The 72,089-nt window shown below is 37.5% G+C and overlaps 1 protein-coding gene across 1 annotated transcript; it reads right to left on the bottom strand.

Annotated features, from left to right (window-relative positions):
• Positions 1 to 45,914: 45,914 nt before the first annotated feature.
• Positions 45,915 to 46,715, bottom strand: cato (cousin of atonal). Its single transcript, XM_067777191.1, has one exon. It carries the CDS (start codon positions 46,713 to 46,715, stop codon positions 45,915 to 45,917), a length of 801 nt encoding a protein of 266 aa, XP_067633292.1.
• Positions 46,716 to 72,089: the final 25,374 nt, after the last annotated feature.

Raw genomic sequence — 72,089 nt, 5'->3', positions numbered from 1 at the left:
GGCTGACAATTATGTGGCTGGAGATGGCTAGTAAGTGGTCAGATGCGGTGTTGGCCAGCTTCAAACGGTAGGTGTCGTTCTTGAAAGATCCCTGTGGGTCATCTACATGTCAAATTTCTCCCCTGTTTAACATCGATATAGACGAACCAACTGAATATTGCAACTAAAGAGCAAGGTCACGAGCAATAGTTAATTGTGTTACTTCGAAGGGGGTAATTGAAGAATGGGCATACGACCTATACGACAGTTAGGGTTATAATGCAATCATATTGACTTGACATGGCTATATGTACAAGTATTTTAAGAAGCGTTACGCATAACACATCATGCCTTCCTTTTTACAGCGAAATATTCACTTCGCACTGAGTTTTTGTACAATGGCATTGGATGTTGGATTTCTGTGAGTAAATGGCATTCAGAATGATCTCACGATTTATAGATGATGGAACCAAGAGCAGGGTAAAGCTACTCTTTCTCAATGCCTGATGGCGGCACCCGCTTCTTTTTTTTTTTGCATTTGAGAGCAGTGCAGTGACACATCGCTCAAGAAAAAATTAAGGAGACAGACGTAGAGGTAAAGACATAGAAGATAATAATGATTATTTAAGTAGTGGGCTCGTATTGGGGCTACTTGATTGTGTTGTTACTACAATCATTATCTTACATTTTACAGAAAATCAAACGATACTTTTCAAATCACCCCGAAATTTTGGTAGGCATCAACAGTTTCTGCTTACCTTGGATGGCTACCAGTGATATTTAGAATGCGTTCAGTTTCATTTAAAGGGCAGCGCTGAGCAATGACCTCAAGCTACAAGTTTCTCAGCCTAGTATATTGTTTACAGGTAGGCTAGTTTTAAATCAGTTACGTAAATTTCGAAACTATATCATACAACATTATTTGAAAGAAGGAGAAGAACTTCAAAAAGAAAACTAGCTAAAAAAAGCATTTGTATTATTTGTGTCTAAGAATTGTCGCCTGCTGTGTTTTTGAGCCGTGAATATTTATTCAACTTAAATGCGAGTAACTTTACAGGTTAAACGCGTTTGTAGCATTAAATAGATTATTAACATTTTTTTAAAACAAGGCAACCAAGTCGAAGTTGCTTGCTGATTCTGAATGACAGAGCGACGTTTTGATAGTCAGATTGACCGCTCGTCATAGATTTAAAGATTTCTTCATTAGCCATCAAAATTGTTTTAGATAATAAACTTTTTAATTGGTGGATTTTAAAGCGTTGCAGAGGTGACACATAAATGTCATAGATGGGCACTTTTTACTAGTGAGGATGTGGAACGAATGACGTTTTACTAGTATTTACAAAATTTTTTTATTATTAACTAAGTGGTGCACTTTTGCTCGGGATTGCGCAGATTAAAAGTGCTCTTCAATTTATATTATTGACTTTATATTTTTTCATGGCATAGGTGTTTTACGGGCTGCTCTTTTTATTCAGGAAGAATTACAGCCTTACTGTGCAATGTACACTGGTAATGCAAATCCATTTGCATTACTTTTTACTTCCATTTTTATTAGTAACAAGCAGACATTCATGTTGCAAATGATCATATTTTATTAGTAAAAATGTAGTTTTGTAGCAAAGCTTCTGCAAGTCATTAGTTTTATTGGTAATGTAAATGAAATAGCATCACCTGTAAACAATTACTTTTAATGAATTTTTGAAATTGACTGTCTGCCGCTAGTGAACATATTTAGTATCAGTAAAATTTTTGGCGGCCACCAAGGTGTGATGGTAGCGTGCTCCGCCTACCACAACGTATGCCCTGGGTTCACACCCCGGGCAAAGCATCATCAAAATTTTAGAAATAAGGTTTTTCAATTAGAAGAAAATTTTTCTGAGCGGGGTCGCCCCTCGGCAGTGTTTGGCAAGCGCTCCGGGTGTATTTCTGCCATGAAAAGCTCTCAGTGAAAACTTATCTGCCTTGCAGATGCCATTCGGAGTCGGCATAAAACATGTAGGTCCCGTCCGGCCGATTTGTAGGGAAAATCAATAGGAGCACGACGCAAATTGGAAGAGAAGCTCGGCCTTAGGTCTCTTCGGAGGTTATCGCGCCTTACATTTATTTTATTTTTTTTTTTTAATTTTTAGGAATATTTTTGTTGCGGCACTAAAGTTTTCTTGCAGTGTGCCCATATGCTGCTAAAGTTCAAGTATGCCCATAAATTTATAACTTTTTAATATTATGCAGGGACAGAATTTAGCAGTTTTTTTCTAAATGTAATTTTTATTTTGTGCTTAAAGAATAAGAGTTTAGAGTCGATTATATATTAAATAAAAGATTAACTTTAATTTTGTATCAAAAGCAAAATTTAAAAGTTGGCTCTTGTTTTGTGCTCATCAATAATATTTAAAAGCAGGCTTTTATTTTGTGGCCAAAAATAATAGTTTTTTGAAAGTTAATATTTGATTTTAATTTTGTGGTCAAAAAGAATTGAAAATTTGAATTTAATTTTGTATCCAAAAACAAATGTGAATAGCTGAAGTTTTTTTTTTTGTTGTACAAAATAATGCATTCAATTTTAATCTTAACTGTGAAACTAAAAATAGAAGTAATAATTTGCCGTGGATTTTGCTGTCAAAAATAAATTTTAAAATTAGGCTTAATTTTGTCTTTAAGAATAACAGTTACGAGTCGACTTTAAATTAAATTAAAATTTGTCTTAACTTTGCAGTCAAAATTAGGTTTCAGTTTTGTGGTTAAGAAGGGGTCGACTTTTATTGTGTAGTCAAAACTAAATGCTAAAATTTTTAATAAAAAAGTAAACCTAAATTTTACTTCAATTTTGTAGCTGAAAATAAATGTAAAGCTCCCTGACGTTTATTTTGTAGCCAACCATAAATTTTCGTATTTGACTTTAGTTTTGTCGTCAAAACAATAACTTAAAATTTCATTTCATTTTAAGATCAAGAAGTAGCGAGTTGGGTTTTATTTTATAGTCAAAATGAAATGAAAAAATTTTTTAAATTTTATAGTAAGAAATAAGATTTGATTGTAACTAAATTTGTGGTCAAGAATAATAATTTAGAGTCGACTTTTATTTTGCTTGACTTTATTTTTGTAGTCTAAAGTAAGAGTAAAAATTTAACTTTTATAAATAAGGTCAAAGTTTGTGTTACAATTGGTATTAATCAAAAACAAGTAAGGAAGGTTAAGTTCGGGTGTAACCGAACATTACATACTCAGTTGAGAGCTATGGTGACAACATAAGGGAAAATAACCATGTAGGAAAATGAACCGAGGGAAACCCTGGAATGTGTTTGTATGACATGTGTATCAAATGAAAGGCATTAAAGAGTATTTTATGAGGGAGTGGGCCATAGTTCTATAGGTGGACGCCATTTAGGGATATAGCCATAAAGGTGGATCAGGGTTGACTCTAGAATGCGTTTGTACGATATGGGTATCAAATGAAAGGTATTAATGAGTATTTTAAAAGGGCGTGGACCTAAGTTCTATAGATGGACGCCTTTTCGAGATATCGCCGTAAAGATGGACCAGGGGTGACTCTAGAATGTGTTTGTACGATATGGGTATCAAATGAAAGGTGTTAATGAGCATTTTAAAAGGGAGTAATCCTTAGTTCCATAGGTGGACGCCGTTTCGAGATATCGCTATAAAGGTGGACCAGGGGGAATTTGTTTGCACAATATGGGCATCAAACGAAAGGTGTTAATGAGTATTTTAAAAGGGAGTGGGCCTTAGTTCTATAGGTGGACGCCGTTTCGAGATATCGCCATAAAGGTGGCCAGGGGTAACTAGAATTCGTTTGTGCAATATGGGTATGAAACGAAAGGAGTTAATGAGTATTTTAAGAGGGAGTGGGCCTTAGTTCTATAGGTGGACGCATTTTCGAGGTATCGCAATAAAGGTGGACCAGGGGTGACTCTAGACTTTGTTTGTACGATATGGGTATCAAATGAAAGGTGTTAATGAGTATTTTTAGAAGGGAGTGGGCCTCAGTTTTATAGGTGTTCGCTTTTCGAGATATCGCCATAAAGGTGGGCCAGGGGTGACTAGAATTCGTTTGTGCAATATGGGTATCAAATGAAAGGTGTTAATGAGTATTTTAAAAGGGAGTAATCCTTAGTTCCATAGGTGGACGCCGTTTCGAGATATCGCCATAAAGGTGGGCCAGGGGTGACTCTAGAATTCGTTTGTGCAATATGGGTATCAAACGAAAAGAGTTAATGAGTATTTTAAGAGGGAGTGGGCCTTTCTGGACCAGGGGTGACTCTAGACTTTGTTTGTACGATATGGGTATCAAATGAAAGGTGTTAATGAGTATTTTAAAAGGGAGTAATCCTTAGTTCCATAGGTGGACGCCGTTTCGAGATATCGCCATAAAGGTGGGCCAGGGGTGACTTTAGAATTCGTGTGTGCAATATGGGTATCAAACGAAAGGAGTTAATGAGTATTTTTAAAAGGGAGTGGGCCTTCGTTCTATAGGTGTTCGCCTTTTCGAAATATCGCCATAAAGGTGGACCAGGGGTGACTCCAGAATGAGTTTGTACGATATGGGTATCAAATTAAAGGTATTAATGAGAGTTTTAAAAGGGAGTGGTGGTAGTTGTATATGTGAAGGCGTTTTCCAGATATCGACCAAAATGGGGATCAGGTTGACCCAGAACTCCATCTGTTGGATACCGCTAATTTATTTATATATGTAATACCTGCCAAGATTTTAAGGGTTTTTTATTTCGCCCTGCAGAACTTTTTCATTTTATTCTACTTAATATGGTAGGTGTCACAACCATTTTATAAAGTTTTTTCTAAAGGTATATTTCGCGTCAATAAAACAATCCAATTACCTTACCATATTTCATCCCTTTTTTCGTATTTGGTATAGAATTATGGCATTTTTTTCATTTTTCGTAATTTTCGATATCGAAAAAGTGGGCGTAGTCATAGTCGGATTTCGTTCATTTTTCATACCAAGATAAAGTGAGTTCAGATAAGTACGTGAACTGAGTTTAGTAAAGATATATCGATTTTTGCTCAAGTTATCGTGTTAACGGCCATGCGGAAGGACTGACGGACGACTGTGTATAAAAACTAGGCGTGACATCAACCGATTTCGCCCATTTGCACAGAAAACAGTTAACGCCATAAAATCTATGCCCCTACCAAATTTCAAAAGGATTGGTTAATTTTTGTTCGACTTATGGCGTTAAAAGTATCCTAGACAAATTAAATGAAAAAGGGCGGAGCCACGCCCATTTTTAAATTTTCTTTTATTTTTGTATTTTGTTGCACCATATCGTTACTGGAGTTGAATGCTGACATAATTTACTTATATACTGTGAAGATATTAAATTTTTTGTTAAAATTTTACTTTAAAAAAATTTTTTTTTAAAAGTGGGCGTGGTCCTTCTCCGATTTTGCTAATTTTTATTGAGCGTACATATAGTAATAAGAGTAACGTTCCTGCCAAATTTCATCATGATATCTTCAACGACTGCCAAATTACAGCTTGCAAAAGTTTTAAATTACCTTCTTTTAAAAGTGGGCGGTGCCACGCCCATTGTCCAAAATTTTACTAATTTTCTATTTTGCGTCATAAGTTCAACTCATCTACCAAGTTTCGTCGCTTTATGGGTCCTTTGTAATGAATTATCGCACTTTTTCAGTTTTTCGAAATTTTCGATATCGAAAAAGTTGGCGTGGTTATAGTCCGATATCGTTCATTTTAAATAGCGATCTGAGATGAGTGCTCAGGAACCTACATACCAAATTTCATCAAGATACCTCAAAATTTACTCAAGTTATCGTGTTAACGGGCGGACGGACGGACGGACGGACGGACGGACGGACATGGCTCAATCAAATTTTTTTTCGATCCTGATTATTTTGATATATGGAAGTCTATATCTATCTCGATTCCTTTATATATGTACAACCAACCGTTATCCAATCAAACTTAATATACTCTGTGAGCTCTGCTCAACTGAGTGTAACAAAAGCTAAAGCTTTACTTTAAATTTTCTCGGTCAGAATAAAAGGTACAAAACTTGACTTAAGTTATTCGGTCAAAAAATTTAATTCTAGTTTCTGGGAAAAAATGAATGTCTAAATTTCACTTTAATTTTGCAGTAAAAAAAATAAAATTTGAAATTTGACTTTATTTTTACTCAGTACGAGTTAAAAGATGAAACTCGACTCGAGTCAAATTCAACTTAAATTTTTTCAAAAAAAGCTCATTTCTGATTTTGAAGTATAAAAATACCTAAAATTTTACTTTGATTTTACTCAGAAAGAGTTTAAAGTTAAAACTCGACTTTAAGTTTCCTATCATTTTAAGCTTTTATTTTTTCATAAACATTAAAGTCTGATTTTAGTTTCTAAGTAAAAAATTAAAGTCTGATTTTTAGTTTCTAAGTAAAAAATAAGAGCTAAAATTTTACTTTAATTTTACTCAATAAGAGTCAACAGTTAAACCGACTTTAATTTTCCATTCAATTTCAACTTTTATTTTTTTATACAAATATAAAAACTGAAATTTGATTTTTATGTTCAAAGTAAAAAATAAAACATAGAATTTGAGTTTAATTATTTCAATACGGATTAACAATCAAAATTTTTATCTTTTCATTCAAGAGTAAAAGCTTAAATTAAATTTTTTAAGCCAAAATTTGACAATAATTTTTCAAACCATAAAGTAAATTTAAAATTTGACTCAGCTCTTCTCAGCTAAGATTTGATTTTAAATTTTGACTCGGAAATTTAAAAGTCAAATCCAACTTATATATTTGTTAAGGAAAATAAAGGTTCGCTCATGACTAATACATATCTATTTTTTTAATAAAAAAAAGTCACAGCTTTTACGGTCCCTGGTGTTATGTCCGTTTTAAGCAAAAGATTTTTAATTTAATTATGAATATTAAGAACAGCAATGAGAGAAACAATAACAACTACAACACTCAAATTGGTGGCCGCTTGTACCAGTTTCAATATTCATATCAAAATTGGCTTTGGTTGTCACGATGTCCGTAAGAGTTTTTTTTAATTCAAACACAGTCGAGTTTTGAACTCCAAAACTCGTCTACGCGCTGCTTTTTTTACCCCTTTACACTGTGCCCACCTTTCTGCCATCTAACGCACATACGAATGTCGATAAACTTTTTTTGTATTTTATGACTTATATTTGTGAAAATTTGCATTTTGTTTGGAGCAATAGCAGCCGCAAAAATAATAAAAACAACATTAGCAAAGGTGAAACAATTTAGGAGCAACTAAATAGAGGACTGACAGTAAAAAGTAAGAGTAAAATGATTTTCAAGGTCAGCGAGTTTGTGCTAAACCAACTCAATCCAATATAGAATATAAATACTTAATATGGCTTTGGTCATTCGATTCGAATTTAGTACCGATAAAGGTCATGATTGTTTCTAAAATTGCTGCATAAAATAACATTCAACAGACTCAAACTCATGTAATATATGTATTTATTTTTTAAGTTTAATTATTCTTATTTCTTTGCATGTTTTTATAGTTCTTTTGGAAATAGTTTTTGCATTTGCAGTATTTTATTTATTGGAGTTCAGGTTTTAAAAAATTGCGGACGTAAATTCCAAGTTAGCGCGTGTGTGCTAAGAGCTTCGCCTTAACTTGATAATGAAAGTAATAAAATGGTAATATTTTTTAAACGGAACCCGCCTGTGGAAGCATAGTAAGAGGGCGGCACCAACAGAACCAACAGAAATGATTGACAAAACGGATTTAATTTTATTTATTTCGTTATACAATTTCAATATATCCCTGAAGAAGAAGCGGTGGGATTCCGATCCCGTATTAGAAGTTCCTTGTCATTTTTGACATATCAAGTTTCAGATGGGCAAAGAAAAATACTTATTGCCGCAAAAGGGCATTGTAACTCCCAAGATAGCTTTCCAGTAAAGCAGGGGGTGTAAGATTATGACGGCCCGTAAAACTTGAACATCTCCATTAACAGACTAATACATTTTGAGTAAACGAGTGCAGTAACTTCATATTAGATATTCAAAGAGTTACTTTATTTTATTAATTTGTAAATGAAAAAGTTTTGATGTGGTGACGTTTGCCCCTTAAGAACGGATGGATGGACGGATTTGGGTAAAATTTTCCTCCCACATAGATGGCCAACATCCTTGGGAGATCTGCTAACTATGCTCTTTAAGACAGGGGGTTGACATAATAAGCCCAACGGCACTTTTTGAAGATAATTTTTGGGCCATTTTGGGATAAATTCAAGACAATTTTGAGATCATTTCGGAATTTTGTTTGGTATAGTTTCGGAAAAGTTTGAAAATCCCTTCGGGTTTATTTTCTGGATCAGTTCCGAACCATCACCGGATTGGTTAAATTTTTTTCTTGGGAATATTTCGAAAGTGTATGTGGGACCTTTTTGAGATTATGTGGAGGCCATTTTTAAAGAATTTCAGCATGGTTTTCTGGATAAAAACGTGAATTTCTGGGGTGATATCGGGATGATTTTAGGATATTTAGGAATATTTTAAAGTCATATGGGAATCATTTAAAGATTTTTTTCTGGATAGTTGCGTGTTGATTTGGAGATAGCCATCGGGTTTTGTTTTCGGGATAATGTTTGCAACATATATATATTTTTGGATAATTTTGGGGATGTGTTCGAGATCATTTGGAAATAGCTAAAAACAATTTCTAGATTGTTCAAAGGATCAAATCGTTGTATTTCGGGATATTCTGTGGTGTTATTTACATAATAATTTTAGGGATGTTTTTAATGTCGTTCAGAGACTTGTGACTCTTTCGGAACTAGCTTCAGTTTATTTTAAGATTGTTAGCTTTATCACTTAGCGATTATACCGGGATAGTTTCGGAATTACTTTTTGGAATTCTTTGATGATCATACCTCTACTATTTCGGTGTTACCACACCTGCTGAATACAAAATTTTTTAAAAAGTTAAACTGTGAGTCTTTGCGACATAGACAAATGTGTACAGTATGTGGATCGAAAAAATAGACCATTCTGCTACTGTACCAATCCCTCAGCGAGTGGCACTGGTCCGAACTAGCACCGAACTATCACATTAATGGCTAGTTCCAAATCTGGTCCGCTTGGAATGCTTTCTACTGACAGTTTTAGCATAGTGACGTCCTTGCGCCCATGTGAAGTCCTTGTGAACGCGTTCTTAATTTATTAAATCGCTGGTACATTATTTGCACAAGTGTGGATGAATACTGTGCCGCCCTGATTTTCAGTTCGGAGATTTAATTACACTTGAGGTGTAAAACTGTCACTTTGCGTAACTACCTCCCATTTTTTCTGTACCTGAATGAGCGTTGGTGAAGCCAATAATTTCTCTAGACTCAGCGTACCACGTGACATATTTCCAGGATACCATTATGGCTCGAGACCAAGATTATCTCAGTCCTAAAATAATTGAATGCAATCGCAAGCGAGGTCAGGCATTCTTATTCGCGATAACTTTTTTCTGATTCTACAGTCATCGGACAGCTTAAAAGCGCGGCTATTAAACATTGACCCTCGCTCTGCAAATGCTATTTTTATCTCCGCACAGTATACCTTTTTATAAGAGAAGAACTTAATCCACAGAACTGAATGTACGAGTTTAAAAAAAAAAAAAAAGTTGTTCCCCAGGCTGTCGGGCAAGTATCAGAGCGTACAGGATACGCTCCTTACTGTCTCCTTCGCTTTTCCACTCTCTTGGTGCAGAAAACAGCAGCCGCCTTGGCATCGCAGGTCATTTGTGTGTTTTTGCAACAACAATGGATTTTTTTCTCTGATAACTGTTACTTTGAATGAGCCTTTTCAACGCTTAATTAAATTCGAGATCAATCTTTCACGGACACCACCTTTTATTAGTAGGGCCAAGGATAAACTTGCCTTAAACTAATGATGTTAAATTTTTTAGCGCTCACATATGTATGTATGTATATATTAATATTGTTTGAAGAGCGAAAAAAATTTTTCTCATTTCCATAATTTAAATTTTAAATTCACATAGTGTGCACATAAATCCTTTTAATCCGTAAATTGCTTTTGAGAGCACAATCGAAAGAAATGTTCAATTGAATGACAAATGCATAATAAATCGTTGGAAGTAGGCTCAGCATGTGTAGGCTCAATGTTAGCCCACAGCCACCTCAATCACACAGGACCACAACATTATTGAAATAATTTATTATTGTAAGCGAAACAGTGTCCTGTGTCTATTTTTGGAATATATTTTGATTAATCGAATTGAATGCAAAAGCCTACAATACTCGCATATACTTGCGAGTAAAAAAATAGCAGTAAAAATAACGACGCTAAGGTCAATGTGCTTGGGTCTAAATTGTTTGTAAAGAGTACGACTAACCTTGCCATATTAACTTAATTAAAAAGTGGGAGTTTTTAAATTATTTTTTTTGCAATTAAAGAGATGATTGGTGTCATGTGGGGACACATTGCAAACAGGGCATGCATTTTGTATGTCGGGGTTGATTCTGGATAGGTAAGAGTTTAACCTGTTACAGTATCCAGATCGAATTTGAGCTAGAGTGACTCGCGTTTCCCTGGGGAGTGTGCGTTTCTCTTCCGCAAGTTTTGGGTACTGTTCTTTGAGTACTGGAATCACCGGGGAATTCTTGGCATAAAGGACCGACGCCTTTTTTTGGAGTTCACTGAGGACCTGCTTGTGTTTTTTTGCTTCATACGGCTGAGTTCTCAGGTGCCGTATTTCCTCATAATGCTTACGAAGATAACTCCTTAAGCCCCTAGGCGGTGTTGGCTCATCAATCAGATGTCTGTTGGCATGCCCAGGTTTCAGGGTATTCAACAGGAATTTTATGGTTAGCATCTCATTTCTCTCCCTGATGGGGAGTATTCTCGCCTCATTATGTAGATGGTGTTCTGTGGACATAAGAAGACAGCCCGTGGCGGTTCTGAGAGCAGTATTTGGCAGACCTGTAGCTTCTTCCAGTGTGTAGTTTTTAGGCTTGGCGACCATATAGGGGCCGCCACAGCCCCTGTCTTGTCCTCCTCTTTTCGACACCAGTACACGATAAGGGAAATATAATCCTAGTCGCTGTCACCATGTGCACAGCTTGCCCACGCAAAATATATACGTTTACGTCATCTTCCTAGTGCAGTATCTGTCTCGGACGATGACACATTCCTAGATATTCTGGACTCAGAAACTCCACCAAAAGGGGTCTTTTGTTACACCGTGCTGCCAAGAAGCTGTCCCTTCAGGCGATGGAAATCTAGAACACATAAACTTCTACATCCCCCCTGTTACTTGCTACCCAAGTGGCTATAGCCTTGTTTTGTTAGTCAGACATTTCAAAAGTCAGCGAAGGACTAATCAACTGCGTTAGTTAATAGTCGATGCTAACCTTAGCAACCGACCACCTTCTCATAATCCTCTTGCTGATACGATAAGCCGATTTTATCATATCTGAATGCCGCAATCTTGGCGAGAGAATGTAGCCATGGTAACCGTCAAATCAGGATATAAACATGCGCACCGGGCAAAGTGGGTGCAACATCTAAAATCTTAACATCTTTGCCGGTGTTCGTAAGCTATAGTCAACCGCAGAGTCCATCTCAAATCTGACGTAGCACAATGAAAAAATATCCATCGTTTTTGGTTATAACGTGCTGTCGGATGCGTTGAAATGTGCGTGCGCGTTCCTCCCGTGAAGAAGCCATGAAACACGCTGAGAGATGCTTGGAATAATTTTTCTGATCAAATTAGTGAACGACTTGGTTTCTAGTCCTCTTTTACTATGCAAAGTTAACTTTAGTGCTCCTTCTCGGCCAAATAGGCATTTTAATCATCTTTTCCTGAAACAATTTAGAACCAATTTTGAATTAATTGAGCCCTTCCGCAGTCCTGTGTCAAGATTGTAACTCTATAACTTTAATAGATAGTTCGGAATCACTTTTTAGCTTTAAACAATCTTTTCTTTCTTCTCATAATAATTAGAGATTCACTTATCCTACTAACCTGATTATTATTCTTTTCTAACTACTTATGTCAGTAGTACTTGACATACTTTATTAGTGTTTTACTTAGCTAATGAGTTAACGATTGTCTGTAGCTGAGGAAACAAATCCCTGTGTTTCAAGGACTCGGCAAACAAAAATTACAAATCCGTACATTATGCGGATGCACCCCTTGTGCCGATTGGGTGGGCTTTGGAGGGTAAAACCGTTGGGAATTATTATTATTATTATTATTATTAACAACTTCCCTGTCCAATGAGTCATATGTGACTCACAAGACGTATTGAAATAAGTTCACGAGTCACATGTGACTCATTTCTTTATACAAATTAAAGACGCTTTCTTGGTATGAACGTGTCGTTATATATTTGTGAATTCTATGTGAGCGTATATCAAAAGACCTAAACTTTAGGAAAATGAAAGAAAATTTCGAAATTTTTTTCTGATACCTTTTTCTCATTTTCTTCAATTTTTGTATATACTTCTAACTTCAATTAAACAAAAAAGCACATTAATACACGCTTTTGACATTTATATATCAATTTACCGTTATTGTGATTCGAAAATTTAAATTATTTCTTATGGTCCTATATGTTCACATGTGACTCATTGCACGTGGTGAACAAAACTGGTTTTGCTACGTTCAGGAGTCATATTTGACTCACAAAATAAAATAGCCAAACTAAGGTAAATATATGTCAAATTATTTATATCAAGAAAAGGTGTCTAAGATCGGTGTAACCGAACATTATATACTCAGCGTGAGCTTCAATTGTACATTTCATTTCAGAAAAATTACTTTTCTACATAACACGTGGCACCGCCCGTTTAAAAGAAAAATGTCTCCCCATTTTCTCTTACAGTAAAAATTGATAAGTGAAATATCATTGATTCAAAACTATTTTTTGCTAAGTTATAGCTTTATATTCTAGTCTACGACCCTTATAAACTTGTTTTCTATCTATGTTGCTGTGGTCTTTAACCGATCCCGTCAATTTTTACTAGAAATATTTTCTGCTATAAGGAAAATATGTGTACACAATTTCATTACGATCCGTTAATTTTTCTTCGAGTTATGGCTCCCGAAACATAGAAAATTGCACAGTCATAAAAGGGGCGGGCCACACCCATTTTCAAAAATTTTAGTGTTTTCGAATTTAATGTTATAACACAATTTGGAAAGTAAAATTTTTTTCGTCTACAACCCTTTTAAAAATCTTTTATATAAAAGTGGGCGTGGTCTTTAACCGATGTCGTCCATTTTTCCTAGAAATATTTCCTGCTATAGGGAAAATCTGTTTACTCAATTTTATTAAGATCCGTTAATTTTTGTTCGAGTTAAGACTCCCGAAACATAGAAAATTGCTTAATCATAAATGGGGCGTTGCCGCCCCCATTTTTTTTAAATTTGAAGTTTTTCCTATTTGCTGTTATAAATCCACTTGGGACATAAAATACCATTGATATAAAGCTATTTTTTGCAAAGATATAGCTTATTTTATTCGTCCGTGACCTTTTTAAAAATCTTCTATATAAAAGTGGGCGTGGTACCGATTTCGTTAATTTTTATTCAATGCATTCCTTATAGTCTGCCGAATTTTGTTCCGATAGGTTTAACGATTTATGATTAATAATATTTGTAAAATTGAATTTATAACAAGCGGGGGTTCCACGATCGTTTTAAAAAAATTTTCCAAATTTTTATCAAGAGTCTCAATATCATTACGTGTCAAAATTCAACAATCTAAGTGTATTATTTACTAAATTATCAGGTTTTTTGTGTTTTCCAAAATTTTATATATATAAAAAGTGGGCGTGGTTATTATCCGATTTCGCTCATTTTCAATACCAATCTATTCTGGGTCCAGATAAGATAGTGTACCAAATTTGGTGAAGATATCTCAATATTTATCGTGCTAACGGACGGACATGGCTCGATCAAATTTTTTTTCGATACTAATGAATTTGATATATGGAAGTCTATATCTATCTCGATTCCTTTATACCTGTACAACCAACCCTTATCCAATCAAAGTTAATATACTCTGTGTGCAAAGCACGGTGAGTATAAAAATATATAGTGAACAGATGTACATACCTAAGCGATTTTTAAGATAAATATATAATAAAACAAATAAGGAAGGCTAAGTTCGGGTGTAACCGAACATTATATACTCAGCTGAGAGCTATGGAGACAAAATAAGGGAAAATCACCATGTAGGAAATTGAACGTAGGGTAACCCTGGAATGTGATTGCATGACATGTGTATCAAATGGAAGAGTATTTTAAGAGGGAGTAGGCCATAGTTCTATGGGTGGACGCAATTTAGGGATATCGCCATAAAGGTGGACCAGGGCTGACTCTATAATTTGTTTGTACGATATGGGTATCAAATGAAGGGTGCTAATGAGTATTTTAAAAGGGCGTGGGCTTAGTTTTATAGGTGGACGCCTTTTCGAGATATCGCCATAAAGGTGGACCAGCGGTGACTCTAGAATGCGTTTGCACAATATGGGTATCAAACGAAAGGTGTTAATGAGTATTTTAAAAGGGAGTGGGCCTTAGTTCTATAGGTGGACGCCTTTTCGAGATATTTATTTATTTATTTAATTATTTAATTATTTAAAGTCAACTAACAAGAGTGGTCGACTAACAAAATACAAAGGAAAGTAACATAAAAAATGGTAGCGTAAAAATATATACAAGTATAGAATTAAAAATGGAATTAATTAAAAATTTAGAATTTTGTTTAACGTTGAACAAGAACTAAAATTAAACTATCATTACAAATTAAACAAGTAAACTTTAAGATATCGGTTGAGACTGAAAAATATAGCATTGCGTAAGGCAACAAACGAACATTCGATACTAATGCAATTATAAAAATCGTTATAGTTCTAGCACCAAACACGTATAGGATCACTTTTGCCAAAATTTAAACGACACAGGGGTAAATGGAAGGGCACGTAGTGTTTGGACATCCTAGCAGGAACTGCAAAGTTCAATCTGCTTATCAGCTCAGAGGAGTCAACTTCACCTAGAATTAGCTTATGCAGGAACGACGATTTTTCAGAGTTGGCAAATCAATGAGAAGAAGTCTACTTCTATAAGACAGAAGATGAAGATTTGAGTCCCAGTTAAAGGCCCGTAGAGCAAAAATTAAAAATTGTTTCTGCACAGACTCAATACGCTTTATATGAGTAATATATAATGGGCACCAAACACACGAGCAATACTCAATCGGCATAAAGGTAGACCAGGAGTGACTCTAGAATTTGTTTGTACGATTCGGGTATCAAATGAAAGGTGTAAATGAGTACTTTAAAAGGGAGTGGGCCTTAGTTCTATAGGTGGACGCCTTTTCGGGATATCGCCATAAAGGTGGACCAGGGGTGACTCTAGAACGCGTTTGTACGATATGGGTATCAAATTAAAGGTATTAATGAGGATGGAGTGGCCCTTAGATGTATATGTGAAGGCGTTTTCGAGATATCGACCAAAATGTGGACCAGGGTGACCCAGAACATTATCTTTCGGGTACCGCTAATTTATTTATATATGCCATACCACGAAGAGTATTCCCGCCAAGATTCCAAGGGCTTTTGATTTCACCCTGCGGAACTTTTTCATTTTATTCTACTTAATATAGAAGGTGTCACGCCCAATTTGCAAAGTTTTTTTCTAAAGTTATATTTTGCGTCAATAAACCAATCCAATTACCATGTTTCATCCCTTTTTTCGTATTTGGTATAGAATTATGGCATTTTTTCATTTTTCGTAACTTTCGATATCGAAAAATTGGGCGTGTTCATAATCGGATTTCGACCATTTTTACACCAATACAAAGTGAGTTCAGATAAGTACGTGAACTGAGTTTAGTAAAGATATATCGATTTTTGCTCAAGTTATTGTGTTAACGGCCGAGCGGAAGGACAGATAGCCGACTGTGTATAAAAACTGGGCGTGGCTTCAACCAATTTCGCCCTTTTTCACAGAAAACAGTTATCGTCCTAGAATCTAAGCCCCTACCAAATTTCACAAGGATTGGTAAATTTTTGTTCGACTTATGGCATAAAAAGTATCCTAAACAAATTAAATGAAAAGGGGCGAAGCTACGCCCATTTTGAAATTTTCATTTATTTTTGTATTTTATTGCACCATATCATTACTGGAGTGGAATGTTGACATAATTTACGGATATACTGTAAAGATATTAAACTTTTTGTTAAATTTGACTTTAAAAAAATTTTTTTTTTTAAAGCGGGCGTGGTCGTTCTCAGATTTTGCTGATTTTTATTAAGTATACATATAGTAATAGGAGTAACGTTCCTGAAAAATTTCATTATGATATCTTCAACGACTGCCAAATTACAGCTTGCAAAACTTTTAAATTACCTTGTTTTAAAAGTGAGCGGTGCCACGCCCATTGTCCAAAATTTTACTAATTTTCTATTCTGCGTCATAAGGTCAACTCATCTACCAAGTTTCATCGCTTTACCCGTCTTTGGTAATGAATTATCGTACTTTTTCGGTTTTTCGAAATTTTCGATATCGAAAAAGTGGACGTGGTTGAAGTCCGATTTCGTTCATTTTAAATAGCGATCTGAGATGAGCGCCCAAGGACCTACGTACCAAATTTCATCAATATACCTCAAAATTTACTCAAGTTATCGTGTTAATGGACAGACGGACGGACGGACATGGCTCAATCAAATTTTTTTTCGATACTAATGATTTTGATATATGGAAGTCTATATCTATCTCGATTCCTTTATACCTGTACAACCAACCGTTATCCAATCAAAGTAAACATAATATTTTATAATATATATTCATATTATTCAATTAAGCAATACAAAAAAATAATGGGCGTGGGGAATTCTAAAAGCGCTTTTTATGGGGACAGGGAAGTTGTTAAAACCAGTAGGTACTGACGGGATTTCCTTGTCGACGCTAAAAAACTTTGGGATTCAGTTACCTGGCGTTTGACGTCATCTTGTCGCTGCCCATCTTTGTGATCCCTGAAAATGGATAATGACGAGGGTGAGACCACCTATATAGCCTGGAAAACCAGAACCAAGGAGGCTCATATTGTCCGATGTCCTTCGGCTCGCATGTCATTTCTCGCAACCAATTATCCATTAACTTCTCCTTAAATGGATTGTGGGGAATTGTAAATCAATTTTTAAAATTAAAAAAAAAAAAAAAAAAAAAATAGAAAATGGGAGTTTTCTAAATCTCTTCGAAATTTCCAAAATTTCGTAATAATGCAAAATACGATCCGTGATCCATTTTTAAATCTCAAAGCTCTGAAGTGATGTATCATTTTAAAGACCATACGTACTCATTATATCCATGTTTTACTAAAATTTTTATAAATCGTTTCACATATTCATATATAGCATTTGAGTAAAATTGGTTTTTCATCCGTCTTCGTATAACACGATACGGGCCCAGATTTTCATGAACATTTCTGGGTATGTAATCCTATTCGTTTCAATTTAAAACTTAGAAAAGTACAAGTTTGAAATCTCATCGCATTAATTTTTTCAAGATTTTCGAAAACATTTTTGAAGTTGATTTATATAGTCAATAATGCCAGAAACGATTATACCTAGTGATAGAACTTTTGGAAAAAGTCTCGATATCGGTACTTATATAAAATAATCGGATGAAAGTATCGATGCTGGTATTCATAATCAGTCAAAGGTATTGGAGTATATTCGACCCAAGTGAATAATTTGGAATTTTTACCAAAAGTGAAGAAACTGCTTTTCAAAATAAGATCTTATGTTTTGAATAAGGTAGAAAACAAATAAAGAAGTTTAAGTGTGGACGAAACCGAACATCATATGCACATTTGCGTGCTCTTACATATATTTTAAGGATACCTTTAAAGATCATTAAAAAAAATTAATTTAAATTTAAATTAGTTAAATCAAAATATTTTAGATCGACTTATGAAAAAATAAAATAAAATAAAATAAATGTAAGGCGCAAATAATCTCAACAGAGTTTTAAGGCTGAGCTTCTCTTCCAATTTGCGTTGTGCTACTTTTTAATTTTTCCTACAAAATGGCGGGACGGGACCTACATGTTTTTTGGAAGCTTTTGATGGCAGAAAAACACTCGCAGTGCTTGCCAAATCACTACCAACGGGAGACCCCGCTTGGAAAAACTTTTTTCTAATGGAAAGAACTGGTTTCTAAAAATTTGAAGTTGCTTTTCCCGCGGCGTGAACCCAGGATCATCGGTGTCACGGCGGATCGACTTAAGGCATTTAAAAGAAATATCGTTGCAGTCAAGCACTCCGAGGGTATTTCTCCCATGAAAAAGTTTCCCAGTGAAAATTCATCTGCCTTGCAGATACCCCTCGGAATGGGCATAAACTGTGTGGGGCTCGTCCCCTCAATTCGTAAGGAAAATTAAAAATAGCACGATGTAAATTGGAAGAGGAGCTCGGTCTAAATCTCCTCAGAGTAAAATCGTGTCAAGTATTTTTTATGGCATCAAACGAGATTAGCTAAATAGAAGGGGATCAGAATGATTTTTCTATTTTTAAGCTTTTGGATTTTGCACTACCATATCTCTACTGGTAATATTGTTACGTACGTTAATGTTACAAATTTTTTTTTACAAAATTGTAATATATTTATATTGTACATAGACATTTTTTTTATCCACTCGCCAAGTGTCACTTCATCAATATTTGTTAAACCATTTTTGAAAGTGGGCGTGGATATAATCTGATTTTGACCATTTTAAATTCCAATAGAACGAAAAAGCTCTATTGCTTGGCAAGTTAAAATATATTGAAATTTTATGGAGCTACCAACTCTTCATAATTTTTTTGAAGTTTGTGATTCTGGACAATAAACACATACTTTTCTTTTACAACCATATCTGGAGATCCTCTCTCATTCCACCATTATCAAAAAGTCGGTTTATGTCAAATGCGGATCTTTTACCGCATCGTTGAAGATCACAGTTTATGCTCAAGTTATGGTGTTAATGGACTGAACTTTGTTGATCTTAAAAATGTAGACCATCGACACTTGGTAAAGTATCGAGGTAAAGTATCGATACTTTACTCAGTACTTGGAAAATAGCATCGTGTACAAAATACTTGAGTATTTTTTGGAAAAGTATCGATACTACTCACTCAGTACTCGTATCGTTCTATCACTAGTAATACTTTGTAGGTTTTTTATCATGTTTTTAGTTATACAATTCCTAAAATCTTTTGCCCTTAATCAATGGAAAAACAACTGATTAAGATTGCAATTAATTTTACTGCCATTTTTTTCCTCTCAGGTGTACATATGTACGTTATGAAGAGTTAACATGTACAATATGTGAACGCATATTTCAGAAGCAGACAATTCAGATATGGCTGTTAAAATGTCAACCTGGCGCGTGGTTGGTTGCATGTAAGGGTTTAAAGCTTACAACAACAACAAATGAGAATGCTGCGTGTGGCAAAAACAAGCTGAAAAAAAGAAAAAAATAAGACTATTTACATGCATTGCTTTATGACCAGCGCATTATTTATCACGTGCATCGCTTAATTGTGCAAATTGTTCAAAATATTTTGCCATCATGAAAAATTATGAGCAAAAAAGTGTAAACAATTGGGTTGAGAGTGCAATGGTTTAGTCGTGATAGTAAGCGAGGATAATGGGTATTTGTGATTGTTTAAGAAAAACCAAAAATGTTCTAGGCTTATAAACACATATAAGTATAATGGAGATGTGAATAGGAGTACGGTCGGTCATGCAGAACAATTTATTGAGCATACATAGGTAAGTATGAGTACACCTACAATTTTATTATGAGCTTGCAGTTGTTGATCATTAATCACAAATTTTCTGACACATTTCTAAGTTAAGCATTGAAAGTGAATGGGAACAAAATCTACGTATACCTGTGATGCTCTTACACATATAATGATCTCTGCAAAGAAAACGGGAGATAGTCGGGTAAAGCTGCAGACAGTACCACACTAGAGCTTAAATGACTAACTCCGGACGAAGGCATTTGTTTTGGGCAGCCAAAAGCGGATTTAACTTGAACCCTAGGAAAACGGAGCTGATACTGTTTACTAACAAAAACAAAAAACCACGCTTTCGACTGCCCTCTCTAAAAATTGTGCTGCCCTCACTCTGTCTACGAGAGTCAAGTATCTGGGCATCGAAAAAGGCAGCAAGCATGGCTGTTAATCGAATATATTGAATATATTGAACGTAGAATCGAGAGGGCTTACATAGCTTTCTATTCGCGTATGAGAATCGTCAGCAGAAACTGTGGTATAAAACCTAAACTCGTGATGGGGCTTTATACGGCCTTCGTCAGACCCATACCAACATATGGAGCCATAAGATGATTGCAGACACTGGCAAAACAGTAAAACATTAAAAAAATGAATAGAGTAAAGCGGGCAGCCCTCGCAGGGCTAACAGGTGCACTAAGGTCGTGTCGAACTGATACACTAAAGGTCTTCACTTATGTACATATGTGAATCTGCAACTTGTTCGATAGTAAGACTTCGTAAGTCTAGCTGCTGGAACACGAGGTGTTATGGCCACAGTAGTATACTTAGGAAGCTGCCCGATACATATAACATAGAAGTAACAGTGGTATGTTAATGAAATTTTCGTATACCCTACTTCTCATGTTAAATAAAATTTCAGCGAAATCGAGAGACGTTAACATAGCTTATATGGGGAGGGCACACTGTGTGTGGGTAACTAAAATTGTTTATACCCCATTGTACCTGTGCACAGGGTATTATAACTTTGATTGGATAACGGTTGGTTGTACAGATATAAAGGGATCAAGACATATACAGACTTTTATATATCAAAATCATCACTATCTAAAAAAATTTAATTAGCCATGTCCCTCCGTCCGTCTGTCTGTCTGTCCGTCCGTTAGCACGATAACTTGAGCAAATATTGAGATATCTTCACCAAATTCGGTATGAGGGTTTATCTCAACCCAGAATAGATTGGTAATGAAAATGAACGAAATCGGATGATAACCACGCCCACTTTCTCGATATCGAAAATTTAGAAAAATGGAAAATATGGAAATGAAAACAACGCTAAGCTTACTAAATTTGGAAGATGAATTGGTTTTATGACGCAAAATATAAATTCCAATAAATTTTGAAATATTGGCGTGGCACCACCCACATTTAGAAGAAAAAAATTTGGAAGTTTAACAAGCCGTAAATCAAAAGCCGTTATAGATATTAAATTGAAATTTGGTAGAAGCATTATCCTTGCCAAATTATATAGACTGACTGAAGACAGTTAAAATCGGTTAAAGACCACGCACTAAAGGTCTAACCTATATAATAACTACTATAGAATAACTACATTTGATATTCTACCTCAGTAGTGGCATGGTTGAGCTAAGTATAAAACTTAAGCAAATTTTTAAAATGGACGTGACCCGCCTCTTCTTTTGTTTCTTTTTCCAAAATACTTTTAATGTCATAAGTCGAACAAAAATCTCCCATCCGAACGATATTTGGCATAAACATTTTTTTCATAATATGAAAACTCCCAAGTTCAAATGAATTCATAAATTCATTCACAGCTGGCTATATAATGTTCGGTTTCACCCGAACTTAGACTTTCTTTCTTGTTTTTTTTTAAACAAAGCAAAAAACTGGCACAGAACTTTAACTTTCGCACTATTAGTTTTAGGGATATAAAAAAATATTTGACGTGGGAATATAACTGGACCTCTTCTTCCTACTGAGCTGCTTTACGCTAAAAGGATTCTTCGACCTTTGATCCCTTTTGCACGCAACTCCTCAATTCATACACAAATAACTTGCGAGAAAGCCTAATGAGCCGTTTAAAGGATAACGATTTATATGAGAATAAAGGGCACTCCTCCTCTCCTCAGCTGACAAGTTAAGTTGAAGATACAAAAATTTACTTTTAGGAAATGAAATATAATAAAATATTCATGACCAATTTACAACAGCAATTTATGAAAATTTCATTTAAAATCAATAGCAAGAACAAGAGCAGAACAAAAATTTTTCTATATACCAAAGCATACACACTGACACATGTATTCAAAAATCAAAGCCTGCAAAGAGGATATTATGTGATTTAATGAGGCGTTAAAGTAGAAAAGATGCATAAATCACACAATAAATAGAAAAAAATATATTTGTAAAATAGCACCAGTATTTTCGTGAGTATGGTGTCCATATCATTTTACATATATGTGACCCGGCCTATGAAAAGGTGGCTTATGACTCAAAAAAGAAATTTCGAGAAACAGCTGTTAAAGATAAACAATGCATTTATTCAGTTTCTTAGTAGTTTTCTTTTTTTTTAGTCATAAGCCACCTTTTCATAGGCCGGGTCAAATATTATTGAACTACAATATACAAATTTAATAAACTTTTCAGTGGACTTTTTTCAAAATGCGAGTTGTTTGCGGGTTTGCGCGACATTACCTTCAAACGAGTTTTTTGTTTTTTTGAAAAAAAAAAGAGCGTTTAAGAGGTTGTGAAAAGTGCCGAATTAAGCTTTCGCAGTATTGATTGACAATTAGGTCTTTGGTGGATCGGGCGCTTTCGGATATTTATACCTGGCCACCTAATATCGGGCTGACCGCCAACGCGGAGCAGAGGGGTATAGTCTTGTTAATTAAAAGGAACAAGTTCCCAAACTGGACCAGACCTAGGCTAGGAGCGGTGACCCCGCAAGAGAAACCTTCCACAAAATATCTATGAATCACTCTGGACAATAAGTTGTCGTGGAAGCTCAACGTCGAGGAGAGAGCGAAGAAGACCTCGACGGCGCTTTTTGCATATAAAAGATTGCTGGGGTGTACGTGGGGGTCTATCGCCCTCTCTCCCTCATTGCGTATTTAAACCGATTGTCCTATCCTATACTATGGAGTCCTTGCAGGTGTATCAGTACTTGGCATTACGGGAGCCCTGTAAACAATCCAAAGGGATGCACTAATGCCATTCTGCACATTCCACCTGCAGATCTGGAGGCAAAGAATATAGCACAACTTGAACGAGGCTCAGTGTCTCGGGGTAGCTTGAGCGCAGACAACACGGCCATAGTAGTATAGCGCCATCAATTGCAGGACGAACAAACTACCTTATTCCATATTTGCGCTTCGAAGGTCCCTTTAAGTTGGATGGTTGGGGCAGGGATGCCCAAATAGTGGACGGCGCGATACACGTATAAACCAATATTTCCAAAGTAGTCGAAGGAGTAGGTTCTCGGTATACTGTAATAAACATATCCTACAGGCTGCCAGATCACTGCACCGCTTTCAGGCGGAGTTGTAGCCGTGACCAAAGCAGTAGAACTACTGGAAGAGAATAACTTAAACTGCAGCCGTATCAACGTTAATATTGGCAGCCAAGCATTAGTTAAGATAATCATCTCGCATAGCACAGCTTATAAAAGTGTGGAAGCAATTCTCATTCTCAATGTTCTGAGTAAAAGCTGGAAATTTTGTTTCTGTGACAAAAACAAAGAAGCTACCTTTTAACTGGAAAATCGACTCTGAAAAAATACTTTGGTTTTATGTGTGAGCCACATAAATTAGAGCTGCTAGGAAACTTAGACACCCTTACTTGTTTAACACTATTTATGCCCGGGTTTTCAGTACGAGTGCAATAACATAAAATTTTGCTGTTCTCCTTAGCTTAAGCGGCCAAAACTCTAGACAACTTTAATCGTAGTTTAAACTCGCACTGAAAAACAGGGCCTCAGTGCGCCCGCCAAGAATGAGCTTTTGCGCTGCAAAATCGTATAACTATTTTATAGATTCCAAAAGAAAGAGTATTTTTTTCTCTCCTATTCGTATGCCGGGTTGTTCATGTGTATAAGTTCACATGTGTAGTTGTAGAAGATTAAGCTTCCCCTTTTAAAGATGACAAAGCTGCGAAACTTTTCCAGCAAATCACAAAAAACTGTAGATAAATAGTAAAAGTTAAGCACTAGAAATATGAAAAATTATAATAAAATGTAAAGCTAAAGCATAAGTTAAAAATTGTAAGGACACGCAGCAGTTAGCTTAAGCAAAGAAGGATGCTAACAAATGAGCGAAACGACTAAAGATAATCTCTTTTCAAGATGAAAGCAAAGTGAGTGCAGATAATGCAAATAATAATCCTTGAAACTTTCTGCTTATTTGTAAGAATTTTCCCCGCTTGTTGCATACGCATGTTTGTATGGAAGTGTAAGTACCTAGTAACTATGTGTATTATACATACATATGTACATACCTGTTTGAGACAAAATTAAATAGTTGAGAAAGCTCTTGATTTTTATTTTCATTTCACACTTCTAACGAGCAGAAAGGCAAGCTTGAATAAAATAAAACAAGTAAGGAATAAAAATAAAGGAAGTAAGGAAGGCTAAGTTCGGATGTAACCGAACATTACAAACTCAGTTGAGAACTTAGCTGCGTTGGTTTCGTAGATGGTTTATAAGTGGTATTTAATTCCATATCACATACGTTTGGGAAATATCGACCAAATTTTAGACCAAGGTTGACGTTTTTTGGAACGATTTTCCTTCATACTTTGTGAAGTAAGGGAAAATCACAATGAAGGGAAATGAACCTAAGGTAACCCTGGAATATGTTTGTATGACATGGGTATCAAAAGAAAAGGTGTTAATGAGTATTTGTTTTCGAGATATCGCCATAAAGGTGGACCAGGGGTGACTCTATAATGTGTTTGTACGATACGGGTGTCAAATTAAAGGTATTAATGAGGGTTTTAAAAGGGAGTGACCGTTATTTGTATAAGTAAATTAATTTAATAATATATGTAATATCACGAATAGTATTCCTGTCATGATTCCAAGAGATTTTGATTTCGCCCTGCAGAACTTTATAATTTTCTTCTACTTAATATGGTAGGTGTCACACCCATTTTACAACGTTTTTTCCAAAGTTATATTTTGCGTCAAAAAACCAATCCAATTACCATGTTTCATCCCTTTTTTCGTATTTGGTATAGAATAATGGCATTTTTTTCATTTTTCGTAATTTTCGATATAGAAAAAGTGGGCGTGGTCATAGTCGGATTTCGCCCATTTTTAATACCAATATAAAGTGAGTTCAGATAAGTACGTGAACTAAACTTACTAAAGATATATCGATTTTTGCTCAAATTATCGTGTTAGCGGCCGAGCGGAAGAACAGACGGTCGACTGTGTATAAAAACTGGGCGTGCCTTTAATCGATTTCGCCCATTTTCACAGAAAACAGTTATCGGCATAGATGCTATGCCCTTACCAAATTCCACAAGGATTGGTAAATTTTTGTTCTACTTATGGTATTAAAGGTATTCTAGACAAATTAAATGAAAAAAGAAGGAGCCACACCTATTTTAAAATTTTCTTTTATTTTGTATTTTGTGGCACCATATCATTACTGGAGTTGAATGTTGACATAATTTACTTATATACTGTAAAGATATTAAATTTTTTGTTAAAATTTGACTTTTAAATTTTTTTTTTAAGTGTAAAATAGTAATAGGGATAACGTTCCTGCCAAATTGCAAAACTTTGAAATTACCTTTTTTTAAAAATGGGCGTTGCCCATTATCCAAAATTTTACCAATTTTCTATTCTGCGTCATAATTTCAACTCATCTACCAAGTTTCGTCGCTTTAGCTGTCTTTTGTAATGAATTATCGCACTTTTTCGGTTTTTCGAAATTTTCGATATCGAAAATGTGGGCGTGGTTATAGTCCGATTTCGTTTACCAAGTTTCATTACGATACGGACATGGCTATATGAATTTCTTTTTTCACCCAGATCATTTTGATATATAGAAGTCTATATCTATCTCGATTAGTTTATGCCGTTACGGATTACCGTTATGCGAACAAAATTAATATACTCTGTGAGCTCTGCTCAGCTGAGTATAAAAAAGTAACAAAAAATAAAAATATAAAAACTTGTAGAAATATTTTATCCAACTTAAGTTTGCAAGCGCAACTTAAGTTATATTCATTAAGTGTTGTTGTTGCTGTTATTGTGAGTAAGTCGGTTAAAAACTAGAAGTTGGCACTTTGTGGACATTAATTCAAAAGCTGAGCAACCACAATGTAAAAGTGCAAGTATCCACAGAAATAAAGTATAAAAGGGAAAACTAACTAACAGAAGACAGCAAATATCCACTTTGTCGGTGCTTGCAAAAAAAGGACAAATAAATGGTGTAACTAACGGCCACTGGTTCGAAGTGTCGCTGCAGTGAAAAGCCAAAGTAGTCAGCAAACAATCTACTTCATTGATTAGAATTTAGGGGAGTTATTCACACTAGTTAACTATTGAATAACTCATTAATAAGAATTTGGTCTGTCGGACTCGATAAAATGAGCAAAAGCTTTCTGCCGGCAATGTGCAACGCATACTTCAGTTAACAAGGCTAGATATCGTGCAAATCAACGTGCACATAAACACAAACATGAGCACATAACACCTCACTATTACTTCTACAGATTAAAGAAGCCATTAAAAAGGCAACTCCTTCTATGTAAATCAATAGGCCAAGACCGAATAACTATGCCGGTGCTAAAACACCTTGGGCATAAGGGCACCAGCTACCTTACGCATGTTTTCTACTTGTCGTTTTTGACTTTGTGCTTCCAGAATGATAGAGGATCATGAACCAATAAACAGATCCCGCAATAAAAAATGAGAGAGCAAAAAAATCATAGTTAGCTGTGAAATAAAATTTCTCGGCGTGACGTCTCCCTTTTGACGCAGTGTTCCTACTTTATTCCAAATGGAGTATTTTGCTTCGCTGTTGTTGTTGTTGTAGCGATCAGGTTTATCCCCAAAGGATATGGGGAGTGTTATCGATGTGATGGTCCTTTGGCGGATACAGATCCGGTACGCCCCGGTAACACAGCACCATTAAGGTGCTAGCCCGACCATCTCGGGAACGATTTATATGGCCAAATTAAACCTTCAGACCATCTCTCCATCCCCACCCTCAAGTTCCATGAGGAGCTACTCAGCCCCTTGAATCTGATATTTTAGTCACCTCTTACGACAGGCATACCTACCGCGGGTATATTTTGACCACCTAATCCGCTGGGGGACTTCGCTTCGCTGTTACCTCCTACTACATTTTTTATCTCAAAAGTTTATTTGGGTCGAGTTTAAAACTAAATAGTATTAGTACCTAATATCTTTTGGTTGAAGTTTTCATTGCATACGTATGAAAAGGTGATTGTTTCGGCCGGAGCGTATTCGTCCATCCGCATAAAATGACCTAGCTACACCATCGTCATATCTGCGAAAAGCTCATATAGCTCATCATTATACCTCCTTCGATACTCGCCGTCGATATCACGCACAGGACTAAAAATTTTCCGGAGAACTTTTATTTCGAATACTCAAAGAGCCATATCATCTTCTCTTGATACCTTCCATGATTCCGAGCAATACATCAGGACAAGTATGATGAGTTACTTGTACAGCGAGATTTTTGTTCGTTGAGAAAGAAGCACTTGTTGGAAAGAGTAATTCTCCGTTTGATTTCTAGGCCGACATTGTGTTTGCTTTTAATACTGCTTCCCAAATAGACGAAATCCTTCACAGTATCGAATTTATATCAGTCAACAGTAACGTCGCTACAAAGGCCACGATGACAGCAAGTACTTCGTCTCGTCCTCATCAGCACCATTTTTTTTTTGTTGCTTCTTTATCTTATACCAATTCTTCGCCTCCATGTTGGAACAGCCCGGCGGGTATCCCTTCACTACTTGGAACCTTGTGATTTTTTAACCGGGATATTGCCATTCTCACTTCGCCATAGTTGGATGCCGGAGCGTGTTTTTCATAATTGGCGAACGGGGTGTCGGGTTCGTCTTTCACCAAACTCTGTACGTCAGTTACCAGGTCGCCATTATCGTTCTTGCAGGAATCAATTTTATGTTAGTTGTTCGCCCGCTTTCAAAATAGGAAGAAAAAATAGACTCCGAAAATTTAATGTTTACTCCGTCGTAGTCGTTTACTCAGGTAACAGCTTTAAATACCACGAACACTGGTAGCGAAATATGAGAGAAATATAATAAATCGAAAAATTTCAAAAGCGCTACGTCATCAATTTTTTTTTTTCAAATTCGATTACAAATACAACAATGCGGAATGCGTGACCTTGGCTCATTTGTTTATGATAAAGGATGGCAAGAATAGTCGCACTCCCAAAACCTGAATTGCTAGCTAAAGATGATTAGTCGTTTCGATGGATATCATTCCTACAGCCAGTGGCGAAGACGTTGGTAACCGTTTTACTTCCCTCATTTAAACGCAAATTTGCCAAAATATTGCACTCACAACTATCACGGCATGCCTTCTTATGACCCCTGGGAACCACCTGCACAGTGAGACAAAAGAGCTGAAAGATGCCTAACAGACAGTTAGGCGTCCCAGCAAAGAACTGCTTGATTCAACACCACCTCCCAGTAGGATAAGGAAAAATCTCCGTTAGCACAGCGATGAAATACGGCACCTACTAACTCAAACTCCGTTTGATCCAGATAAACTTAAGGAGAGCCTAAGTCTAATCCACACTGAGTCTGTAAATACCTTCACTAGGCTGCGCCTCGTAAACGCTGTTATCAATATGCATTACCCAATCCTTGCAGACGAGTAAAGCAGACTACCCAGGCAAACACGGCTGACTCTGACCTAACTTGTTGTCTTAACAATAAAGACACTCCCTGAAAGGTTTGGGGAGTGTTATCGATGTTGATGGTCCTTTGAAGAAATAGATCCGGTACGTTCCGCTAACAAGCACCGTTGAGGTACTAGCTCGACCATCTCGGGAACGATTAGTATGACCACATTAAACCTTCTAGGCCATCAAACCTGACAAGATCTGGTATAATTACTAGTAAGCTGTTAATGCATGTACCGACTATTTTGTGAAAAGTCATTCAGCTGATGCCTATATCGACTAATAAGTCAACTGGTACTGCCCTGATGCATAGACGGAGTAGTATGCCAACTGATATGTAAATTGATATAATAATGGTGTATATGCCATTTGGTGTGTGTTAATTAGCATGACCCTAATGGATATACTAACTAGTACGGCATCTGGTACGATTTTGGAGTATACATATAAGGACTAGTTTGTCAACTGGTATGATGCTGATGCAGAGACTGGCAATTAATATCTCGCGGGACATCGCCGTGTTAAAAATACCAGTTATTTTAATGGAGAAAAAACAGAAATCGAACTTGTTGAGGTTTTGCGCAAACTAGTATTCTTCTAGTTTACAACTGGTTGGTTTGACTGCAGGGTAAGTGAGTGTGCTGGAATTTTTACAACAAACATTATTTTGTTCCCGCTTTCTTCATTCTTTTCGCTTTCATTTGCTCGCACTAACATTTTTTTTTTTGCTTATAAATAACCTTATCCTGACTTAATATTGAAACACTTGGTGGTGGTCATAAGTCAGGAGTGTGACACGAGTGCAGCACGAGAGCGGCGCATCCTACACAGCCATACCTGATGCCGTTACTTCATACAGTTCGGGTGCGTTGGTGTTTGTAGCACTTTTGTTGTTACAAGGTGCGGATAAAAATTTTAAATTATTTTTAATGTTTGCATAAATATTAGGGAAGGAAAAATATCCGTTGTTGATATTAAATAAGGGAAGCAAGAACATTTACATGGTAAAGTGTTGCCATTGCATTCGTAGTTTTATGCTAAGGGTTTTCGTTGAAATTTGTATTCTGAAATTAAATTTTCTTAGCATAAATTGAATGCAGTATGGACACTCTGCCCACAGTTTTCTTTGGTATGAAATCCTCATCATTACCATTTTTTTTAATTGCTTCAAATAAATATTTTCATACATTTAAAGCAATAAGGGTGATCCCCGCTTAAAAACTCATACAAATAGACAATATTGGTTAATTCGTTGTAGTTCTATAAATAGAACAAAAGCAACAACACCAAGTTTCTTTGAAACCGCCTTACCAACGCATAACTTTACCACATGATGACATTCGAAATACATATGTCTAGTGCATAAAAGAAAAATAAGCAAAGAAGGCAATTGGTATAAGGTTTAAAACAACTAAGGCATGACGTGGCTGAATTCGTTTGTAACACTTCACCCATCGTAGTAGTGCGGGTTCAAATCCCACTCCCGGGAGAAAAGGTTTGGAGAGATTTACAATGTATAATCGAAACAGCTTGTCCGTCCTGATGTCACGTTGTTTCAATTTTTCCCAAATTATAAATTAACAATTAGAGGTGTCTAAATTCGTGTGTAACCGAACATTATATACTAAGCGTGAGTTTCAATTGTACATTTCATTTCAGATAAATTACTTTTCTACATAACACGTGGCACCGCTAGTTTAAAAAAAATGTCTCCCCATTTCCTCTTAAAATAAAACTTGATAAGTGAAACATCATTGACTCAAAACTATATTTTGCTAAGTTGTAGCTTATTATTCTAAGTTGACGTGGTCTTTAACAAATCCCGTTCATTTGTATTAGAAATATTTTCTGCTATAAGGAAAATATGTGCACACAATTTCATTACGATATGTTAATTTTCCTTCGAGTTATGGCTCCCGAAACATAGAAATTTGCTTAGTCATAAAAGGGGCGGTGTCACGCCCATTTTTTAAAATTTGAAGTATTTCCTATTTATTGTTATAAATCCACTTAGGAAATGAAATACCATTGATATAAAGCTCTTTTGCATAGATATGACTTATTTTATTCTTCCACGACCCTTTTAAAAATCTTTTATGTAAAAGTGGGCGTGGTACTTAACCGATTTCGCTAATTTTTCTTCAAAGCATTCCATATAGTAAAGGCAGCCTCTCTGCCAAATTTTGTTACGATAGGTTTAACGATTTTTGATTTATGATTAATAATATTTGTAAAATTGATTTTATCAAAAGTGGGCGGTGCCACGCCCAATTAAAATTTTTTTTTCAAATTTTTATCAAGAGTCTCAATATCAGTCCACATGTCAAAGTTTAACAATCTAGGTTGATTATTTCCTAAATAATCAGGTTTTTTGTGTTTTCCAAAATGTTATATATATTTCAATGAATTCAGTGAAATTCCGCTTATTTCAAATCTTCTGCTAACGTTCGTATCGCTAAAATGTTGAATAAAACACTCCAATATTCTGTATTACAAAATGGTCTTTGTTAGACTGCTTTGAAACTACTGCACAATTAAACTTCACTTCGCAACTGATAGCGTGTTTAAAACAAACTGAATGCATGAATGCTCAGTTTGCACTCTTTTATACTCTTCGATTTCCTCGTTCGCATATTTCAAGGCGTTTCTAGAATTTAGTGCTTGTTTACCAGCTATAAACTACAGATGCACGTTTATAGCTTCTCATATGCGCGTGTATATGTGAGTGATACTTGCACAAATGATTGCCTACTTTTGTGAGCATCTCAGATATATGCATGTGTATGTGTGAGAAATACCTTGCGTATGATTACATACTTTTGTGAACATCTCTCCGCTGCTGGCATGTACATGTGTGTAGATATAATGATTGTTTGTTTATGTACATACGTGTGACTGCTTAGTATCGGCTTAGAGATGATAGTATGCCATAGTGTTGCTAATATTCGTCACAATATAAATTGCTAATTTTCAATACCAATCTATTCTGGGTCCAAATAAGCTCGTGTACCAAATTTGGTGAATATATTTCAATATTTACTCAAGTTATCGTGTTAACGGGACGGACGGACGGACATGGCTCAATCAATTTTTTTTTCGATACTGATGAATTTGATATATGGCAGTCTATATCTATCTCGATTCCTTTATACCTGTACAACCAACCGTTATCCAATCAAAGTTAATATACTATGTGTGCAAAGCACCCTGAGTACAAAAATTGCTTCAAATAAATGTTTTCATACATTTAAAGCAATAAGGGTAACCTCGTTTAAAAGGAATACTTGCAGTTAATGATTTGTTATCAAAAAGTTAACTATATGTTATCCAAAATATGTCGATTTTTTTATAGAACGCTATCGAATTTTTATCGAAAAGTTATCGATAGTATCAAAAAGTTATAGATATAGGAAATCGATTTATTGCCGGAATGCACCAATTTGTAATCGGCATGTTATCGATTTCTTAGATTCGTTATCGGAGTGCTAACAACTTGTTCTCGGGGTGTTATCGATTTTTTATCGAAATATATTGGTTTGTTCTGAGCTCAAGTAAATTTAAAAGCATTCATTTTCTAGACTTACAGTAGTGGATGTAGACATCTAATACCACGAGTACTTGATGCCCATATTTTTTTAAATTTTTAGTCTCTTTAACCTTTTGTTAGCGCAGATCAGCCGATTCGAACCTGGGAATAATCCAGCCATTCTGAAATGTGCGACCCTGGATGAATATGATTTCAAGGAACTCCATCGCTCATGCCAAATCAAGAGCCGTTCAACTTTATGCTAACTCAACAGCAAACTCGGTACGGTACGATGCCCCGGCACTCTAATGAAATTATCTTAATTGACCTGTCTAAGCTTTGGTGATTCGGCGGGCGAATAGTTTTTTTTTTGCTATTATATTATTTAAGTGGGCTGTGTGTTATTTTAGAGAGGGAGGTTGCTATGCACATGTTACACCTTGTATTTATTCATTGGGGGCGAGCACTGGGGGGCTCCAAGGTATTGGCTGCGGGTTGAACCACCTTGCTTTGCTTTGAAAAACCCCCCTTTGGGATAAAAAACTTAAACTATGTCTTTAGAATATTTCACTAACTAGTTGAGAATTACAAGCACACTCAATGGCTAATGAAATAAACGAACGAAAAATGTTCATAGTTTAAGTCACTTAAACAGACCAAATAGACATGATATTTTTAATGCCGACTAGAGAGGCCGGAGGGTCGTCTTGCTGACGGGAAAAATTTCTATTGTGCAACCAGTACTATTTGTATTGAGTAATGCTTTACAAGTCTATTGAAAAGCGAAAATCTTGGACTGTAAAACACAAGCTAAATCCGAAAGACGAATTGCAGTACGCATTCACATCCCTTCGACCAGTCGTCTTATGGGCACTTCCTCTTCCAACTGCCTGTCGATAGTATCCTCTGACGGAGTACCTCTTAGCTATTACCGCTCGAATCTTAATGCTGAATTTAAACAACATAAATTATCATAGTTTTTTCTTGCCGTTATTTAATTTCTCTACCCGCCTTCCGATTTTGGGTGTTGTACTCCGACTTTGATGCCCTGAGTCTGGAAACATTCTCCAAGTTGAGAGCCATGGCATCTTGAATAGTACTTCGTACACTTTACTCTGCTGGAGGTCTACTTCATTTAAATATGGAACTAACCTCAGAATTTCGAGGTCTGCTTCTACATCCCCTGCTTCCCTACTAGATTAAAGTTATCGTTATCTTCTTGAAGCGTTGTTGAATACTACATAAGCCCAAATAAAATTGAGTGTACCGTATCTGGCTTGTCATTCTTGATGTAGAACATATCTTGCGACCTATCGTCCGTAGGTCCAAATACTCGCAGTGTTTTTCTATACCGTGATGGTAATTTAAGACACAGCGCCCTCACACTTCCATAAACACGGGTCCTTGTTATCGTAGGTTTTGCTTTGTATTTCACACAGCGCTGCCAGTTTTTCAGTTTGACTTCGTTTTAGCATAGGCCATTGAGTTAAAGTATCTAAGCAGGTAACGCAGCCCGGCAGGTATCACATTGTTCATTACGTTGAGCAGCTCCCATTCTAGCGGTGGAAATTTATTCACAGGGATTACTGTGTTCAAGTAGCGGCAATGTTATGCCAAGCTTCACCAAGTAGTTTATACTCCCGGTGTAATCCGATTCCATCAATATACCATTGGCTCTTCCGCGTAAGTCGAAGTCCCATTTTCCTTTATGTTTGATTTGCAATAACTTTCCTTGACTATGTCTTCTATTCTTAAGATTGGCATATACTACGCTTAGGTTTGTTGTCTTCTACTGGTCGCTGCCTCTTTTCCTCTTCTGAGGGAAAATTTTCTCCTTTTTTATACCTTTAGAGATAAGGATACTCCCCAAGGTTATAAGGAGTTTTATCGATGTGGATGGTGCTTTGGCGGATATTGAACCTGTACGTTCCGGAAAATAGCTCCGTTAAAGTACTAGCGCCTTCATCACCGGAATGAGTTGATGTTACCACTTTGAATATCTAGGTCATCCAGCCGCCGTCTTCCGTGTTAAACATGTGGTCGCCAGAGCCGCGCCTGCTAAATAAACAAGATTTTCCACGAGTGAAGCGAACACTGTGATTGGGGAACCTGTTGCAATCACATGTCCGACGGTGCCGACATAGTTTTGTACCTTATAGATAGGAGGAAAATATGGCCCAACGCTGCAGTGGATTAATCATGCAAAAGGTAAGGCACGCAAAAAAATCCTGGAAATGGGGTTCGTAATTCAGGATCACCAACTCCAGCAGCGCCTGTTCACGTTTTCTTTTAACTTTAGATCCTCATCTCACATAGTTGCATGCTACGCGTTCCCGATATTGTTGCCAAGCCTAAAGACTACTCACTGGAAGAAGCTACAGGCCTGCCGAAATACCGCTCTCAGAACCGCCACGGGTTGTCTCCTTACGTCCCCAGAACACCATCTACATAATGAGGCGAGAATGTTCCCCATTAGAGAGAAAGGAAATGATAACCAACCAGTTTGTGTTGAATACCCAGAAACCTGGGCATCCCAACAGACATCTGATTGATGAGCCTACACCGCCCAGGGGCTTAAAAAGTCATCTCCGTAAGCCTCATGAGGAAATACGGCACCTGAGAACACAGCCTTACGAAGCTAAAAACACAAGCACGTCCTCAGTGAAATCCACAAACAGGCGTCGGACCTCTATGCCAGGAATTGTCCGGTGAATCCTGCACTCAAAAAACAATATCCAAACCAAGCAGAGGAGGAACGCACTCTCCCTAGGAAAACGCGAGCCACTCTACCTCAACTACGATTTGGATACTGTAACAGGTTAAAATTTTACCTATCCAGAATCAACGCCGACATACAAAATGTATGCCCCGCTTGTAATGTGTCCCCACATGACACCAACCATCTCCTTAACTGTATTGTGGAACGAACACTTCTAACACACCTCTCATTATGTGTCACTCCTGTTGGAACAGCAAGTTTCCTTGGAATCACGTTAGAGGACATTGATGACAATTTATTGGATAGGGCGAAGCATTTCTACAACAACAACAACTTAGCTGAACTATAAAACTCATCTCTTTAGTTGACCGAATTATGACCTCTGTTTTATCATTTCTAGCAAGCTTTTACAAAAAAAAAAGAAATCTTCAACTACAAATCTATAAGCAAACCGTTTAGGTGCTCATCAAAAAGGGTGACTTACGCTCATATCGTACTTTACCCGCGCACAAGGGAGCGTTATGCATGATTGCTCATTAACTGCAATATTTATGCGGAGCATTTCGTTTTGACCTTCTTCAATTTTTTTCGTGTTTTTTAAGGCTTTTCCGAGTGAATACTTTCCTGTGCTTGTTTTGGGTGGTTAATTGATAATTCCGTTTATTTGAGTTTGAGTAAAAGGGGAATTATTGTTTATAATTTTTATTTGTTGCTACCATTTTTATTGCATGTTTATTGATTACTTGATTGATTGACTAATTTAATTTTACTGTCAAGTAGCGAGCTAGCGGAGGTATCGATTTCGAGTGTAGGGTAAATTAAACTCAATAAAAAAGTGAAGCTTATTATAAATTGAAAGGGAAGTCTTTCATTAGTTCATTCCTTTTAAATGAGAATATAGCTGAAATTTAAAGTTTCTTTAATTATTTCGTTTAATAAATATTAGTACGTATGTCGCTGCAAAGCTTTTATTCTTAAAGCACCAAATTGTGCAAAAGAACGTTAAAATTACTCATTGCATACATCACTAGCAAGCAAAATCATCTTGGTTTCTCGATTAATTATTTATAAAATTACAAACATGAGTAAAGCTACTTTACACATACCAACTTAGTGTACTTACATAAGTTACTAGCAATTTAATTTACATAGTTTTGAAACTTTTCACTTTTTCAACAACACCCATAACATAAACACTATGAGAAGTAAACACTTATGAAGCTTTAAAGAAAATTTGCATTTCGCTTCAAGCGGAAAAGTGGATGCTTTTGCTGAAGTCTTCCGTAAAGCACAAGTAAGTACATACGCGCGAATGTGTTAGTGTGCAATTTTTTATCGCCCCTGAAGATGAATGTCATGTTAAGTTACAGTAAAATACAAAACTGCTTGAGTATTTACGGTGCATATAGCTTATTGGGTATTCACGTTGTAATCCGTTAGAACTGAGTCCTTGTTTCGCTGGCAGCTTTCTAGAGTGGCTGCCCACGGACGTATTACAAAAGAAGAAATGGGAGGTATGCAGCTTATAAATAATCAGTAAAATATGAGCTCTGGGAACCACTCAGACAGTAGCACTGTCAAAATTCTGCACATCCCACGGGTAGACTGAATGGCCAAGAACATAGCTTTAACAAAGTCAAAGGTATTCGTAGGCTTGGGAGAGCTCAAGCGCAAGCCTGCAGTATAAGTTCGGGTGTAACCAAACATTAAATACTCAGCTGAGAGCTTCTATCGTTCAGTTCATTAAAAAAAAAAAAAAAAAAAAAATAGAACGCGATAATTATTTTAGGCCGAGCTTCTCTTCCAATTTGCGCCGTGCTCTTTTATTTTTTCCTACAAATTGGCGGGACGGGGCCTACTTGTTTTATGCCGACTATGAACGGCATCTGCAACGCAGATGAGTTTTCACTGAGAGCTTTTCATGGCAGAACTACACTTGGAGTGCTTGACAAACACTGCCGAAGGGCGATCCCCGCTTCCCAAGGCAGTCGGTTCTATGTACCGGAGCGACTCGGGATTTTTCCCGACCAAGGACTGTCATTTCAGTGTGACCACATTTAATTTGTTGCGTGCCTCCCACAAATTTTCATCCTCCCAGCAGCTCTTTGCAGCAGGACTGCTCCATATTCTCTTACTCCGGGAAGGCATCGAATTCAATCCGGGTACGTCTCCTGACCCCGGTTCTGAGAAATGGTTTTGCTGCATCTGCCGGAAAAGAATCTTTTTAGGACGGTCATACTCTGTTCAGTGTGTCTCGTGTAAGGGATGGTTGCATCGGACAGGTTGTTCTGGGCTTGATCCCAAAACCCGACGTCCACGTAACTTTTATAAATCTTTTGTGGCATCTTGCTGTTCACGCCCAAGGGCGTCCCGTAGTCTACGCATAAGCGCCCGCACTACCTTCCAGCAGCCCCGCTGCTCGGCAAGCCACAACAAGTACCCGCTGCTGCTCGCGTCCCACGGCGCCAAAAATTCAAACAGCTGCTACCACTCATAACTACTACTTTCGTAGTAGAGTCGGTAGCAATGCTGAGCATCAGTCCTTGCCCCCGTCTTCTCCCCCCCTCTTTTCCGGCAGCAATCGTGTAGGTCAGGGAAACAGACTCTTAGTCCCGGGTACCCCAATGCTTGCCCAAGGACGCCTAGTCCCAGGGCCACAACAGCAATTGTGTCCTGGCCTTCCACAATCCAGGCGTAGTCACCCGTCACTTACCCCCAGAGTGGCGGCGTCTCCCCTTATGCACTTCGGAATTCTGCAGTTAAACTGTAATGGACTAACTGGGAAGATTACGGAGATAGTCGATTTCCTGAAGCGGCATAACATCTGCATTGCTGCGATTTAAGAGACTAAACTCACAGCAAGATCTGCATTGCAGACCTGCTCTGGGTATAATGCCCACAGGAAAGACCGCGAGAGCGGAAATGGAGGCGGCCTCGCGTTTATCATACACCATTGTGTGCAATATTATATATTTGATCCTGGCATCGACCGCAGGGACAATGTCTTAGAACGTCAAGGCCTATCCGCCCGGTCAGGCGATGCAAACCTAGAAATCATCAACATCTACATCCTTCCTGCCACCTGTTGCCCCAGTGGATACCTCCCTAATATCAGAGCCCTACTCACTGGCAACAATCGCATTATTTTAGGCGATTTCAATGCCCATCACGATCTATTGCACTCAAACTTGCGGGCGGACAGTGGGGGTGAGATGTTGGCGGATCAAATAGAAGAAACGACGTTCTGCACAATAAACGGAGACGCCCCCACACGTATGGTAGGAAGCTGTCACAGTTCGCCAGATATCTCAATCGTGAGCGCAGAACTCGTAAACGGCGTCAACTGGCAGCCGATGGTAACATTGGCATCCGACCACCTGCCTATACTTATTTCGCTCGAGCGTACCGCCGACTTCATCGTCACCGAAAAACGCACTTTCATAAACTTCAAAAAAGGAAAGTGAGAAGAATATAATTCTTTTACAGACAACCGCTTTGCTGCCCTCCCTATTCCGACTGATGCCCGCCAAGGGGAGCGTGCCTTCCGTAAGGTCATTGAATCCGCCTCGGCACGTTTCATTACCGCCGGGAGAATTCCCGAAATCCGGCCCCACTTCCCAGCGGAGGCCGCAAACTTAGCGAGAGAACGTGACTTTATAAGACAGCTTGATCCAGGCGACCCCAAATAAGGGATATAAAACAACGCATCAGATTGCTTGTGGACGAACATAAGCGGGCGAAATGGGAGGAGCACCTAAGAGGTTGTAACCTCTCTACCGGTGTGGGTAAACTTTGGTCCACCGTAAAGTCCCTATCGAATCCGACTAAGCACAAAGACAAAGTTTCCATCGCCTTTGGCGACAAAGTGCTGTCGGATGCGAAAAAATGCGCGAGCGCTTTCTGCCGACAATATATAATGCATCCTACAGTCGACAAAGATAGACGGAGAGCCAATAGACACGCATATAAACACAAATTCAGCACGTCACCAATCACCATCATCGCTAAAGAGGTTGAGGACGCCATTGGTCGCGATAAACAATGCAAAGCAGTGCGCCCAGACAGCATAGCCATGCCGATGCTTAAAAGCCTAGGGAAAGAGGGTTTCAAATATTTAGCGCATGTCTTCAACCTGTCTCTTTCCACATTTGTCATACCCGAGAAATGGAAAATGGCCAAGGTGGTCCCGCTACTAAAGCCTGGGAAACCAGCTAACATAGGAGAGTCGTATCGTCCGATATCTCTCCTAACGCCAGTGGCAAATACGCTTGAAGCCATTTTGCTCCCTTATTTCCAAGCAAATTTGCAGCTAGCCTCTCATCAGCATGGCTTCAGAAAACTCCATAGCACTACCACCGCGCTAAATGCCATCAGCACTCAGATAAATTTCGGTTTAAATCAAAACCCCCACCATAGAACAGTACTCATAGCGCTAGACCTATCAAAAGCTCTTGATACGGTCAACCATCGCGATTTACTGCAAGACCTGGAAGGGTCTACCCTACCCCCATGTCTTGAAAGGTGGACCGCAAATTATCTGGGTGGTTGACAGACATTGATGCAATTTAGAAACGAAACATCAAAACCAAGAAGAATTAAACAAGGGGTGCCACAGGGTTGTGTCCTATCCCTACTTTTGTTTAATTTCTACATATCTAAGCTACCTTCACCACCGGAAGGAGTCACAATCGTTTCCTACGCCGATTACTGCACAATAATGGCCACAGGCCCAGGCCCAAAGATCGATTAGCTATGCAATAAAATAAACGGCTACGTCCCTGATCTCTCCAGTTTTTTCGCCTCTCGAAACCTGGCATTATCACCGAATAAATCTTCCGCGACCTTATTTACAACATGGACGTCCCAAATGTAGACCATTTTGAACATCCACGTCGATGGCACTACGCTACCGATTGTCCTACACCCAAAAATCTTGGGTGTGACGTTTGATCAGGATCTACATTTTGGTGAGCACGCAGCCGCAATTGTTCCGATAATTCAGAGCCGTAACAAAATCCTCAAATCCCTCGCTGGCAGTACCTGGGGAAAAGATAAAGAAACGCTCATTACCACATACAAAGCAATTGGCCAGCCGTTTGCGTGCTACGCGTCACCCATATGGTCGCCAAGCTTAAAAATTACCCACCGGAAGAAGCTACAGGCCTGCCAAAATACTGCTCTCAGAATTGCCACGGGCTGTATTTTTATGTGCCCAGAACACCATCTGCATAATGAGGCGAGAATACTCCCCATCAGGGAGAGAAATGAGATGCTGACCAAACAGTTCCTGTTGAATACCCAGAAACCTGAGCATCCCAACGGACATCTGATTGATGAACCAGAACCGCCTAGGGGCTTAAGGAGTCATCTCCGTAAGCATTTTGAGGAAATACGGCACCTGAGAACCCAGCCGTATGAATCGGAAAAACACAAGCAGGTCCTTGGTGAACTCCATAAACAGGCGTCGGACCTTTATGCCGGGAATTGCCCGGTGAATCCAGTACTTAAAGAAAATTATCCAAAAATCGCGGAAGAGGAACGCATACTCCCCAGGGAAACGCGTGTCACTCTTGCTCAACTTCGTTCTGGATACTGTAACAGGTTAAACTCTTACCTATCCAGAATCAACCCCGACATACAAAATGTATGCCCCGCCTGTAATGTGTCCCCACATGACACCAACCATCTCTTTAATTGTAATGTGGAACCAATGCCTCTAACACCCCTTTCCTTATGGTCCACCCCTGTTGAAACGGCAAGTTTCCTTGGACTACCGTTAGAGGATATTGATGACAATTTGTGATCGGTCGCGGCTGTTAGGTGGGGCGAAGCATTGCTACAACAACAACAACAAAGGGCGATCCCCCTTGGTATTTTTTTTCTAATTGAAACAACTTCTTTCTAAAATTTTTATGTTGCTTTGCCCGGGGCATGAACCCAGAATCTTCGGTGTGGTAGGCGGAGCACGCTACCATCACACCACGACGGCCGCCAGTACATTCATTTAGCTTCAGTCTTTTGACGCTAAGTACTATCAAAAGTGGGCGTGTTTAATAATAGTGTTTGGCCACTTTTATTAAAAATATTCCTCTTTGGAAAGAAAATAAATATAAATACAAAGTTTTTTCACGCTAAGTAAATTTTTCTTTCAGTTATGGCTCTCCAAATATAGAATGATGGTTGCTCCATTGGGGAGGTGCAATGCCCATTCCCAAAATATTTTCTTGTGGCAAGTACACTTTAAAAGGAAAATATCATTGATATAACTATATTTTTTGCAAAGACATATCCGTTGACAGTCTTTTAAAATCTCATTTTCATAAAGGTGGGTGTGGCTCCTTGCCGATTTCGTTGATTTTTAAACAGCTTTATTTAGCTTGACTTGACAGGCAGGCCGCACGGCGGCATGCACGGCCATTGTGAACGAATTTTGTAATTGAAATTTAAGTAACTTCCAAATAAGCTACAAGCTTGAAACTTGGAATATAATTCAGAACCCGATAACAATGCAATAATAAGAAAAAAATCGCCGCTAGGTGGAGCAAGGATCGAGATATTCACAAAAATCGTATTTGTGGTCCGATTAGGCTCATATTTGGAACACATAATACATGCAAGAATAAAAAGTGACCTATGAAAAAAATCGCCGCTAGGTGGCGCAAGGATCGAGGTATTCACAAAAATCGTATTTGCGGTCCGATTTGGCTCATATTTGGAACAAATATTACATACAGTCCGGTAGAAGTGACACGAACATATTTTATAGTTCGAGAAGGGACAAGCATACGTGGCGCAGAGTCGAGTAAAGTCTTTGGAAGGATTATGTATTGAGGACTTAGATAGTAACAACTTGTCAGGAAAGAGTTCTTGTAAGAATGAGTCACTAAAAGGCAATTAAATAAAGACTAAAAACTTGAAAATAAAATAATAATAAAAAAATTTAAGTTAAGCGGTTTTATTGAAAACAATATCTACATGAAGTAATAATAATACTAAAAGCTATAAAATAATTAGGTAGATCCTAGATACTAATCATCACAGTCCTCACCAATCTAAGGCGTTGATCAGACAATTAAATAAAAGCGTTGGACGCGTCAAATTTCTATTGATAGTCATATATAAGACAAACAGAACCTTAATCACGTTAAGCTACGCCTCACATTTTTAGAAATTTCACGCGCCCAACGCTTTCATTTAATTGTCGGATCAATGCCCTAGATTGATGAGGAGTGTGATGACTAGTATCTAGGACCTACCTAATTATTTTATAGCTTTTAGTATTATTATTACTTCATGTAAGTATTGTTTTCAATAAAATAACTAAAAATTTTTTTAATTTTTTTATTTCAGGTTTATTTCTTACGACAAGACTTATGAGTTTACCTAGTTTTGCGATGCTAACTTAGGTCGGTTATGATTTATGACCAATAATATTTGAAAAATTAATTTTTTCAGAAGTCGGCGGTGCCACGCCTTCGATACAACCTACCGTTATGACAACAAAGTTAATATATTATATTAGCTTTGCTCAGTTGAGTATTAAAAAGGATGTATGTATGTGAGTGTGTATGCATCTAAGTAGCTCCGAAGCTATTTCGCCGTCAAAGTGTTACACTGAAGTATTTTACTGATCTAATTTTTGGGGCGATTTGCTTGAAACCTCCTTGACGAGGTTAATATGCGACATACTTTTATTTCCGGAAAGGGGATCAAGAGCCGAACTTTTCCAAAAAATCTTATTTTATGGTGTGATTTGTTTGAATGTTGGCAATTAGGTTAATATTGGGGATACGTTTCCTTCCAGGAGGTGGACAGGGCGGTGGCGGATGATGCAAGAAAGAGAAAAGTTCAGATGAATAAGAAGAGGAGAGGGTGGTGAGTTATAATTCAATAAAATTGATCAAATAAAAAATGATTTATGGAATTAGTTTAACTCCGGCAGTAATGCTCCGGATAATAGCTAGTATTACAAGGTAAATAAATGCCGGGCAAAAATTTTCTATTTGCGTGTCTGCGTTTCGCGGAGAAGCCTGAAACTAAACTTAAGCTGGAAGGTTAGCGCAAAGGTAGGGACATTGTCGAATTTACACGTCTTTACCGATGGTTCCAAACAAATAGGTGATGCAGATCCTACAAGATGACATATCTGTACGTTGTCTTTTAGCACTATCAGGGTTTCGGCTATACTACCAAGTCTTAAGTTATCAATAAAGTCACCTTCATTCGAGGGCTAAAACAAACGTAAGACGAGGAACGCCACGTTCTCCAGTGGTTTAGGGGCAAAGAATATACCCGGAGTAGGTATACCTGTTGTAAGACTAAAATACCAAATTGATTAAAGGGGTTGTGCGCACCCATCTCAAGGGGTTGTTAGCGCAATATATAGCTTCTCCAACCCAATTGTTAACCTCACCAACCCGTGGCGAATCCTGGTCCTTTAACAGCCGAGGCGCTGGCGACCCCGAACTCCTGATGGATCTAGGGCCTGGGAGGGCGGTATGGCCTAGAAAGTTTCATGTGGTCATACCAAATCATTCCAGATATGGTCGGGCTAGTACCTTTAAGGTGCTTGTTACCGGAACGTACCGGATCTGCATACAGCAAAGGACCATCATAACACTCCACATAGCCTTCGGGGAGTGTCCTTATCGCTACAACAACAACAACAGGAACGCTACGGGTTCTTTTTCCCCTGTTTTGGGTTGTGGTAAAGATTAAATTGGCGTACACCGCTGAATTCACAATATATTCTATTGAGGGAGTATCACTGAAGCTATCTGACAGCGCTAAGTACTTCGACCTTTTCTTGACAGGACTAGGAAGCCTTGTATTGTTGGCGAGGGGCCAATTTGAAAGCGCTGGGGGCCTTCTTCGATGGTGGTACATTTGCTGAAGGATATGGCATCCAAGCCGTAAATTTTCTATGGAGCTCTGGTCTGGTGGAGAGCGTTGGGCACTTCTTCCACGGTCAAAAAGTTGGGAGCAGTGCAGTGTTATGGTGGGAATAAGCGGAGCTGTTTTGTGTGCCGTGCGCTCGGCGCATCTATTAAAACAGTTATCTGTACAATGGGAGTTCATTCAGTACGCCTTAATATACTGACCAGCCGCAGCTGTGATAGCTGTGTGGATTAATTATTATTATTATTTGGACTCGATGCACTGCAACCTTTATTTAGTTCCATTGTGCTTGACCTTTCAGCCTTTTACTCTATGTGGAGGCTTCTTACTCCATGTCACGCAGGTTTAATCACTTTGAACCACCTAGCTGGGAGAGTCTCTGCCAGAGCGACGCATTCACAGAGAATGTGAACCGGCCTTTTATCCTCTAGCTCGCAGAAGTGACAGATTTGTGTATCGGATAGATTTATCTTACGTAGGTGGTTTGTAGACTAAAGTGTTCCGTTTAGTACTCAGTACGAGTTCGAAGGTCCTCTCTGCTTAGATTAATGAGTTTGCCTGATACTATCGTTGCCAGGATTATAAAAAATTTGAACAGTCTGAACTGTTTTATTTCTCAGTTACATATGGTTCCCTAGTGTGAGCCCACAGAAGGGCTCTATACCATGCTGCTATAGCACCCTGTTTGGCTAAGCAGTCTACCTATTCATTACTTTCATGTCCCTGATGCCCGAAAACCCGTCAAAGAAAATCCTTATTCTTGGCTGCCAGATAATGTCGGACTCTAATGCATTCATTCACTAGCTTAGAAGTAGTTATGTAAGATTTCAAGGCGCGCAAGGCTGCCTCACTGTCTGACATAATGGGGATACTCCTCGATACGCCTCTTCGTAGACATTCGCTATCACTTAATTCTATTGCATGGATTTTTGCCTGAAAAATAGCTCCTGTTTTTATCCATCGAATTTCGATCCCTCCATGAGCCAGAGCTCTAAATCAAGAGAGTTCTGTCCAAAATGGACGCCTAACAGTTTCCTGATATTCTAAACGTAGGGGGCAAGCAGGGTTGTTATTTTGGCTAATTATATCTAAATTTGACTCAGAAATATTTTGTCCTAGTAAAGCAAGTGTTGCAGCTATTTCTATTAAAAGAGGTAAGGAAGGTTTCTCCACTAAAGCACTAAATCAATCAGAAAGGAACGTTCTCATCGCACTCGTTATACCACTACAAACTAGTTGATGCAGTTTGCATAGTTCCATCCACGAAGTCGATCTCGAAGTATGTTATGTGGTGAGCTCGCTGAGCTGATACGAACATAATGCGGCGTATTGAAACCCAAATGGCTTATAAAATACTCTGGCTCTGGACATACTCTCACTGACACCCTGTTTTGACAGCTGAGAAAGGGGTCCTAGTTGGGTAGGAAATGCAGTTGCAAGACGACTTGATTTGCCGTAGTGCTTCCAATTTTTGTAGGCTATCGATAGGAAGGGATAACTGGTATGCTTCAATATGAGGTGCTGAAATCGCACACAATTTACCCTCATGCACTTCTTCTGTTGCCCGCAATTCTCAGTAGCTAGTTCAGTTGTATACTCAAATTAAGTTTTTTCGAACTTTTAGTTATTGGAAATTTTTTACCAGGAGGCGTAAAACTTCGAAGAGTGTGGAAAGCTATAAATAAATAATTTAGTTTTCTGGAAATTAAACGCAAGTTAGTTGGAACCAAGCAATAAAGGTGCAAACACCACAAACTTCCGTAAAAGTTTAGAAGTGTGCGTACGCGTTAGGAACGGAGCACACCTGAACTGAGTTTATGTATGCGAACAAATTTCACTCGAATCAACAACAACTTAATTTCAGTATATATAATCACAAATCTTTATTTCCGTTTTAATTAAAAGCACTTAAAAGTTCATAAGCAAGGTAAGTTCGTATTTCATTCACTTAGCACTAACTAAAAGTGAGGTCGGCGGTGAGCCGACGGGCGTATGGCGGTTGCTCCAGCCATATGCAAGTTTGGTTTTTACTTTGGTTTGAAAAAAGGCACGAATTACATACATTCGTAGTATAACATGCTAAAAGGTAAAGTGCTCCTCTCCATCACTTTGGATCACATAGTTGGCTGCATTCAGTCCATTTTCCAGCATCTCACAAAGTGCTGCTATATAAGATTGTGCCATTTGAAGTGTTTCATATTTGGAGAGCTTTTGGTCGATTGTGGGTGCTGGTACAATGCCACGTAGACGATCGAAAGCTTCATTTAGCCCATTCATGCGTTTACGTTCACGGGCATTAGCTTGTTGACGACGACGTTTGATTACGCTTGGACTGGGTTGTTTATGTGGTTGGGTAGAGTCCAATCTAATTTTTGTTAATTGTTTATGAGAACTGGTGGTAAGTTGTTGACTGGAGGCACGTTGTTGGTTGGTGGTACGCTTCTTCGATTTTGAAGATTTTGTTATCGCAGGCGAGCCGGATTTGCTCGGTGTCGTGGTTGTGGAGCCATTTTCTGTGCAGGAAGTATTGCTGCTATTCTGCTGCTCATTGTGAAGCTGCGGCTGTGTCGTATTATAGTCGTACACTGGATAAATTGTATGCGTTTCAGGAATCGGCTGCAATGTTTCGTTACGCGCATAACTCACTGCCGAAGGCCACTCATTCAAAATTACATCGGCATGACTATCTGTTGTTGTTGTACTAATGATCGATAGCGTATAACTCGTAGGACTGCTTACATAACGCTGTGAGCCATCCTCCTCTGAGGAAGCATAAGTAAAATTATTAAATTGTGTTGAAAATGCGTGTATCGCTGGTTGTTGATTATGTTGTTCTAAGTATCTTTGCTGCAATTGCAAAACGCCAGAATTCAAATCCATAATATCCTTTAAAAAGATCCTCACTTCACTATGTACAATTACGAACTGTTCGCTTGCCACAGCTCAGCGCGTTGCTGAAGCGTTTGAATGCTCAGTTGATGAAATGTTTAAAGAGCCAACTGTTCAACTATTCTGCCATTTGGCCGACGACGGAATCCCCATTGATGGTTTTTGAATAGTAGAATTTTTGACCAACTGGCACGCGAGTAGCACAAGCGCGCGCGCGCGGCAGTTATTAGCCTTTGCTGGCTGGCTGTCTGTGGTGTCGACGTTGACCATATGGCCGCTTTGGAAACAGGGAAGATTTCAGCAAAACAAAAACGTCTAGCCGCAGTGTGGCATAACAAAACGGGATGAAAAGGTATGGCAAAAAAACTATATAAATTGAAACAAGTTTAAATTCAGACGTAATCGAATTCAGTATACCCAGTTGCATATTTTTCTATCATATAATGTACAGTCATATTCATATCTAATATATGTAAACAATTGTTTAAAAAATTTTATGTCGAAAAATATGCAGACTAATTGCTTTATAAGGTTTGTTTTAGGAAAACGGGATCGGTTGAATTGTTTATTGGACTTTAAAAAACATGCATATGCCACTAAGGAGATATTTTTGGTTCGACTGGGGTATAGCTATGCTCCATAACATAACAAAACATAACATAGCGTAAATTAACATAACAGAACATAACGTAACATAACATAGTATAACATGACATAACATAACATAACATAACATAACATAACATAACATAACGTAATATAACATAATATAACATAACATAACATAACATAGAATAACATAACGTAACATAACATAACACAACTTAACACAACATAACATTACATAACATAACATATTATAACATAACATAACGTAACATAACAAAGCATGATCCCCGCCTCAACGATCCCGGTCAGAGGCAAAACCGAACGCATTACGCCCAAATTTGAGATGGGGCATCCAAGTTTAACGCCGCCACGTTTTCTGCATCGGTAATGGCGGATGTCTGACGGATAACCAGTATTGCAAAGTGGCGAATGAGACGGTTAAAAGTGACAATGCTCTGTATGCGCCACGCTTACATGATTCTATACCGTCGTCGGCCAAATGGCAGAATAGTTGAACAGTTGGCTCTTTAAACATTTCATCAACTGAGCATTCAAACGCTTCAGCAACGTACTGAGCTGTGGCAACCGAATCCCCATTGATGGTTTTTGAATAGTAGAATTTTTGACCAACTGGCACGCTAGTAGCAAAAGCGAGTGCGCGCGGCAGTTATTAGCATAACATGACATAACACAACATAACATAACATTACATAACATAACAAAACTTAACATAACACAAGGTAACATAACATATAATTACGTAACATAACATAACATAACGTAACATAACGTAACGTAACGTAAGGTAACATAACATAACATAGAGTAACATAACATAACAAAACATTAATTATCCCCGCCTCAACGATCCCGGTCAGAGGCAAAACCGAACGCATTACACCCAAATTACATGATTCAATACCACGGATAGGAAAGTGGACGGGAAGGGAGCAAGTATACTGGTAGCACATCGAAATCGCGGAGATGCGGAAAGTATGTGTTTAGTAACTTCCGCCCGTGGCGGATCTGGAAAAGCAGGAAGCATAAAAAAGAGCGAAGAAATTTTTCGGCGCTGCCATTACGCAAGGCAAATTTTATTGCTGCAAATTACTTTGCCATGAAGTGGGCCGATTTACCTGGACTCACGGATATAGACTAGTTATGAATAACAAAAATCTCAACCGAAACAGATGATGAACAAGGGCAAATGAAGCATATTGTGGACGTTTTTTTTTTTGCCCACCAAACCATTCAGAGAGAAAGTGTCGGTCACCAAAAGTGACCATAACGTGAAACTATTACGTGAAGAAGAGCTCAAAACGGCCCTGCGCAGCATGAAACCTAAAAGCGCACCAGAGTCTGACGGAAAACCTGCAAATACCTGCGCAGAATTCTTGCTGCACATGTAGGGTTCAACAAACGTCTGTTGTTGTTGTAGCGATAAGGTTGCTCCCCGAAGGCTTTGGGGAGTGTTATCGATGTGATGGTCCTTTGCCGGATACAGATCCGGTACGCTGCGGTAACACAGCACCATCAAGGTGCTAGCCCGAGCATCTCGGGAACGATTTATACACACTAAACCTTCACGCCATCCCTCTACCCCCCCACCCTTAAGTTCCATGAGCAGATTGGGGTCGCCAGAGCCTCGTCTGTTAGTGAAACAGGATTCGCCGCGGATAGGTGAGGTTTACAGTTGGATGTATCTTGCGCTGGCAACCTTGCGCTACACAGCCCCTTGAATCTGACAACAAACGTCTAGAAGCGGCTAGTTCTTATTTCAAAGGGCAAATAAGAACCTGACTTTCCATCGTCTTTCGGCCCGCTGTTTCTTGATTCGGATTCCCTCTTCCGTCTTTGCCAACGACAACCCTCAATTATATCTCGCGTTGTCCTTTGTGCATCGTGGCCCTGTAGCTTCGTTGTTTTTTTTAGGTTGCCAACTAAAAAATTTCGAAGTCGGAAAAGTGGGCGTGGGTCGCTTTTCGTATTAGTTTGACGTTATCGAAATGCATATAAATTTGCCGACTATATTTAATAAGCATATCTGAGTACGTTCTCAATCACATTAAAATCCGCAAATCTTGCCCACACGACCATCACAGCTTTGCGCAACTGGGTATAAAATGTTAAAAGGTTACCCGGAATGTAAAACGGTTAATTTAAGGATCATCACTATTTACATATCAGTAGCTGCAGGATCAGTGCGCTCGTGTGTCATTATTGTTGCCTACTTACCTTTATACAGGACAAGGTAAGGGTTGTCTTGTCCATCATCTAACCTGTGCTGTATTGCAATCCCTTAGCGCAACCCTCCCTTGGCGCTTCTTTACGCATACACACATACATACATACGTATGTGCTTCAACATCAAATTGCCGCTATCATGGAATGCGATCATATAATTTGTGACTTTCACGGTTTGTGGCACACTACCTTACCTACCTAGTAAGGACATAATAAAACGTCCGTACGTATCTCGGCAGCGCAAAGCGCACAACGTTAAAAAGGTAACTAACTACAACCACACGAAAAAAAGGTAGTACATAGTGCCTTCCCATAAAAACACAAAATAAATGTATATTCGTGTCATCGTTGGCTCTTCAGCCATATGTTGCACTCAATACGCAGCATATGCGTGGCCACTTTAAGGCTCTTTAGAGCGCGTGCTAAAATTGCCGTTATCCTTGCTGCAGTCACTCTGCCGCTGCTGTAGTTAATTCATTTTCAGACACCCCTTGGCAGCACTGGCTATTGTATTGTTTTTGCTAGTATGCTTGCGGCATTCAAGTTATACACATTCAATTTGGATTTTTTCTAATAATCTTTCCCCTTGCTGTATTGTTGTTTTTGTTAGTTTGCTATGGTACATTATGTTGTTTTTGTTTTTCTTAGGTTACTGTTTCGGCTACTTTTTACCTTTTATGTGGTTTGTTTTGTCCTGTGTTTTGCTGTAGTGCGTTTTTGATTCCGAGTTACGTGCTTTTCTATGTTGAGTTTGATTAAGTTAAAGCAACACATTTTACAATGTTCCGAAATAGCCTGTGAACTTGACACTGAAAGTTTTCAATTTTCGCTTGGCTGCGTGAGTAAATAAATTTTGGAGTGAAATTTGAGGTAAAAGCAAAGCTGTGCAGATGTATGTGCAACTATCTTTTAAAGGACTTGAAATGCTTGAATATTAAAAGAAAAGTAAAACCATTAAATTACAGTACTGTTGACCTGCGAACCTGCGGAACGATTTCTCATCTAGGTATAACCAAGAATTACAACCTTTCTTATTATTGTAACACTGAACCTTCCGGTCTGCCGATTGTAGTTGGCTGCTCCGACATGATGCTTTAAGCCCCTTTACCCAATGGGAAAGAAATATTAACTCTCTTTATGATTTTCAATCCCAATCGGTTCAAAATAGATAAAGCGAATATAATTATCCACTTGTAATTATCCGCACCACTTTGCTTGACGATAGTGAATATATAGTTTAGCGGAAGATCTCCTGTGGAGTTCAGGTCTGGTTGATCGTAATAGACTTTTTTCACTGTCAAAAGATGGAGGCAGCGAAGCTATTGGTACTGGTTGGAATAAGGAAGTCATACAAATCCTATAAGAGCCCTTAATGGGTTTTTTTAATTTGTACAGTGATGTGCATTAGAGCAATCAGTTCTGCTTAGACTTTGTACGAGGCTGAATAGACTAGATTCAACTTTCAAATTCCCTAAGGAAAGGAATATGCTGGGGGATTCATATAGGGCATGTGTTTACTTGTTCCGGATTGGTTCGAAGCTGGACGAAGATGGCTGTATAGTTCTAAGAGATGATTGTACCATGCGTATGTGGCACTTAGATTCCTCCCAAGGACCAACAACTTCTCTTTGGAGATAAAAAATTAGGCCAACTGTAAGAATCTCGATCTGGTTGAATGAATAGAGGGATTCCCGTGTCAATTGTGATACTTGAAAGTCTTTCGACATAGCACTGATACAGTTCTCTCAGATCCGGAATAGAACCAGACTTACACCAGACTAGAAAAGAGGAAAGGAGTTAACAAAGCGGTTGAACCTTCCAACCGGCCATAACAGTTTGAATGGTTAAGCGCCAATGAAGTAAGAAGTAAGCGAACTTTCCAACGGAAGGGAGTAATCACCTAAGACAGTCTCAAATCGGGCTATGATTTGAGGGCATGAAAATAGACTTTAGTTATATTTGGTAGAAGGGATGACCGTGAACGGCTGCAAACCCAAGCTTTCATAGCTGCCATAAAATGAATGCGACAGATAAGACAAGGTATTAATACTATCAACTCCATTGATCATGTAAAGAAAGCGAATTGCTGCCGATCAAAGCGCCCTTATCTTCATAAAGGCGAGGTTTATCAGCGACTAGGGACTTTTTCTGGCATGGGTTTTCGTCTTCTGGATTCGCAAACTTTTCGTGGTACAAAAATCGATGAGAACCACCATACAGCGGCAGCCAAGAAACATATACGTATACATATGTGCAGCGAAAAATATAGACTCAGGATTGCAGGAAATATACTCATATAATAGGCAGGTGGTAGATAAATCTAATATGCCTATATCTAAACGGTAACACTCTGATAAAAAATCGATAAGTTCCCGGAAAAAATCGATACTCTTTTGGCAAATTTATAACGTTTCCTTAATATTCATCTATAAAAAAATGCGATTAGTCTTGGATGAATCCGGGATGAGTCGTAAAGGAGTATGCGGCCAATGCCAGTTTTGATCTCTTTGTATGCGTTAAGCTGTTCCCTTTCGTTTGGGAATATGTCCTATGAAGTGACTAATTGTACCCATTTATATCCGAAAGGGATCGATAGGACCAATCCCTTTTGTACCCATATGAAGACTAGACATTTTCCGGTGCAATAGGGACTCAAATAGGGCCCGGCCGCATTTTTCAAAGCAGGAAAACCATCGAAAGGTTTGCCAAGCCTCCAAATCTATTTGATGTAGTTTGTTCGCCCGCTTTTCAAAAAGGATTATCCGAAAATTTAACCCTAACTCCCGCGTAGTCGTTAAGTCCTAGTAATTTAAGTTCGCTATAGGTCTCCGCATTTTTCTTTAAACATTTGATTCAATCACCTGCAATCTTTTTTATTTCACTCATTTCGTTGCCGTTTTTTTTTTTAAACATTTCTTAAAATGGGCTACAAACTGACTAATCCAACTGTACCGAAAGGGACTAAAATGAATAATTTGCGCATAATTGCCCAAATGTAGACAAAAGAAATCCAATCGGAGACCAACCTTTTTTGGGATTAATCGCACGATTTTTTGCAGAGTATAATGTAGGTCTACGTATAGACTGTCTGTCTGAATATAAACTACGTTTGTACAAAGGATACTCGTACGTGCATAAGGGTTATGGGTCAATTGTGTATTGGGTGTTGGTAAATGTCTTCGATGTAGGCGCTTTTATAATAAATAGATAATCAAGTTGATTGCTGTTCTGTTGAAGACCTCTGACGTACATACATATATTAATACGAAATTCCATATAAATGTACAAATATTTTTAGATACATACAATTGTAAATATACATTTTCAATGCCCTTGTTCTTATGTAAACGACTATTCACCTGTTTTTCCTTATTTTATGCAAAAGAGCAGAAAATAGTCTCCAAAGGAGTTATTTTTATAGTTGCTTTCATATGCGCATACATACATACATACATACATCAGGGCATTTTTTAAGTAATACGAACGTGGCCAAATGGCCACGTAGTAGTCCGTCGTGGCCACGTAGTAATCATAATCTGGCCACAACTAAATTTCGAAAATGCGTGAACAACACCTAACTGAAATAATGTCAGAAATTTTCTGAACATACATGATTTCCCCAAAATGTCAAAAAATATATAACTTGCTAATTCTAATGAAGTTTTTGGTACTAATCGAAGAAATTTATCAACGAATGAATGATAGTTAGAGATGGGAAAGGGGTAAATACCCAAATGGTAAATACACGGTAAATTGGTTATACATGGTAAAAATGGGTAAAGTCCCAAATATTTACCCAAAATAAATACCCACGACGGCCACCGTGGTGTGATGGTAGCGTGCTCCGCCTACCACACCGGATGCCCTGGGTTCAAACCCCGGGCAAAGCAACATCAAACATTTTAGAAATAAGGTTTTTCAATTAGAAGAAAATTTCTCTAAGCGGGGTCGCCCCTCGGCAGTGTTTGGCAAGCGCTCCGGGTGTATTTCTGCCATGAAAAGCTCTCAGTGAAAACTCATCTGCCTTGCAGATGCCGTTCGGAGTCGGCATAAAATCATGTAGGTCCCGTCCCGCCAATTTGTAGGGAAAATCAAGAGGAGCACGACGCAAATTGGAAGATAAGCTCGGCCTTAGATCTCTTCGGAGGTTATCGCGCCTTACATTTATTTATTTATTTTTAAGGGTAAAAATAATCTTTTGGAAAATATGGGAAACCAACACACAAATTCATTCCAAAATGTATCCAATTTGTCCTATATTGGTGGGTAGTTATCCATTATGCTATCGGTTGAATTAGTTTTAATCTGTAATCCAGCGTTTTTCAAAAATATTTAGTCAATAATGCATGCCGTTGCAAATATTTAAGTTTACCCAGTAAACATTTTGAGTCGAAAAAGAGTCGGAAAAATATCTAAATTGGAGCCTTTACAGCCGGTATGTGCTCATTTGGGAGGCCGAAACCAATGTATTTCCTTCTTGCAATGGTCGTCCTATATGAGCCTATTAACGTAAATCATTTGAGCCTAAAAAAGATGCTTATACAATAGGGCAGGTCGATTTAAAAATCGCTCATTGCTCTGTGAAAATCGTATTCTAGGGATGAAAATAAGGAACTTTGACGAAGGAACCATACCTCTAAAACGAATTCTGATGTCCCCCCCTTTGGGTCGAACTTTTGGGCAGGGGCAATTTTAATTCTACCTGCTGTGTCTTGTGGTGGCTTAAAAACAACAACACAAGTAATTTTACGATCTGCAATTGTGTCACAGTGATACCTTCATTTTTTAAAATGGTTGAATAAAAAACCCACACAACTATGTTTACGACATGCAAATGCATCACAGTGATGCCTTGCTTTTAAAAGGGGGTTGTAAAAACGCTAATTTCTAATAATTTTTTAATTTCTTTTCTATTACTAAGTTAAATTCATTTTTTCATTTACATATGTTCTGACTAAATAAATAAAGAGAAAAATAAACTCCAAAAAGAAAAAAAAACATAGGCATTTCAAAGTGGGATTTTTCAAAATTTGCAAGTTCGACCCAAAGGGGGGGGGGGGGCATCAGAATTCGTTTTAGAGGTATGGTTCCTTCGGCAAAGTTTCTTATTTTGATCCCTAGAATATGATTTTCACAGATCAATGGGCGATTTTTTTGCCTCCCCATAAATCGACCCGGCCTATTATACAATAAAAGAATAGGAAGGGTAAAAATAATGTACAAATGTAATTCATTTTGTATTAAAATGAACAGTGATCGTAACAAAGTTTCAAAATTTGTTCCAAACTCGCTGTGACGAACATAAATAGTTGATAAATGATAATTTTTGCATGCAAGATTAGGAGCTTTTAGGCCGTTAAATAAAAGGCAAAAATTAAATTTTCTTTTACCCTCCTACGCGTTTCGACGCTTTTCTGATTCCTATATTGCCCACTTATTTTGGATTCGTTTCGGATTCTTAAATTATGAGCGCCGTGAGCCTGTTTGTTTGGGTAAATATGTGTCCCTTATAAATATCCTCTTACAGTTCTGGAGTTTAATATGGTTCAAAAGCTTCAAAAATGCTATCACCTTAGAGTCTTTTATGACTCCGATTTGATGAAATTATAAACAAACGAAAAATATTAGAATTAGTAAACTAGGCAGCTCCGGAAAAAACTCTGAAATTTTTCTGCGACAATTTATTCTAAATAAATAATTAACTCAACTAATACTTATTTCATTTCTATCTTATCCTCATGTGAGTTTTATCACATTCTCCCCTATGTTTTCCGCTTCGGATATATGTCAAAAATTCTTCCTAAAAGCCCTGAAGTAGTGTCATTAAAAGGCTCAAAATTAGCAGTATATGACGCCAATAAGGCTCATATATGATATCGGAAGAAGGTCTGTATAAGACTTATGTTAGAGGCAAAATATAAGCATATAGCATTCGCTTCAGGTTCCTAAATGAGTTCATAACGAGTGCAAACGATCCAAAGTTTGGACTCCTTTCAGACTAATTGTTGACTCCGAGTGTTTGCTGGGTTGTTTGTTTAAAATAAAAACGAAATTTTTTTAATTTCAAATGGCGTATAAATTTAATTGCTGAATTGTAATTCCAAGCAGCCTCGATTCAAACGATTTTTAAATACGCAAAAAAAGATACAAAAAAGGAATATTCCGGGTATTTTCCCGGTATTTACCCATAAAAATGGTAAATACCCGGTAGAATCCCAACTCTAATGATAGTTCATCAAATATACTATCAATGAGGATTTATATGGAAAAGAACATAGGTACTCACGACTTCCGTGACATATATAAATTCTACAAATTCTGCACGTGCTCGAGGGTTTTTTGTCAGCATATAATAAAAAATTTTTGGCCAAGTATGTAATAAGTTGGATATGAAAAATAACTATTCCTGGGATTACTTGTTTTATTGCAAATGTTTTGGTATGAGTGAGTCACAACCACGGTTGCCACAGCATGTTTTTTTTTTTTTGACCAAAAAGGGCAATATTCAAAAGCTGACCGGTATGGTCAGTCATGTCGAGGAGATATTTTTCTTTTGGCCACCTAGTGAAAAATCCTTAAAAAATGCCCTGACATACATACATATACATTCAAATTTATTGCCCAAATGTGCACTTTGCAAATATTGGCATATAAAATTCATTTAAATTTCAAGCATTGCTTTACAATATTAAAGTCTTTGCAAATTTGTTCTCCGTGCCAAGAGATTTTTGGCGAAAAAAGCTTTTTTGTGTTTTTTGTTTTGCCTTAATACAATTACATGGCTGCCACTCTGTTCTGTTCAATTGTCCTTATTGTTCATATTGAATTTTTCTTTTGATTTTGGGGTGGTGCTTTATATATTTTATTTTAATTATACTCAGTTATAGTATATTAAGTTTGATTGGATAACGGTTGGTTGTACATATATAAAGGAATCGAGATAGATATAGACTTCCATATATCAAAATAATCAGGATCGAAAAAAAATTTGATTGAGCCATGTCCGTCCGTCCGTCCGTCCGTCCGTTAACACGATAACTTGAGTAAATTTTGAGTTATCTTGATGAAATTTGGTATGTAGGTTCCTGAGCACTCATCTCAGATCGCTATTTAAAATGAACGATATCGGACTATAACCACGCCCACTTTTTCGATATCGAAAATTTCGAAAAACCGAAAAAGTGCGATAATTCATTACAAAAGACCGATAAAGCGACGAAACTTGGTAGATGAGTTGAACTTATGACGCAAAATAGAAAATTAGTAAAATTTTGGACAATGGGCGTGGCACCGCCCACTTTTAAAAGAAGGTAATTTAAAACTTTTGAAAGCTGTAATTTGGCAGTCGTTGAAGATATCATGATAAAATTTGCCAGGAACGTTACTCCTATTACTATATGTACGCTTAATAAAAATTAGCAAAATCGGAGAAGGACCACGTCCACTTTTAAACAAAAATTTTTTTAAAAGTAAAATTTTAACAAAAAATTTAATATCTTTACAGTATATAAGTAAATTATGTCAAGATTCAACTCCAGTAATGATATGGTGCAACAAAATACAAAAATAAAAGAAAATTTAAAAATGGGCGTGGCTCCGCCCTTTTTCATTTAATTTGTCTAGGATACTTTTAACGCCATAAGTCGAACAAAAATTAACCAATCCTTTTGAAATTTGGCAGTGGCATAGATTTTATGGCGCTAACTGGTTTCTGTGAAAATGGGCGAAATCGGTTGATGCCACGCCCAGTTTTTATACACAGTCTTCCGTCTGTCCTTCCGCATGGCCGTTAACACGATAACTTGAGCAAAAATCGATATATATTTACTAAACTCAGTTCACGTACTTATCTGAACTCACTTTATCTTGGTATGAAAAATGAACGAAATCCGACTATGACCACGCCCACTTTTTCCATATCGAAAATTACGAAAAATGAAAAAAATGCCATAATTCTATACCAAATACGAAAAAAGGGATGAAATATGGTAAGGTAATTGGATTGTTTTATTGACGCGAAATATAACTTTAGAAAAAACTTTATAAAATGGTTGTGACACCTACCATATTAAGTAGAAGAAAATGAAAAAGTTCTGCAGGGCGAAATAAAAAACCCTTAAAATCTTGGCAGGTATTACATATATAAATAAATTAGCGGTATCCAACAGATGAAGTTCTGGGTCACCCTGGTCCACATTTTGGTCGATATCTGGAAAACGCCTTCACATATACAACTACCACCACTCCCTTTTAAAACTCTCATTAATACCTTTAATTTGATACCCATATCGTAAAAACTCATTCTAGAGTCACCCCTGGTCCACCTTTATGGCGATATTTCGAAAAGGCGAACACCTATAGAACGAAGGCCCACTCCCTTTTAAAAATACTCATTAACACCTTTCATTTGATACCCATATCGTACACACAAAGTCTAGAGTCACCCCTGGTCCACCTTTGTGGCGATATTTCGAAAAGGCGAACACCTATAGAACGAAGGCCCACTCCCTTTTAAAAATACTCATTAACACCTTTCATTTGATACCCATATCGTACACACAAAGTCTAGAGTCACCCCTGGTCCAGAAAGGCGCACTCCCTCTTAAAATACTCATTAACTCCTTTCGTTTGATACCCATATTGCACAAACGAATTCTAGAGTCACCCCTGGTCCACCTTTATGGCGATATCTCGAAAAGGGGTCCACCTATAGAACTAAGGATTACTCCCTTTTAAAATGCTCATTAACACCTTTCATTTGATACCCATATCGTACAAACGCATTCTAGATCACCCCTGGTCCATCTTTACGGCGATATCTCGAAAAGGCGTCCATCTATAGTACTTAGGTCCACGCCCTTTTAAAATACTCATTAACACCTTTCATTTGATACCCATATCGTACACACAAAGTCTAGAGTCACCCCTGGTCCAGAAAGGCGCACTCCCTCTTAAAATACTCATTAACTCCTTTCGTTTGATACCCATATTGCACAAACGAATTCTAGAGTCACCCCTGGTCCACCTTTATGGCGATATCTCGAAAAGGGGTCCACCTATAGAACTAAGGATTACTCCCTTTTAAAATGCTCATTAACACCTTTCATTTGATACCCATATCGTACAAACGCATTCTAGAGTCAACCCTGATCCACCTTTATGGCTATATCCCTAAATGGCGTCCACCTATAGAACTATGGCCCACTCCCTCATAAAATACTCTTTAATGCCTTTCATTTGATACACATGTCATACAAACACATTCCAGGGTTTCCCTCGGTTCATTTTCCTACATGGTTATTTCCCTTATTTTGTCACCATAGCTCTCAACAGAGTATGTAATGTTCGGTTACACCCGAACTTAACCTTCCTTACTTGTTTTTTGTTTCTATTTCTCATTATAGAAGGAAGCTTTAAGGAAGCATCGTATAGTTTTGCTAAGGAATGCTTCTTCAAAAACATATCCTTGCTCTCTAAACGCAAAAAAAGAAAACTAACAAAGTTCGGCAGACATCAGCAAGTAGCTAGGTCCACTATGTTTAATGGTAGAACGACATCATGCGATATACAATATCTGGTTTGATATAACGATATTGCCAGGATGCAACTTGCCGCCTTCCTCAACAGCATTTGGCTGAGGACTGATCTGCTAAATGGATCAAATCAACAGACATACAAAGAAAGATGAGCACAGTAGAAAAAGGAGAACTGAAATCAATTAATACATACTTCAAGCCTGAGCAGACATTTTCGCTACAAAAATTCAGACCTTAACTCTGCCTTTCTAATTTCCGAACTCTCTTAATTCAGGCATGAGCGGACAGCTTTGACATTAGAATTGGCAGGGCCATAAGCTCAATTATCATTAGCTATGTGCATTTATAAAAGAATAATCAGTCTTAAACTAAGAGGAACATCTGAGTCAATTTGGCTACTATGGGTTGCTCCCAAGGGGGTGTCACATACCTTTCCTAGTAACCTTCATGAATGCTGGGCATAGTAATATACACCACAGGAGTGCGTAAGGAAACGAAATCCGATCCCATGAAGTAAGCCCTGTGCAATATAGATAAATCATCGATAAACTCAGAAGAAACTATTCTGGTGTCTTTTAGGCGAAGAAGAAAGCTATACACCTCTGAGCGGCACCAAAATTAGGTATTCGAGAAAAAATGCTTATTTCGACCCTACTGTGCTTGCGCTCGACCCTATAGCATATTATGTAGACTATCTGACAAAATCGTATTCTGATTATTTTGTTGTGAGGGTAATTTGTATTTGTACTTGCTAAGTCCGGTAGCCGAAGGCCTCACAAAAACCACTAACAATTAAGGCATGCTCATCGAATTAAGAATAATTCCCTGAGTGGGTATGCCTCTAAACCCAAGTCTGACAGAGAAATAGGCCATATTTAATGCGTTAAGGCTTTAAATTATATGAGAGCCAAACATACGAAATGTGAAACCAAAAGATAAGCAATTTATAAATAATTCTTTATTGCAACTATCACTCGCAGCAGGTTAGGGGGTTTACAATATACCCGCAGCAGGTATGTCTGTCGTAAGAGGCGACTAAAATACCAAACTGTTTCAAGGGGCTGTGTAACGCACACCCTTCAAAGGGTTTTCAGGGCAATTTATAGCAATTGTCAACCACACCTACCCGTGGCGAATCCTGTATCTATAGCAGCCGAGGCTCTGGCGGTCCCAAGTTCCAGAAGGAGCTAGAGGATGTGAGGGCGGTATAGCCTAGAAGTTTCCATGTGGTCATACTAAATCGTTCCCGAGATTGTCGTGCTGGTACCTTAATAGTGCTTGTGACCGGAACGTTTCAGTTCTATATCCGCCAAAGGACAATCAACAACGATAAGGCTACCCAAAACCTTCGGGGAGTATCCTTATCGCTACAACTACAACAAATATGTGTTACAATCAGATCTTGGGAACTTCGATTAGAATTAGAAATCATTACGATTAGAAAAATAAAATAATCTAATAATTCGTTTTTTTTGGTTCTTTAATATTTTAGATTACTAATTGATTAGATTAGAACTAATCAAAAATCTAATGGCGATTAGCGACGATTAGCATATCTAATCACCTAATCACCTAATCAAAAAAAATTCGATTAGATTTGTCGATTAGTTTTGATTAGATTTGATTAGATCAACTATTTTGAAATATTTTTGTTGTTTTTTTCGTTTAATTCATAAAGTAACAAACTTAAAAGAACTTTTATTCAAAATTTCACTGTAAACATAAATCTTATTAAACAAGTAAGGACGTTATTGTCTTCGGCTCATGGCCCTGGTCACTTCGGTACACTTATGGTGGGTATATCTCTACTGTTTCTCATACTAATTGTAGTATTAAAATTAAAGGCACGTTCTGAAAAAAAAAGCATGAGGTTCTCGACGCTTTAAATGTATGCTGATTTATATTACATATGTATCACAAAAAGTTTATATTCGACTTCATTACTACTAACTTTTCAAAATAAAATTCAGACAATGAATTCCGTCTTGGGGTATTGACTATTCCTGCAAATGAAAACAGCCTTTCGACGGGCGCTGATGATGTAAGCGGGGTATTGAACGCTAGACACGCTTCCTTCAGTGCACCATATTTATTCCAAATTTCAGGACCTGGTGTCGGGTCATTCAAATACGCATAAAGCTGATTGCTAACCACTTCTTTGAAACCGTTTGACCCGTTTGGTGAAATTGATGTTCTGGGAATTAACGTCTCCTCATCATGTTCTGGAACCAAAATAATATTTAGTTTGAAAAATCATATAATATAGATGAAATTACCTTCATCATTGAAATCATAAAAAGAGCTTTCATAGTCCGACTGAGGCAGTTTATTACTCAAAGAAAGTAACGCAGGAATAATACAAACATATTTCACATTGGCTTCACCTTGGAGAAAGTCTAAAGTTTGGGAAATAGGCTCCATTAGCAACTTGTACGACTCCAAATATTGAAAATCACCTGATGTAAAAGGAGACAGATGCAGCTCATCGGAAAGCGCGTTCAATTTCTCCTTGTACTGTAGTAACTTCAGGATTGCATCATATAGTGAGTTCCACCTAGTTACTACTGGTACAACAGAGCTGAACCTAAAACGTTCTGAATGATTTCGGATAGATATTACCATTGAGTTCTGAATTTCCATTGTTGGTTGGTTTTTCAAAATCATGGCATATTCAGTGCTAGCTAATAAATTTAACATGTGACTGGCACACCTTTCGTTTTTCGGCAAATATTTGGTATTTTCGAGAATCGGCATTTCGTCTTCACTATTTTCCTCTTCCTCATCACTATAAATGTTCTATTCTGAATATGTAACAAAAAAACGAGGGTATATACAAAAATAAATAAATTTGTTTTTACAAAAATATTTTAAAATAGTTGATCTACTCAAACCTAATCAAAACTAATCGAGAAATCTAATAGATTTTTTTTTTGATTAGTTTTGATTAGATATGCTAATCGTCACTAACCGCGATTAGATTGATTAGTTCTAATCTAATCAATAAGTAATCGATTAGTATAGCCAACTAATCCTAATTAATTAATTATTCTGCAAAATAAAAGTTTCTAATCCGATTACTAATCATTAGGATTACTAATCATTATTCCTCTGCTATGGTTACAATAGACTCTGCGCTCAGAATATCCCGAATTTTTTGAGGTATCCGTTGCAGGACGAGTGCTCTGTGAAATATACGGAATTCATATATTGGCCCTGACTCAAAAGTTCGGTTCACGGATGAGTCAAATTTTGAATATTGTAAAACTGGATCTTGTAGGCCGAAGTCAGTAGCTTGTGCTAGAGAACGTCTACGAAGATGTTTGTCCTAGAGGCCTATCTTTATTATGACAACCTTGAAGTTATACGCAAATACTTCGAAGATAGTAAATGAATGCAGTAAACTCCTCAGAGCTGTGGCAGCAAAAAACAAGGTTTTGTAAGGATGGGCTGCAGGTCATACGAAACATAAAAGCAATAAAAAGGCAGCCATTCCTAGCGAAACTATGAGTAACTGCGATACAAAACAGTTCTCAGAAAACACAGGATTGATTGCAAAAGATGGGGCAAATTGTTCAAACTACCATCAAAATAAATATCAGCCAATATCATCTATTCAAACTGTAGTCTGCAATATCACCCAAGCAACTTAAATCCATTCCAGCACATCTCTGTGAATGGGTTTGCTATAGTAGGAAAAATACTGTAATCAAACCTAGGCGACACTCCCATTGCAATGTAGAGACTGAGGAGGTACCTAAATGTAATTAAAGTAGTAGTCACCAAAATCGCGACCGTGGCTGTGTTGGTAATAGTCAAATCACCGTAATAACAGTGATGTAGTCGTTGATGAACGAGTGACTAGTCAAAACATATGCAGGCATGTTCGTTAACACTCAAAATATGTTAATTTAAATTCACAAATGAACATCTTTCGATGCTGTTAACATATGGGCAGTGATTGGGAGTAACTAATTCTTGACCCGGTATGCTGTAACTTCAAGGATACTTTACCTCTTGGCTTATTATATCAGGCCAAAATCCATGAATAAAACAGTGGGGGCGTTGGATATTTAAGAAAATTCTCACTTAGCTCTACCGACTTAATTACGCGGTACCACTTCGCTTATCAAGTAAGGATTAGTTTCAAGCAAAGATGAAGATGGGGCACCTTATACGGGTCGACCCTTCTGAAATGAAAGGATTTATGATTAATTTGACTTACGAACGCTTTGCAGCTCAATTTTCTCATTTCTATGTGTTTTTTAATCAAACTAAGAATCATCACCAGAAAGATGACGTAGTTTCCTTCAATAAACTTCAGCTCTTCAATCCCAATATAATTAATGTAAAATAAAGACTTGCCCCAAAAAAAGCTCATCCTTCTCAGTAGCATATACATAAATATGTACATATGTACGTGCATGGCACTGCAATACAAACAACAAAATGTCATTAGAGTGATTGAGTAATATCCCGAGAGGGGCCATTTGCTTAGCACTTTCGAACTTGATTACCTGTCTGACAGCATCCGTAGCTATCTCGGTGTATGTGAAACTTGTGTATGACCATGCATAAGCGCATGTTGTTCTCTGTTTTCCCGTGAGTAGTCAGCTTATTTGGATTAATAGACAAAAGGACACTAAATACCTACATAACTACTAGAATATATAAAAGCAGCTATAAGGCTGCAAGTATACATAATACGAATATATACAACATTCTCCCCGTTTTCGGCCAAAAGCATCCACTCTACTGCTTCACAGATGCTAACTCAGCTACAAGGCTTTTATCCTTTACATGCCAGCAAACAGACGTTGCTGTTGTCATTTTTGCATTTTTCCCATACTCTATTCTTGGCACTTCATTCGTTAAATTCTTTGAATACAAAAAACAAAAAAAAATGTAAAATGAAATTTTCGAGTTGTTAGTGGCGCATGAAGTTAGCAGGACAATTTAAGCGAAATTCTTGTTTTCTTGGTAACATTTACAAGTGTACCTACCAGTAAGATATCGAAGACAGATACATGAATGGGTAATTCCAAGGCAAATCGGTTAGTAGACAAAGTCGCATCTATTTCAATTTGGTCGGAGCTGTTATCTGGATGTTGTTGTTATTGTTCTAGCGATAAAGACACTCCACGAAGGTTTTGTTGTGTGTTATCGATGTGGGTGGTCCTTTTTTCCGATATAGATCCGGCGGGTTCCGGAGACAAGCACCATTTAGGTACAAGCCCGACCATCTCGAGAACGATTTCATATAATTCCATGGGACTTGGCGTCACCAGGGCCTCGGCTGCTAAAGAAATAGAATTCGCCACGGGTAGTTGATGTTGACAATGGGGTTGGATAAGCTATAAATTGCGTTGTCAACCTCTTGAAACGGTTGAACTACACAAGCCCTTGAATTATTTGAGTATTTTAGTCGCCTCTTACGATAGGCATATCTCCCGCGGGTACATTCTAACCCCCAAATCCGCTGGGTCTATTATCTCTTCATATCGAGGAGTGAGTGAAAAATTAGAAAGGCCCTCAGTAAATAGTTTACATACTGAACTTGGCAAAGCAGAGCTTTGCGAATAAAATAAAACCAACTTACTGCATGGATTGACTGCGAATAATTCAACTTCCGAGGAATGACATTGTTAAACAACTGGTTTGAGAGAAAATTATCCAGATAGACCTATGAGATAGGATTTCCATATGTATTCCTTGTACCACTTCTTATCAAGAGTATTATATTTATGCCGGGGTGAATGGAATAGAGACGATAGTCGCAAAATGAGCCCGATTTTTTATATTTCTTAATAGAAAATAAAATATTACTGAAAAAATTTGAAAAAATTGTAACTGCTATTTTCCTCTCCGCTGTTGTATTAAGCATATATTTTATCACAAAATGTTCATGTTGCTTTTATTATCCACTCTCTTTCTCCTTCGCAATCCTTTTTCTTTCCTGCAACTTTTTAATATCTATTGTCGAACTTTTTTGTTGTTAACTTACTTTTGGGCTTTGCTGTTGCATTAGTTTTATTTGGTACAAAAAAAAAAACCATTATCAACCTCATCGCAGTCCTTATACTTCGCACTTTTATCTTCATGTCCGTTGAAGCCCGTTTAGTGCTTTCTTTTGTATAACGTTTTCGGGTGTACTCTATCTATGAAAGTGTTTTCTTGAATGGCGTTATTTTAATTAACGTCCGGCTGCTTTATCCGTACTCGGGTGGGGGAGGGGAGCTCGCTTTTTCCCGCACCTAAAAAACAAACTAAAATTTCCATGTAAGCATCTCTGTATGTATGCACTTATTTGGTGTCACTGTTGTAGTTTACTTTTACTCCTTATTCTGATTACTTCATGGTTGTTGTTCGCCTGCTTTAGCTACACACGTTGCTCTCGCTGCCTTAACGTGCTAGATTTATTTGTCAGCTTAATTGTCGAGATTAAGCGTTGCTGGCAATTTTGGTAATTGGTTGCATGTCCGGCGTTTCACGTGTTTACGCTATTTCAACACTTAAGCATAATTTGAGTTTTTATGTGGAGCATTTAAAATGTTGAATAAGAATTTTTTAGTTTATCATTAAATCCAAAGAAGGTTACAGTACCGAAGCGTTTGTTGTAATAGAAAAAACTGCACTGAGGCTTAGTAGAGTGTTGTAGATATTGGAAGTCCTTTTTCGACCATGAATTCAAAATGCTACAATAGGAGGGGTGCCATAAGGTTGTTGTTGTTGTGTTGTAGTGATAAGGACACTCCCCGAAGGCCATTGGGGTGTTACCGATGTTGATGGTCCTTTGCCGGATGCAGATCCGGTAAGTTCCAGTACCAAGCCCGACCATCTCGGGACCGATTTTTTATGACTATATGCGACCTTCTAGGCCATAACACCCTCCCACCCCCTTGATCCATGAGGAGTTCGGCAGCGCCAGAGCCTCGGCTGTTAATGAAGCAGGATTCGCCACAGATAGGTCAGGTTGACAATTGGGTTTGGAGGAGCTATATATTACGCTGGCTTCCTGAAAGGGTTGCGCTACACAAGTCCTTGAATCTATTTGGTATTTTAGTCGCCTCTTACGACAGGCATACATACCGCGGGTATATTCTAACTCCATAACGTCAACAGTTATATTGCCAATTGACCGTATGACCACCTCAAATGGCCACAAAGTCAATTGAGCACGTGAAATGTTAACAACGTTAAATTTGAAACGGTTGAAATTTCAACGATAATGACAGTATCACCATCCTGCTGTTCTTAGTCCCAGTCCAGTCCCGGTTTCACTACCACTTCCCCTCCCACTTACATTTCTACTTCCATTCCCATCGCCACTTCCATGCCTCTAACATTCCCAGTGGCACTCTTCCTACCTCTTCCAACTCAATTTCGTCAATTGATCTTTTGGTCGTTGACTTTATGTCACCCCACAGTATCTAACGGTATACAATGTAAATGCCCCTTGAAGGAAATATTTTCCTCCTCCTCTTAGATTAAAAAAAAAACCATTGACCAACTCTAATTAACAAATATTTATGTTTAAAAAAATTAATAAATTGTATTCACATAATTTTAATAATAAATGATTAAAAAATTCTAACAGCGCCGCAAATTGGATTCATAGCAAGATAAATTATTGCCAATTAAAGTCAGCTCAGATTCAAGTTTTTGTTTGAAACAAGTTTTCACTTTCTGTATCATTTTTTTAACTTTGTTTAAAAATACAGGAATGTCTGTATTTTTATACTCAGCGTGCTTTGCCAACAGAGTATATTAACTTCGATTGGATAACGGTTGGTTGCACAGGTATAAAGGAATCGAGATGGATATAGAGAACTTTACAAAAACAAATCTACATGGCACACAAATTAATATAGAGACAAAATGTCTCAATTGTGTTGTTAGTGTAGAAATGAGAAAAACTGAATTAAGCATGAAAAAAAAAAATACCAGCAGGATGGCCTAGTGGTTAAAGGCTACTGCAGTTTCACCATGTGATTCACGGTTCGAATCACGGTGAAACCTTTGATAATATTACAAAATAGCCCGATGATGATTACGTTGGCGGTTTTCGAAATGGTTCCATAGCAATATGCCAGTAAATTTTTCATTCTTTTCAGTTTCTCTTAGAAAACATAATAATTGAAATTCAATTATTATAAGCCAGTGTTAAGCTCATGAATTCTTAAATATCAGATATAGAGTTCTATTATCCACCTGATTATTTAGTAAATAATACACCTAGAATGTTGAAATTTGACGTGTGGCCTGATATTGAGGCTCTTGATAAAAATTTGAAAAATTTTTTTAAAATGGGCATGGCACCGCCCACTTGTGATAAAATCAATTCTACAAATGTTATTAATCATAAATCAAAAATCGTTAAACCTATCGTAACAAAATTCGGCAGAGAGGCTGCCTTTACTATAAGGAATGCATTGAATAAAAGTTTACGAAATCGGTTAAGGACCACGCCCACTTTTATATAAAAGATTTTTAAGAGGGTCTTGGTCGAATAAAATAAGCTATATCTTTGCAAAAAGGAGCTTTATATAAATGGTATTTCATTTCCCAAGTGGATTTATAACAATAAGTACGAAAAACTTCAAATTTTAAAAATTAGCGTGGCACCGCCCCTTTTATGACTTAACAATTTTCTATGTTTCGGGAGCCATAACTCAAAGAAAAATTAACGGACCGTAATAAAATTGGGTACACTAATTTTCCCTATAGGAAATGTTTCTAGAAAAAATGGACGGGATCGGTTAAAGGTCACAGCAACTTAGATACAAAACAAGTTTAAAAGGGTCGTAGACTAGAATATAAAGCTATAACTTAGCAAAAAATAGCTTTGAATCAATGATATTTCACTTATCAAGTTTTATTGTAAGTGGAAATGGGGAGACATTTTTTTAAATGGACGGTGTCACGTATTATGTATAAAAGTAATTTATATGAAATGAAATGTACAATTAAAGTTCACACTGAGTATATAATGTTCGGTTACACCCGAACTTAGACACCTTTACTTGTTTTTTTATACGAAATTCAGCAAAAACTCCCATTCTAGCAATGAACAAGCACAAAAGCCCACATTGACTGTATTACCCGCCTTCAATAAAGTTTGAATTAATTTACAAAAAATCCAGATTGCAAAAGTCAAATTGAATAAAAAAAGTCATATATAATAACTGAACGTAAAAAATTTGATTTAGTTCTTTGCATTAAAAAGAATAAGTGAGAATTATGATCGAAAAATGCGTTTGACTGTGGTGAGGATTTTTGGTATCTTGTTTGTTTGAAATGAAACAAAAAAAAATAATTTTATTGCGCAACTTACAGTGCTAATTAATTTTCTCGAATACTCAACTTCATAATTTGAAAGTGTACAAGTATATTTGTTATACGAGGCGCGACTGATATGTTCGTGAGCTAAGCTTCTTTAAGACTGTGTGAAAGAACAAGTGTTATTTCTTAACTTTTAAACTGATTGGCAGTATGATACCTTCGACGGGTGACAGAACGAGTCACAAAAAGAGACCAAAACTGAATTTCTAAATATCACGTAGCTGCTGTTAATTTTGTTGTCGATGCTTTAGATGTCACACTTGTGCTATCCATAATGCTTTTAACTTTTGATGTGATTAAGGCCCGTTCTGAGACATCATTGACAATAATAAGAAGCAATGCCTGTTTTTATTAAAAAATGTTTTTGAAAATTATAAGGGATGCTAGACATATGCATACTATAACTTTGAGTGTAACGTCTATAATACTAACAACTGTCTATTATACTTTCAAAATCTCTATATTGCAGATAGGTTCCAGAGATACTTATCTGTGGTACCTTTTCTTCATGATGACCAACATTTTTGGAATTGTTTTCGGAGCTCTTTCTTTACTATTTCGGTACAGTTTTGTAATGACTACGGGATCATTCCAGAACTGTGTTGGGATTATTTCGGAATTGATTTAGAAAATATTTCAAAATAATATTGAGAAAGTTTTGTGATTCATTTCGAAATTGATTTTAAGCCTATTTCGGGAAGCTTTTGTTCGTTTGGGCATTTTTTTTAAGAATTATTCCTTTATTCTTTTATGTTTGTTTCAAATTGATGCGAGCTTTATTTCAACACCATTTTTTGATTATGTTATGAATAATTTCAGGATTTTTTTTTTGTACTTACTTCAGGCTACTACTGCAGATATAATTTTGCAAATATTTTTAAATTATTTTCGGATCACTCCGGAACTATTTTGGGATAATTTATGGATTATTTTCGGTACTATTTTGGAATAATTTTCGAACAAATATTAGCAATGTTTTGAGGAATCATTTCAGATTATGTTTGGAACTATTTCGGTATCATTTCGGGACAATCTTGAGCACTTAAGAATTCTTTTTTTACTCTTTTAGATTTATCGCGTGATTATTTTAGGCTCTGTTTCTGAATTTGGGAATGTCTAAGGGATCATTTCAGAATTAATTTCGAAACTTATTCAGGCTATGGCGACCGCCGTGGTGTGGTGGTAGCGTAATCCGCCTACCACACTGAAGATCCTGGATTCACTCCGCGGCCAAAACAAAATAAAAATTTTACAAACAAGTTTTTTCAATTAGAAGAACATTTTTCTAAGTGGGCTCGCCTCTCGGCAGTGTTTACAAGCACTCCGAGTATATCTCTTACATGAAAAGCTTCTCAGTGAAAACTTATCTGCCTTGCAGATACCGTTCGGAGTCGGCATAAAACAAACAGGTTACGTCCCGCCAATTTATAAGAGCACGACGCAAATTGGAATAGAAGCTCGATCTAAACTCTTTTCAGAGGATATCGCGCTTTACATTTTTATTTCAGGCTACTACTGCATTGATCAACATTTCGGAACTATTTTGGAATAATTTTGAGATCATTCCCGAACTTATATATGATCATTTCGAAATTATTTTGGGAGTATTTCGGTATTGTTTCGGGATCATTTTATGATCTTTATCGAAATAATGTTGGCAATGTTTCATGGATCATTTCGGGATTATTTCTATAGCTTACGATTTCTTCTCGAACACAAGCGAGATTTTCGAGACCCGAGAAATCGGGAACTCGACGTCTCGCGAGACTCTCGTGTCTCAAAGTACTCGTAAATCTCGCGAGCTTTTCGACATTCTTACTTAATCGCTGTATGGACAGTATTTATACACTTGGTTTTTTTTTACTTGTAACTTTTTTGTTGATTATATTGCTTCAAAGACATTTAACTCCAAACATATTTATTATACATGATTCAATGACTAGAAGTTTGTTCTCCAATGGAGACAGATCTTTGACACTCCCAAGTTGAAAAATTTGGACGGGTTGCTTTTACGAAGTACGGAAAACGGGGAATAATTCAATACCCTTCAATGAAAGTTGTAGTAGAAAAGTATCTTTGGTAGTATATTACTAGTGATAATAAACTTGTAAATGCCAAAAGTTTGTGGAGAAATAATTCATTTCAATTCTACTAAATATTTTGTGAATTGATAAAGGTAAAATAGTTTGGTCATTCTTTCAGAAATTGTTTGAAGAATGTCGTACGTTAGAATTTTATTCAAAAGTGCACCATCTCAAAATTTGTTTCAAATACTCCCTATATGAGCTTAAGTTCAATGCATTTTGTCATAAGAGGGGGTTAATGAAAAGCATTCTGAGATGAAGCGTTCTTCAATCTTACTCTAATATCGGGCGGTTTTGTTACAAATCCTGAATTGGGAAATTTTTGAAAAATATTTTGAGATAGCACGATTTTAAACAGGCAGCCGACATACGCTACTCAGCAGCCGCAATGAACTGACAAAAACAAAAATAAAAGAAAATGGCTTATTGTCTTGGAACTTTATATTCCTGCCTTGACTTTGACAGAAGAGTTAAGCTTTTGTGCGGTCCTGCTACACGGTGTATTCACCTTTATCGGAAAGCTATTTTCCGTTAAGTATTCATGGAAGCGTTCCGGATAAACCGTTAATTTAGAATATTCGGAATACGTTCATTTGATACTACCTCACGAGGTCCGAATATATCAAGTAAGTATGTATGTACATAATATTTCAAATATAAACCGATTCCCCAAATTCTTAAAAGGAAACGAATGTTCCGAACATACGGAATTAATAGAAAGAAAGTCGACTTTTAATACGCGCCCAAAAATATCCAGAGAAATGTCAAAAGACGCGTACTGACCTCGATAACAATAATTCGAAGGCGGAAATACAAATTTTAGCTCGTTCAAAAGATATTGACGAAAAACCGAAAAATGACTTATAAACAAGTAAGGAAGGTTAAGTTCGGGTGTAACCGAACATTACATACTCAGTTGAGAGCTATGGTGACAACATAAGGGAAAATAACCATGTAGGAAAATGAACCGAGGGAAACCGTGGAATGTGTTTGTATGACATGCGTATCAAATGAAAGGCATTAAAGAGTATTTTATGAGGGAGTGGGCCATAGTTCTATAGGTGGACGCCATTTAGGGATATAGCCATAAAGGTGGATCAGGGTTGACTCTAGAATGCGTTTGTACGATATGGGTATCAAATTAAAGGTAGGTGTTAATGAGGGTTTTAAAAGGGAGTGGTGGTTGTTGTATAGGTGGTCGCATTTTCGAGATATCGCCATAAAAGTGGACCAGGGGTGACTCTAGAATGCGTTTGTACGATATGGGTATCAAATGAAAGGTGTTAATGAGTATTTTATAAGGGAGTAATCCTTAGTTCCATAGGTGGACGCCGTTTCGAGATATCGCCATAAAGGTGGACCAGGAGTGACCCTAGAATTTGTTTGTACAATATGGGTATCAAAAGAAAGGTGTTAATGAGTATTTTAAAAGGGAGTAATCCTTAGCTCCATAGGTGGACGCCGTTTCGAGATATCGCCATAAAGATGGACCAGGGGTGACCCTAGAATTTGTTTGTACAATATGGGTATCAAAAGAAAGGTGTTAATGAGTA

The sequence above is a fragment of the Eurosta solidaginis genome, chromosome 3 (assembly GCF_040869045.1).
Source record: "Eurosta solidaginis isolate ZX-2024a chromosome 3, ASM4086904v1, whole genome shotgun sequence".
Taxonomy (NCBI): domain Eukaryota; kingdom Metazoa; phylum Arthropoda; class Insecta; order Diptera; family Tephritidae; genus Eurosta; species Eurosta solidaginis.
The sequence above is the reverse complement of the archived record's forward strand: the minus strand, read 5'-3'. Positions and strand labels throughout refer to the sequence as shown.

Excerpts from the sequence above, each read along its gene's own strand:
- cato (XM_067777191.1), bottom strand. The coding sequence starts at position 46,715 with ATGGATTTGAATTCTGGCGTTTTGCAATTGCAGCAAAGATACTTAGAA.